Source organism: Delphinus delphis, chromosome 1 (assembly GCF_949987515.2).
Source record: "Delphinus delphis chromosome 1, mDelDel1.2, whole genome shotgun sequence".
In the NCBI taxonomy this organism is placed as follows: Eukaryota; Metazoa; Chordata; class Mammalia; order Artiodactyla; family Delphinidae; genus Delphinus; species Delphinus delphis.
The window spans coordinates 105,992,008-106,064,096 of NC_082683.1; the positions used below are offsets into that span (position 1 = coordinate 105,992,008).

General features: G+C 40.2%; 1 protein-coding gene across 2 annotated transcripts; it reads left to right on the plus strand.

The window, feature by feature from the left end:
* The first annotated feature begins 847 nt into the window (after positions 1 to 847).
* Positions 848 to 52,006, plus strand: CHD1L (chromodomain helicase DNA binding protein 1 like). 2 transcript variants are annotated; one of them, XM_060028435.1, is made up of 23 exons: positions 848 to 1,160; positions 8,131 to 8,243; positions 11,058 to 11,164; positions 11,730 to 11,844; positions 12,468 to 12,499; positions 16,117 to 16,198; positions 19,917 to 20,079; positions 21,630 to 21,785; positions 22,558 to 22,650; positions 24,822 to 24,918; positions 27,055 to 27,128; positions 27,400 to 27,510; positions 30,527 to 30,641; positions 31,493 to 31,646; positions 35,092 to 35,257; positions 39,305 to 39,453; positions 40,278 to 40,441; positions 40,991 to 41,196; positions 42,237 to 42,335; positions 49,226 to 49,296; positions 49,401 to 49,515; positions 50,596 to 50,704; positions 51,640 to 52,006. In XM_060028435.1, exons 1-23 carry the CDS (start codon positions 1,034 to 1,036, stop codon positions 51,716 to 51,718), a joined length of 2,697 nt encoding a protein of 898 aa, XP_059884418.1. In that variant the 5' UTR covers positions 848 to 1,033; the 3' UTR covers positions 51,719 to 52,006. The 2 variants fall into 2 exon arrangements, with proteins under 2 accessions (XP_059884418.1, XP_059884428.1); XM_060028445.1 differs by lacking the exons at positions 848 to 1,160; positions 8,131 to 8,243; positions 11,058 to 11,164; ... (1 more) ...; positions 12,468 to 12,499; positions 16,117 to 16,198 and having other exon boundaries at positions 20,039 to 20,079; positions 21,656 to 21,785; positions 51,640 to 52,004.
* Positions 52,007 to 72,089: the final 20,083 nt, after the last annotated feature.

The window sequence follows — 72,089 nt, forward strand, 5'->3', positions numbered from 1 at the left end:
TAGTAGATGTTCAATCAGTATTTACAGAATGACTCAAGACAAAAAGCTAGCTTCACAAACAGTGCTTTGTTTGAGTTTTTATGAATAAACCAACCTGAAGACATCTCCTTTGTACCTAAGTTCCCCCCTTTATTTAAAGGGGGTGAAGATGTGGAGAGTGCAACTTTAATCTGTGTTTACTGAAGGTGGAAGCACCAAGATTAACCTAAATGGGAATTCAGTATCCTTATGACATTACCCAGAGAATAACATGTTTCCTGTTCCAGCTTTCTCAATTACCATTCCAAGTCACAGTTTCTTCAACTGTGATGTAGGAACAATTACGGTACCTATTTATAGGATTATCGGGAGGATTAAATGAGACAGCAATTCTAACGCATCAATAAATGCAGGTATTTGGTTGTTATCATAACATTTGTATTAGTGGTACACAACTAATCATAAATCACTACATCTTAAATCCACTTAAAGTTTATGTTGAGTCATGGTGACTCACAATCTAATACATCGCTTCAATTTGCTCCCCATAATTCACTTAAGAAACCCATTGTGGCAAGGACATCTTTCATGATTTTAATTTTCTACCATTCAGAAGTTCCAGCCTACAGACAACAGGGAGTAAGTAAGAGGATTTCAGGGCCCAAGCCAATTTATTACTCGTGTAAACTGAACTTTACAATCTTGCTGTGAATTGCTGAGGGGCAGAGACGATGTCTTATTGAATGCTATAACCCCAGAGCCCAGCAGAGCACCTGGCACATGACAGTCAATGTTGATTAAATAATAAGTGAGTGACGAGCGTTTCAGGTCATCAGTCGCCTAGAGAGGGCATAAACTGTGAGAATCGAGCCGCCCCACGCACACCCGGCTGCAAGCGCTCCTCAACAGCGGGTAGGATACCTTCCGGCTCTCTCCGCGCCCAGACCTCAGCGCCGGACGCGCCCTCTGGCGGCGGCGGCGCCCGGGGGTTAGGCCGCGAACGTCGGGAAGGAAGCGCGCGGGGCGGCGTAGGGCGGAGCTTCGCAGTGGCTGGATGGAGCGTGAGGGTGCTGCGACCTGCGAGGGCGGCATGCCCGGCTTTCTACAGAGTCTTCAGAGCGAGAGCCGAGTCGAGGCGGCGCGGGTGCAGGAGCAGGACTTGCGGCAGTGGGGCCTGACAGGTCAGTGGCCACGGGGGAACTTCCGGCTACGCCGCCCGACTCTTCGGGACTCTCCTCTCCCGGCCCGGGAGCCGGCGCCAGGAGCGGTCCGGCGGCGCCGCGGGTGGACCGTCTTGTGGGTTTTTAACCCGCGGACAACAGGGCCTTCCCTTCTCGCCCCTGCGGTGGGGCTGGGTGGAGAGGAACCCCGCCTGGGGCCAGGTAGCCGTTACCCAGCCTGCGCAGCGCGCGGGGCCCGCGGACGCGGGAGGAATGTGTTTCCCGGCGGGGAAGCGAGGCCCGCCCGCGGCCCCCGCCACCCGGCACGCTGGCCCTGGGGAGGGGGAACTTCGTGAGGCCCCTGTCCGGAAGGTAGGACTGTCCTCTCCGAAGAAGCGGAGGGCGTCCTGGCGCCCCAAGGGTGTGGGTTTAAAATTTCTGTTCCGGTGGATTTGGAGGCCTGGCTTGGGAGGTTTAACTAGTTGCTTGTGTAAAACTATCAGAACTCTGATCCAAGCTTCACTTTTCTTCTTCGTTTACCGTGCGCGCGCATTTCTTTGATAATACTCCACTGGTTAATTCTCCCTCAAAGCTCTAATTTGAAGTATGCAGCTAAGCAAAGTTCATAAACTCATTACTGCATGTAGCTATTTTATTTATAGTAGCTTTTCCCTAGAAACTTTGAAGCGCGAAAACTTGAATCCCCCTGAGGTCTGCAGGCAGGGGGGCAGACCGCATCTCTGGATGGAGGTCATAGGATGGAGAGACCCAGGTCCTATTTCCCGGCCTGCTCTTGACTCACCACCTAACCTTTCCCATTTCATTTTATTTATAAAATGGGGAACGCAGTGCTGTGCCTTAACTGTTTTACTCTTGGATCAATAATAATGATATAGTCGTTAACTCATTGTTTATTGAGTGCTACTGAGAGCCACATGCTACAAGATGTTAGGTGCAGAGATGAGGATACAAATGTGGGCCCTGCTCTCCTAGAGTTTCTAGACTGGAGTCTGAGTGATTTCAAAAATATAAACAAGTATTTATTGAACTCATACTGTGTGCCAAATACGAAGGAAGTGTGAGGTTTTGTTATGAATGAAACAAAAGGGTCAGTTCTATGTCCAACTTAGAAGAGGGATGGGAAGAGATAAATGGATAGGATACAGACGTGGAAGAGAAAGAACTCTCCCTTCTTGAGGCTCTGAGTCTATGAAAATGGTATCTCTGTGTCTGTGAGGAGTATGTATCCAACTTAAATATGAATTTACAGACTGATGCTTTTAAGTTTGGTGTAAAGTTTATATGTTTATAGAGCCAAAGTTTATACGTGATTATTTGTGTGTTTGCCTATTTCCTTGCATGTTTTTTGGGTATGATACTATGTGTGAGAGAAGCCTAGTTCTAATGTGCACATTGGTACTGGACTGTCGGTAATACACTTGGAGAAATATACACATGGACCAGTGCTGTTACTGTAGTGAAATTGAGAAGATAGATAAGAGGTTGCAAGTTTGCCTGGATGAATTAGAGTGAGTGAATGAAGAAGTAAATAGACAAATGTGGAAGCTTGGTGGTGGGCATGGATAAGTGGATAGTGGGGGGAAAGAAAAATTAGAAGATAGGTATACTCAGAGGAATAACCATTTAATGTTTTTTTTTTTTTTTTTGCGGTACGCGGGCCTCTCACTGTTGTGGCCTCTCCCGTTGCGGAGCACAGGCTCCGGATGTGCAGGCTCAGCAGCCATGGCTCACGGGCCCAGCCGCTCCGCAGCATGTGGGATCTTCCCGGACCAGGGCACAGACCCGCGTCCCCTGCATCGGCAGGCAAACTCTCAACCACTGCGCTACCAGGGAAGCCCCCATTTAATCTTATAACTTGAAATTCCTATTTCTATTTGCCAGAATAAATTAATATTCTTAGAAACTATTCTTTGTGAGTTGGTTAAACATGGTTACTGATTTTTTTTTTTCCTTCTGATTGACACAAGTAGTACATTTTCTCTGTAAATCATTTAGGATAATATTTTATGCATAAAGAAAAAACAGTAATATACATAATCCTATTACTGTTAACATCTTATTATCTATCCTGCTAGTCCTTGGTCTGTGCATGCATATGTGTGTATGTAATTTTTTTTCTTTCTTTTCCAGGGTGGAGCAGGGACTGAGGGAGAAGTGCAAAAATGGGGTTTCATGTACATACTTTTTGGAAACCATAATTTTTTTCCTTATTATCATTTAGTCTTCAGTATCATATTTATTAGATACAGACTATTTAAGTGTATGGATGTGCTGTAATTTAGCCAGCCACTCTATTTAGGTATTTAGGTTCTTTTTTTGCTATTTTAAATAATACTAAAAAATATCCTTGGAATCAAATATTTATTATTGCTACGAATTTTTTTTTAATTGGGGTATAGTAGTTTTCCAATGTTGTGTTAGTTTCTACTGTACAGCGAAGTGGAATTCCCTGTGCTATACAGCAGGTTCTCATTAGTTATCTATTTTATACATATTAGTGTATATATGTTAATCCCAGCCTCCCAATTCATCCAACCCCCCCTTTCCCTCCTTGGTGTCCCTACGTTTGTTCCCTACATCTGTGTCTCTATTTCTGCCTTGCAAACCGGTTCATCTGTACCATTTTTCTAGATTCCACAAATATGCATTAATGTACGATATTTGTTTTTCTCTTTCTTACTTCACTCTGTATGACAGTGTCTAGGTCCATCCACATCTCTACAAATGAACCAGTTTCCTTCCTTTTTATGACTAAATAATATTCCATTGTGTATATGTACCACATCTTCTTTATCCATTCATCTGTCGATGGGCATCTATGTTGCTTCCGTGACTTGTAAATAGTGCTGCAATTAACATTGGGGTGCATGTGTCTTTTTGAATTATCGTTTTCTTAGGGTATATGCCCAGTAGTGGGATTGCTGGGTCATATGATAATTCTATTGTTAGTTTTTTAAGGAACCTCCATACGGTTCTCCATAGTGGCTGTATCAATTTACATTCCCACCAACAGTGCAAGAGGGTTCTCTTTTCTCCACACCCTCTCCAGCATTTATTGTTTGCAGATTTTCTGATGATGCCCATTCTAACCGGTGTAAGGTGACGCCTCATTGTAGTTTTGATTTGCTTTTCTCTTATAATTAGTGATGTTGAGCATGTTTTCATGTACCTCTTGGCCATCTGTATGTCTTCTTTGCAGAAATGTCTATTCAGGTCTTCGGCTCATTTTTTCATTGGATTATTTGTTTTTTTGATATTGAGCTGCATGAGCTGCTTGTATATATTGGAGATTAATACTTTGTTGATTCATTTGCAAATGTTTTCTCTTATTCTGAGGGTTATCATTTTTTGTTTATGGTTTCCTTTGCTATACAAAAGCTTTTAAGTTTCATTAGGTCCCATTTGTTTATTTTTGTTTTTATTTCCATTACTATAGTAGGTGGGTCAAAAAAGATATTGCTGTGATTCATGTCCAAGAGTGTTCTTCCTATGTTTTCCTTTAAGAGTTTTGTAGTGTCCGGTCTTACATTTAGGTCTTTAATCCATTTGGAGTTTATTTTATTTTATTCATTCATTCATTCATTCATTCATTCGTTCGTGGCTGTGCTGGGTCTCCGTTGCTGCGCGCGGGCTTTCTCTAGTTGCGGCGAGCAGGGGCTACACCTCGTTGCAATGCGCAGGCTTCTCGTTGCAGTGGCTTCTCTTGTTGCAGAGCACAGGCTCTAGGCGCACAGGCTTCAGTAGTTGTGGCATGTGGACTCAGTAGTTGTGGCTTGCAGGCTTTAGAGCACAGGCTCAGTAGTTGTGGCGCACGTGCTTAGCTGCTCTGTGGCATATGGGATTTTCCCGGACCAGGGCTTGAACCTGTGTCCCCTGCATTGGCAGGCAGATTCTTGACCACTGCGCCACCAGGGAAGTCCCTCACCGAGTCTTTGTTGTGGCTGTGGGCTCCTTCGTTGTGGCAGCCAGGCTCTTTAGTTGCGGCATGCATGTGGGATCTAGTGCCCTGACCAGGGATTGAACCTGGGCCCCCTGCAGTGTGAGCACAGGGGCATATCCACTGTGCCACCAGGGAAGTCCCTCAAATTTTTTTCTTCCCCAACCCCCAAGCATGCCTTACTGCCTCCTAGAGGTTAGAAGGAAAAAGACTACATTTCTGAGACTTGCCTGGAGTTGTGTTGTGCATGTGACTTGACTCCCACCTAGCAGACGACTGTGGAAGATTTGGAAGAGGAAAGTGAGGGAGAAAGGCTGCAGTTCCTGAGGGATTTTAATTTTCTACATTTCTCTTGGCCATGACTCTTAACCTTAGTGGGGCTGGGTAGGGTACTGAGCATCCGCTTTGCTGGCATGGATTGCAGCTGAGGCAGTAGGGTCCTGGAGCTGACAGTTGGGGTAATGGCCTCCTGGTTTTTCCCCTCTAGGTAACTTATGTCATTTTTCTCTAGCTGCTTTCAAGATATTTTCTTTGTCTTTAGTTTTTAGGAAGTTAATTATGATGTGTCTTGGTGTATATTTCTTTGGATTTATTCTTTTATGTTTGAAGTTCATTCACCTTGAATCTGTAGGTCTTTTGCCAAATGTGGGAAGTTTTCACCCATTGTTGTGAGTACTCTTTCTTAGCCCTGTCCTGTTTCTCCTCTCTTTCTAGGATGCCAATGAATGAATGTAGTTCTTTTGTTGGAGACTTGCAGTTCCCTGAAGCTCTGTTCATTTGTTTTCAGTCTGTTTTCTCTCCATGTTCAGGTTGAGTAATTTCTATGGTTCTGTCTCACAGTTCACTGATTCTTTCTTCTCTCCATTCTTCTATCAAGTACGTTCTCTGAGCTCTTTACTTTGGTTATTGTATTTTTAAATATCTTCTTTTTCTTTGCTGAGACTTTCTGTTTCTTTACTGAGGCTTTCTATTTTTTCAGTTGTTTTAAGCCTGTTCATGGTTGCTTGTTGAAGCATTTTTATCATTGCTGCTTTAAAATAAGTGTAACATCTGTGTCATCTGGATGTTGGCATCTGTGGATTACCTTTTTTCATTCAGTTTGAAACCTTCCTGGTTCTTGGTATAATGTATGATCTTTTTTATTGAAACCTGGAAATTTTTGTCTTATGTTTTGAGACTCAGGATCTTATTTAAACCTTCCATTCAATTGTCTGTTTCATGCTGCTCTGACAGGGGAAGGGGGGTTGCTGCTTTGTTACTACCAGGTGGAAATAGAAGTCAGGCTCCCCGCCCTGAGCTTCTCTTGATACGTGGGGATAGGGAGGGGGTTCCTCCTTACTTCTGGGTGAGAATGAGAGTACTGGCTCCCAACTTGGTCCCCACTGACACTGGTAGGAGTGGTCTCATTACCTCTAGGCAGTGATAAAAGTCCTGAGTCTCCACTGGGCCTCCTTTGACACCATTTCTAGGGGTAGTTGGGGAGGGGGCTCATAAGATCTAGTAGGGGTAGAAGTCCAGGCTCACTATGGGGTCTCCATTGACCTGCATGGGAGGGAGAAATGGAGTGGGGATGGCCTCATTATTGGTGAGTGGGGATGAAAATCCTGGCTCCCTACCTAGCCCTCTCTGGTACCTTCCTGCTGGGGATGTTGGGGAACTTCATTACGGCCTCTTGAGGGTAGAGGTCTAGGCTCCCACTTGGCCTTTGCTGATGTGGGTGGGCCACGTTTTTTTCCCTATGGTGTTTGGCTTAACTGGTGTGGTTATTGTCTAAAAGTTTACATTTTCTGTCTCTCTAGGCTGTCCCTTTCCTTTGGCTAGTGGGAGTAGGCTTTTGTGGGCTTGTTTTGTTTTTCTTTCTATGTCCATTGGCATTTCTGGGTGGCCAATTTCTTCACCTGTAAGTCTGGATATATGAGGCCAAAAGAAACCCAGGGAACTCATCACTGTGTTGTTTGCTGGGTTTCGAGGTTACTAACCAGTCTGCCTTCTTCACCCCACCTTTTCAGAGTCATCTTATTATGTTCATTTTCTTTGTAATATTCAGGATTTTTAGTTATATTAGCAAGAGGAATGGGGAAAAGAACATCTCCATCTTCCCCAAAGCAGAAGTCTCCAGATTTAACATTTTAATCTTCTTTGATTTTCTGAATTTTCTAATGTACAATATGTGGATAATACCTAGTGCATGGGATCATTGTCAGCATTAAGTGGGGTAACTTATGTACAGTGTTTACTACTCACCGTGGTATTTAGTAAGTGCTTAATAAAAATAATTCATCAATCTTTTTAATGTTCTACAATTATATATTGTTTAGTTTCTTTTTAAATGTCATGAGTTCAAACCAGAGTTGTACTTTTGTTAATAGTTTTTCTATAAAGTATGTTTGGGGTCTTCCGTCTCCCAAAGATATGGCTGTTCTCTGAACTTGGATTTTTTTTATCAAGAGAGAGAGAGAAAAGAGAGGCCCCCGAAGCTCTATGTGGATTTCAGACATTTTCTGTTGTCCCTGTGCACTGTTAAAACACCCTCTATGTAACATTGTTTCCATTCTTAACAGCACTGCTTCTTGATTGAAGCATGATTTATCTAGTGCTGTCTTGATTTTTTTCCTTTAGCACCTGAGGGCAAATTTACATCGTTGCAATTAAGCAGGCAGACACATGTATAGTCCATGTGTTGCTTGCTGTTATATCACATCAGTAAAACCTCATTTCCTAGAATGGACACAGGCATGAGACTCAGGCAGTCTAAAGGCCCAATCCCAGGCTGACTTTCTCAACTGTCAAGTTGATCCTGTAACACTGACAGGCTGTTTTAGGGCTTTGATTATAGTGGTGATTAAGTCTGCTCAAAAAGTAGTTAGGAAGTCAGCAAATATTTGCATATCTGTAACTTCTCAGCAAAGGATATGGCCAGTAAGGTTTGGGGTATGGGAATTTAGGCTGTGTTCTTTAGTCGGAGTCTTAAGCATAGCCTGTGTGTATGCTTAAATGTCTGCTCTTTGGACTTGCTTCTTTTTTTATTTCTAGGGATCCATCTACGCCCTTATCAGCTGGAGGGAGTCAACTGGCTAGCCCAACGCTTCCATTGTCAGAATGGCTGCATACTGGGAGATGAGATGGGCTTGGGTAAGACCTGCCAGGTATGTTACTGTGAAGTGAGTACTGTTCACCTCTACTGAAGTACCTCCTCACGACTCATTACTATCTTTAGCTGCCAGCTGTTGGTATGTATTTTTATACTAAGAGGTAAAATGCCTGAACCTTTGTTAAGAGATCACGACCTTGGACTTGACTTTTCTCATCATGGGGATGGTTTTGAACTGTGTCACTACCTTTATTTTATCTATCCCTTGACATATAGAATTACAATTAATGGGCAGGGTTTTTCTCTATATAAAGCAAATATACCCGTCCCAGGAATCAAATTGACGCTGCCCTCCTTAGTAATATTTTATGTAGTTAAGATAACTGGATCATTTCTCATATTAGTCTCCCTTCCTCAGTGGGTGATGGGGCTAATTCCCATTTCTCTGCCATGCTACAGAAGTACAGAGGAAATACTCTATGTTTTCCAAAATGCCTTGGCCATCTAATTGTAGGATATATTCTAGACACCTGGAGAATTAGATGTGACTTCCTTGGGCATTGATTAGAGGTTGCATGTGGAGATTGATGCTTCCAGTAGGATGATCACCAGTACAGCTCATGTTGACAGATGTCAGTGGTAGGCTTGGATTGATGAAAAGTCCAGACACAGATACTCCTTGGGTTCATCACACAAGGTTTATTCATCTATAAGGTACCAAAGAAAGTCAGTGCAGTCAGGATACACAGCAGAGGCAACTTGAGCAGAAACCATGGAACTGTAGGTTTCTTGATTCCAAAAAGGTTTCATCAGTGAACCCACAGAGTGAGTAAAGTTCTCGTTAATCCTTTTAGAAGCTTAACCTGCCCCCTCTAACCTCACATCCGTAAACATCCAGCTGGAGCAGTTCTGCTCAGAGTCTGGGCTGACCATGTGTTGGAGACGCCTTAATCTAATCCAGGTGTACCTCATCAATCTTGGGGTTATTCAGGATACAGTATGACCTCCCAGCATGGTAGCCCCAGGTACCTCATTTATTACCTTCAGGTGTCTCAGGCAATAATTCTGGTTCTAGTATATTCCTGAACTGAGAGCTATGGAACAAAGGTAAGTTTCCCAGTGTTTCTGGGAGGGAGGCTAACGGACTCCTGTACTCAGGTACAGAGCCCTCTTTGCAGTCTCCTGTGCCATGGACATTGGAATCGCCCAGACTTCATTCAGAGCCAGCATATTCCACTTGTCCTTTGCCTTTCCCAGGGTGTTCATATAGCTCTACTTTAAGTGCCCTAAAAATCACACCTCCAAATTCATCTTATTAAAATTTTGTTTAGAATTTTTGCATCTGTGTAATTTTGTATTGAGTAATGTCTTTGTATGGTTTTGGTATTGGGGTGAATCTGGCTTCATAAAGTGAGTTGAGAAGTATCCCTTCCTTTTCAGATTTATGTAAGAGTTTGTGTAGAGTTGTTACTGTTTCTTCCTTAAATGTTTGGAAGAATCCAGTAGTGAATCCAAATTTGTTTTGTAGATAGCTGGTTTAAGATAATAAAGGATAATTTTTCTCTAAATAGTGTCTTCAGCAAAAACTAAACAGAATGGTTTTAATTCAGTAAATACTTACTGGGTGGTTGTCCGGGCACAATCCGGGCTGGGAAGCCATGGGTAGTTAAAAAAGAAAAATATTTCCATTATGAAATTAATGTATTATCAGTTAAAACCTGTAACCATAGCACTCTAGCCATAATCATGAATAGCAATATGTGTTTTACATGGTTGAAATTATAGTGCACATATAGTTTGCATTTTATTAATCTAATAGTCATTGTTATTTTCCATTTTATATTCTTCACAGTGATTATTTTCTATTGGCTGCATAATGGTCCATCAAGAGAATTGATCGTAATTTACTTGAATGTTCTACAGATGAGGAATGGAGAGTTCCCCTCTTTTGTGATATTTAAATTAACCTCTATGTGAACATTTTTGGGCTTGTATAGCTTTCTTAGGATTTTGGATTATATCCTTTGGATAGATTTTTCTAAGAAACAGTTCAGCCATTGGGGATGGTGGGCCCTCAAACTTTCTGTTTTATAAAAGAGTGCTATTTTCTCTATATATCACAGCAACCTTTTAAAGAAAATTTAAAAGTCAAACGTGTGTATAGCCATATCCTAAAATAGGCTATTGGGCTTTACAAAGATTTTCAGTTTAGACCCTGACGTGAGTTTATGAGGCTATATTATTGTTTGTTTTCCTCACTGGAATGTGTGCCCCAGGAGAACTAGGTGTTTTGTTTGTTTTGTTCACTCTTATATACCAGAGCTCAGAATAGTGCCTGGTAAATAGAAGGTGCACCATCAATGCACATGGAGGGAGGAAGGAAAACATTGTCTCTTGGCAGATCCTGGCCAACAGCAAGAGGCCACCACATGGTTGGGCCTCTTTGCAGTCAAGTCTTGATACTTCTTGCCTTATGTTTTTAGAGCATTCCTGACCTTGTGCATCATTTGCATTGTTTTCCTTGATGTCTGTTGTCTTTCCTGATGTTTTCCTTTGTATAAAAGGTTCAGTTACATAAATTTTGAGTACCATTGCTTGTTGACTGTTGATGTAATTGAGTACCATAAATTTCTTTGGCAGTCATATTGAGGCTTACCTGATTTCACTCTAGGAATGGGTGACTCTCCTAATGTGTGGAGGATTGTACATTATTTTTGTTTTTTGCAAAGCAAGTCTTCTACAACAATTTGTGTTTGTGTTTGATTATTTTTGATGCAATTGTAAGTGTTCTCTACAAGGTTGTGGGAACTTTATCGTTGTTTCTCATGTGGAAATGTGGTCAAAACCGTCTTCCTTTTCTGTGTTCCAGACTATTGCTTTCTTCACTTACTTGGCAGGAAGATTAAATGATGAAGGACCATTTCTGATTCTTTGTCCCTTGTCTGTTTTGAGCAACTGGAAAGAAGAGATTGAGAGGTACAAGAGAAGATGTGGCTGAAATTTTATTTTTCACATTAAGGTTTTGTTTTCTAGGTGCTATGTGAAATATGATAAAACAACATATTGTCCTAAGCAGTGAGTTTATTTCTTCCAGAAAACTCTGACATGAGGCAGTGTAGATAGAGACTGAGGATCTGATGGGGGAGGGTCCAATGGATGTTATTGTTACCTTTTGTCAATTTGAAGGTCAGTACTCATTTTTAGTAAATTTTGCTGAACTAAGGAAGAAACCATCTTTTTCATAGTGATATAGTGACACTTCATATAAAGTAACGAATGTGGGAAAATAGTTTTCTTTTTACAGTTAACACAAGGCCCTTTTAGATGTTTATCTGACACGTCTCCCTCTTCACCCGGGGACTTACCCTTAGGTTTACCCATTACTGTAGGTAAGATTTCAGGGTCCCAGGACTCATTCTGACTGCAGGGCATCCTGGGGTCTACACATCTGCAGTCCTTCCATGAAAAGTAATTTTCCAGACGTGCACCCCTTTTCCACGGCTCTATGTTTGTGTTCATCTACCTCTTTTCTTGGATTCAGATTTGCTCCAGGTCTTTCCTGTGTAACATATTCAGGTGACAAGGAGGAGAGAGCCCACCTACAGCAAGACCTAAGGAAGGAGTCACATTTTCATGTGCTGCTAACTACCTATGAGGTATCTGTTTGTTTTTCTACAGCCAGAACTCTTAACCTGGGACCTTAGAAGTTGTAGAATCTACTGGAATTATATTTAATTTTTTTTTGAGGGTTCATATTGTTCTGAGAAGAAGGTCTACTTTTATTAGATTCTCACAGAGAAGCTGCGAGCAAAGGAAGCGAAAGACCATTGTGCTCCAAGTTAGTTAGCTATTTCTCCCTCTCTGCCCTGGTGGATCAAAGGGGAAGGCTTCCCAGTTAGGTACCACTTGAGCTGCCTCTTGGCCGATGAGTAGAAGGAGGCCGGCAGGCAGGGGAAAGGGTTTTTTGGGCTGAGGCATCATCTCTTGTTACTGGAGGGTGGGAAAGGAGGACACTTAGTTCCAGTCCCTGTTTAAGTCCTTGTTCTTCAAGCTAAGACTGTCCAGGTCACTGTAAGCAAGACCTTCCACTCATTCATGCCTCCCTTTGTTTGTCTGTAAGATGGTGCTACTTAGAAGTTATGCTCAGAGTTTCTTATGTAGTGAATGGATAAGACTTAGCTAAATCCTGTAGTTTAGGAGAGTTAATAAAAAGCTAGCTTATTAATATCAGAGTTATATCCATATCAGTCTTTGTAATGTGTCTTCCTTAATTTTACAGATTTGCTTGAAAGATGCATTGTTTCTAAAGTCGTGAGTATGTTGCACTACTTCAGAAATTGTCTTAAATGTATCGTGAAAGTCATTTCTTCACTTCACATTTTAGCACTTTGTGTTTTTTCCTGATGTGTCATCCATGAGTCTTATCTGGTGTGCGGCGTGGCAGGAGTCTTACAGTCTAACCCCCTACTCTTTAGGTGTAAATCTGTGGGTTCATTACTTAACCTCTGTGAACCTCAGCTTCTTCATCTGTAAAATGGGGATAATGAAATTTTTACCTTGGATGTTTGTTGTGAGGATTAAATAAGATAAGGTATACGTGGTGGGTGGTTAATAGATACTAGATTCTTTACATCACAACTTGCACAGACACCTTTCGGGACTGCAGTGTGGAGATTTTACTGCAACACAGCAGGTGAATTATTTGAGCCTTTTCCTGGAAGTATCCTAAAAGAGCGGTGAGTGCTATAAAATTAGCTTTTTAGAAAGGGATTTTTAAGTATACTTCTTTCCAGTGAATTGACTTTCAGGCCTCTCCTCAGCTCGTGAAGTACAGGAAACGTAGATGTAACTCTTAGTACTACCTGGCAATAGGGATGAGGTGTTGCAGTATGTGGTTAAGACAACAGTCACCATGTAAATCAAACAAGAGCTAGTTTTAGGTGAATAAGAAGTTATGTTGACAGTTTCATTCTCCATAGCATGTGTAGTTATGACATGGTTAGGTGGGGTTTGTGTCTTTAATATTTGGAAACTTTTCAAAGTGCTTTATCAATATTTTGAATGTTATTTCCTATCCAGGTTCTTCTGAGTTGGATTTTTATTTTCATCTTATTTTGAAACACTAAAGGCTCAGTCATAGATTTCATGACTTCCATCTAGTGTTTTGTTTCACTTAAGTTTCATTTAAGTAAGCATATTACCTTACTTAGGAAAAGGATATGCATTCCCTCTCACTTCTTTTTTATTATCAACATCCAACTTAATATTTATTGAAGATCTGTCCCCTGGAAAGACACTGTTCTGGGAGTTATCAGCAATACCAGGAAAGTAAACCATAGAGTGACGCTAAGAGGACATAAACTCCAGTAGAGGGGTAAGAAGGGTAGAGATATCCATAATACAAGGCAATATATTGGAAGTCTCAAAAGACAAGAAGATTGGGAGATAGATGTTATTGGGTACTTTACATAAATTATCCTATTTAATCTTCATGAAAACCCTAAGGCGGGTATTATCATCTGTTTTATAGATGAGAAAGGTAAGAGATTAGATGACCCATCCCAGGGCACATTGCTAGTAAATGGCAAAGCAGACATCCAAACCCACCACTCAGTGCTGGGGAGCTTCTTTATAAGAGAGCTTTACAAAGTATCTAGGTGCACTGGAGTTTCGCATTTTCAGCAGAAATACAGTCTTTCAAATTAGATCATCTGCCTTCAATCCATTCCAGGTGAATTTAAGAACATAAATAATAGAGAGACATCTATAATGTTTACTTAGTATGAACTCTAAGAACACAGATTTGTTCTTTTTTTTTTTAATAGATCTTTATGGGAGTGTAGTTGTTTCACAGTACTGTGTCAGTTTCTGTTGTACACCAAAGTGAATCAGCCATATGCATACACATGTCCCCATATTCCCTCCCTCTTGAGCCTCCCTCCCACCCTCTCTATCCCACCCCTCTAGGTCATCGCAAAGCACCAGGCTGATCTCCCTGTGCTATGCTGCTTCTTCCCACTAGCTAACTATTTTACATTTGGTAGTGTATATTATGTCAATGCTACTCTCACTTCGCCCCAGCTTCCCCCTCCCACCCCGTGTCCTCAAGTCCATTCTCTATGTCTGCCTCTTTATTCCTGCCCTGCAACTAGGTTCATGTATTTGGCAAAGTTATACTTTGTATTACTGTACTGCACACTCTGAGAACAGCCAGGGAGTGTAATGTAATCTTTGCCCTAAAGAGGCTCATCATAGAGAGCTGAGGCTGTGCATGTAACAATATGAAAAATCAGAAAATTTTTTGACAGCAGACTTACAAAATCTTTGGATCAAGGAGACTAGAAGTTACTTTGTCCCACTTTCTGTTCAGTGCTGGAATTCCCTCTGCCTCATCCTCTCCAGGGAACATCCCTTGGCATGTCCTTTGATGAGTGACTTGACCTCCTTCTTTCACTGAGCCCAGATCCACCTCCCTGAAGTCTGTTTCATTGAATACACTTTTTATTGGATGCTTGCGGTGTGTAAAAACCTGAATATCTAGTTCTTAGTACCTTAATAATGGCATAATAATCTGAATAGGTTAATACCTAATTTATTTTGAATGGTAATTCAGACAGGAGCCAGGCACTGTACTGCAGCTGCTTTCACACCTTATCTCGTGACCAGTGTCCAACATCAGTTGCACTCTTATTCTTTGTTATCCTTCAGTGCAGCCCCTGGTCTTGCTACCCAGCAGGAATGATCCCAATTCCTGCTGGATTTTTACCCGTGTTTTGGATTTTCTTTGTGGCCTCAGAGGAAGAAGGCTTCCTCCTCGTAAGGCCAACCTCTGCTCAATATCTTCCTCTAATATTTGAGGGATTTTTATTTCCATACCTACTGTCTTCCCAATATTCTGCTTTACTTGTATATACATTTAGTTTTTTAAGTATAAAAATAATGTAATGGCAGTATAGAATGTTTACAAATGAAATAAAAAACCTTATAACTTCCACTTTATTATCTTTTGCATGTTTTTCACATTTGTGAAAAAGATATATAATACCTTTTTTAGTTATAGAGGCCTGTATATTATAACATAATCATATTTATCATTTAAAATGCTGTATTTCATCACCCATTATTGGACCTATTATTATTATTTTCAATTTTTTTGCTGTTTTAAATAATGGAGCTTGGAACATATTCATACATACATATTTTTCCACATTTTGAATTCTTTTGGTGGGAAAAACAGCTTCCCAGGAGTATATGCAGAGGATGTGCTTTTATGACGACAGCCTCTTGAGAGTTTGTGGTCGTAACTGTTATGCTGCAGAAGTGCTCTGGCACAGCTACCAACGACTGCCACGTTAACAGAGCCAATGATGTATCCTACTGTCTGTAACATTTGATCCTGTTCGCCACGTCCCCATCTTAAAATCATACTCTTTTAGCTACTGTGACACCAGTGTCTCTTGGCTTGTCTTCTGGGTCTGAAGCTCAGTTCTGCCTCATACTAGCTTTATGACCTTGACCAAGTCATCTATCTTTCTGAGCTTTAGTCTCTGTGTTGGTAAAATGGGCACAATAATGTCTGCTCACTTTATATTTTTGGTTTAAATAACATACCTCAAGCCCCAAGCTGAGTGTCTGGCACATAGTAGGTGGTCATAAGTGTTTTCTTTTGCTTTATGTCTCCAACTCCTTTCTTTCTGCCTTCAATGCATAGATCTTTCCCATAAATTTCCTTAATTTTACTACCTTATCCAGATTGTCTTATGTACATGGTTAGCTCTCAGATAAGAAGGCAATTTGGGTGTGTTTCTAATAGAATGGACTTGCTATTAGTCTTCCTAGCAAGAGTCATGGTTTTGTAGTAAGACTTTTGGTTGTGAGATATATGTTTGAGTTACATAAAACTGAAAGCTTGGATTTTTCCCTCACAGCTTCTCTTGGAGTGTTCTTGTTGTGGATGAAGCTCACAGGTTGAAAAACCAAAGCTCCTTGCTGCATAAGACACTTTCAGAGGTAAACTCCCAGGATACTCTTAGCTTTTATATAACTCCCTTTTAAAAAATATTAGTTTAGTCCTGTATAAAGCCAATTCAGTTGAAATATTTTTTTTCAGTGAGATTTCTGCAGGGCTCAGTGAACATTTATGGTGACAGAAGTAGTACTTAATATGGCTTAACTTCTTCCTCTTGTCTTTTACACAGGAGGTGATGTTTACTAAAATCTGGTTATCAAATGAGTAAGACTCTACCCCAGGAAAATACATTGTATTTTTGGAAATGTTTCAACTTGTCTTTTTTTTTTTTTTTTTTGCGGTATGCGGGCCTCTCCCTGTTGTAGCCTCTCCCGTTGCGGAGCACAGGCTCCGGACGCGCAGGCTCAGCGGCCATGGCTCACGGGCCCAGCCGCTCTGCAGCATGTGGGATCTTCCCAGACCGGGGCATGAACCCATGTCCCCTGCATCGGCAGGCGGACTCTCAACCACTGCGCCACCAGGGAAGCTCTCAACTGTCTTTTTGATGTTCTTCAAAGAGGCAATTTCTTTAAAAATAATCTTACTGTAGTTTTTCTGTCTGCAGTAACAAACACATCTGACATATTGTACCCCTCCCCCATTTACCTGTTTAAAAAATTTGACAGTTCACGGAGTCGTGAAGAGACTGATTTCACACCGTTAAATAGTCCCTGCAATCTCTCCTGTCTTTGTCATACTTTTGAGTATGACACCCTTGATCTTATTTCATTCTCTTAATCTCTGGCACCATTCCGGCAAAATAGATGAGAAATGTCGTTGTAGCCCTAGATATGCCCTCTTTTCTGAGGAGCCAGTGGAACAGCTTGTGAGTATGAAGTGCCCTTCTCCTTGTTGACCTAGTAAAGGCTTGTTCGTTCAGGAGACCCCCACGTGTGAATGTCTGGGACCGTCACTGAATTTTGGTCCCTATCCTAAAATAGATCAATTAATAAATTTAGAGGTCTTCTGGAGAAAGTCTTAGATTTTAATTCTATATTTATTGACTAAAAGTTGCAGTGTTTAGTGTTAATGCAGATATGGCCACTGTCTATTATTAGCACAGTCTCAAAGATTGCTGTCCATTAGTGGGGGCCCCTCTGTAGTGTCCTTTACGTTCTTTTTAGGGACTCATAACAGTATCTCTTTCCCAAGAGGCTGTCATATCCTGGCACCTAACCTTATAAGAGACTGCTTCATAAACTACCATGCCACTTTACTGATTTACAATGGGAGAAGAGAAGCAGGTGTAGTAAAAGGACCCTGAGCTTGGAGTGGGGGAAGCTAAAGTCTGTTGCCGGCTCCAGAGCCTTTTCTTCTTACTCATAAGGAAACTAAGGCTCAGAGGGGCTAAGTGAGGAAATTGTTCTGCATCATCTAAGTATTCCTTTTTAGGTGAGGTTTGAATTGCAGACCACTAGTTGGTCAGAAAAAAACACTCATTTTAATAATTTTAATTTTTTTCTCTTCCGTTATCGTTTATTACAGGATATTGAATAGAGTTCCCTGTTTTATGCAGTAGGAACTTGTTGTTTATCGATTCTATGTGTAATAGTTTGTATCTGCTAATCCCAAACTCCCAATCTATCCCTCCCCCACCCCCCTTCCCCTTGGCAGCCACAAGTCTGCTCTCTATATCTGATTACTCATATTTATTGATTGGTGGGGAGAAGGGTACTGCCTTTTCCTCCTTCCTAATGGTGTTTTGAGCTTGTTTGTAAAAGTTGGAAGCAACCTAAATGTGAATATAAGGAATTGGTTATACAATTTATGCTATACGCATACAGTACACTTACAAAGTAAGGCTGCCATGAAAAATTATGCAGAAGAATATTTAATAATGTAGAAAATATTTGCAAAATATTTTATACAAAAATGTTTACAAAATATTGTACACAAATTGTCTCCGGACTTTTTCTTTTATATAACTTTATTTATTTATTTGTATTTGGCTGCGTTGGGTCTTCACTGCTGTGCGCGTGGACTTTCTCTAGTTGCTGCGAAGGGGGGGTTACTCTTTGTTGCATTGCACGGGCTTCTCATTGCAGTGGCTTCTCTTGTTGCGGAGCACGGGCTCTAGGTGTGTGGGCTTCAGCAGTTGTGGCACGCGGGCTTAGTTGCTCCGAGGCATGTGGGATCTTCCTGGACCAGGGCTTGAACCCATGTCCCCTGCATTGGCAGGCAGATTCTTAACCACTGTGCCACCAGGGAAGCCCCATCTCTGGACTTCTTTTTTTTTTTTTCCCAAGTATAAGTTTTGATGCCAAAATGGACACTGCTTTGAATAAAAATGTTAACTCATGTGATAGTGTAAGTTGATTTTAGTGACTGACAACCTTGATTATCTTTGTTGACCTCATTATTTTAGTCACTTTAGTTCTTTGCTTGGTGAGCACATATTTTAAAAATGTGATTTGGTTATTGGAAACCTTTATTGTTGAACTACTATGAAAACACTGTCCTACAAGCAGAGCAGGCATGAATGGACATTGATTAGACAATTTAAAAAGAAACGAAAAAAGGGAGAGTGCCCCCCCCAAAAAAGATTTTGAAATCAATTTTAATTCATTGTGTCGTTTCATTTATCACCTTTTCTTATTTGAAAAGCATTGTCTCCTTTTTAAAATTTAATTTAATTTTTTAAATTTTTGGCCGCACTGTGTGGCTTGTGGGATCTTAGTTCCCTGACCAGGGACTGAACCTGCACCCTTGGCAGTGAAAGCATGGAGTCCTAACCACTGGACCGCTGGGGAATTCCCAAAAGCAGTATCTTCTGATGACCCCCTCCCAAATCAAAATATAGAAACACAAGAAGAAAAGTGAAAGCTACCAAAAATCCTACTCCACTGCATATGTTACATTTGGTGTATATGCTGCCATGTCCTTTGCAGTGCTGTGTATACCCAAACATAAATAGGCATATATATTGTTTAAAAAATAAAAATATATTACTTTAAATATCAAAGTGCAGTGTATATGTGTATCTATATAGATACATACACTCATACCTAATGTATTTTGATTAACATATGTACATAGGATATGGCTTTCTCTTTGTGCTGTATTATTTAACTCAAGTGGTCTAAGTTCTTGTTAATGTTAGTTCAGAGGTTATCCTTTGCTTTACCTAATATCTGTTGTTATTGTTTTTCCTAACCTTTTACTTCATTAGTCTGTTATTCTTGGTGTTCCCGTCTTTTGCTCAAAATTTAAAGAGTTTGTTTCCATTTTGGACTCTGTATGGTCCAGAAATGTCCAGAAGTCTTGATGCCTTGCATTGGCTGCACCTGTAAAGTTTTACAAAAGGACATTCTTTTAAAAGAGATCTTCTTGCTTCTTGCTTATAGTGGTGGGTCCTGCTGCTATTGCTTTGGGCTTCCCAAACTGCTTGGGTATATGCTGTGTGCTTGAATTCCCACATAGATTGAATAACAGTACCCGTATTCAATACTCATGCAGTACTTTAGCATTCAAAATGTGATTTTACTTACCTTATAATGGTATCTCCTTCACAGGATTATTACCCTTTCTCATAGTCGAAACTGAAGAGGTATTATTTCCTACATCAAACAGTTATATACATTTTGAACCTGAGCCTTCTGATTTCATGTCCCTTTAGTCATTTCATTAAATCATGCCTGTCTTTGTAAAGGCTGTGATGGGTAACTCAGTCTTGCTTTCCAGGGTTATGGATTTTTCACTTTCTTTATTTATATATTTGAGTTTTCAGTCGTCTTCAGTCTCCTGTTGACCGGAACTCCCATCCAGAACAGCCTTCGAGAGCTCTACTCTCTCCTCAGTTTTGTGGAGCCTGATCTCTTTTCCAAGGAGCAGGTGGACGATTTCATTCAGCGTTACCAGGATATTGAGAAAGAGTCTGAGTCAGGTAAGTTCCCTTCTTACAAATCATGCCCAAGAGGTGTGGCCCAGAGACTTCCCTAGTGCATAAGGGTTATAGACAGAAAAGAAAGAGAATCGATAACCAAAGGACACCTTCCAGGGAGATACAGAGCCGTACAAAGGTAAGGTGATGTCAGAGCCCCCCTGCTGTTCCCAACTCCTGCTATTCATGACTCTCTTACTTGTTTGTTACATGATGCTATAGTCGTGCTTATTTGGGTCATTTTCAGAAGCAATAATATCTGCTGATTTGCAGACCTTTTTTTTCCAACATGTAATTTCTGTAAGGACATTGTTAACTTCTCATGCTACTCCCTGAGGCAGAAAAGTACGCGGGTGCTGTAGTCTGAAACTGTCATTCAGCTTTCCACAGCACTGGTGTTTCTTTTAACACTGCACCAAAACCAAAAGTCTGGGATGGATGGTGGTGGAAGTACAGGGGGAAGCCTTCCTTGTTTGTACAGTCCCAATTTGTAGTCTTCCTCTTGCACCTTTGCCCCCTGCCTCATAGGATTGTCTGTCTACCTCTGTGATATTATCCCAGGATGATTATTCAAAGGAAGTGGTAGGCATGCCAACTAGTGGGTATGTATGTACTAGGTGAGTGTGAGTTGGAAAGGCTCCTCACAGCAGAGATCGCCACACCACAGGCTGAAATTTACCTGGGGAGCCTGCTCTGATTGTTCCCATATTTAGGGTTGCTAGATAAAATATATGACACCCAGTCACATATTACACAGGACATATTGATATTAAAAAAATTATTTGTTTATCAAATTCAAATTTAACTGGGCACTTGTATTTTTATTTGCCGTATCTGGCAATCCTACATGCAGTGGAATTCCAATTTAGGCTAGTTTTCGAAGTTCACGACAGCTGGGGAAGGAACAAGGGCGTTGAAGTCAAAGAACTAAGTTTGAGTGCTAGCAACATTAGAGCCAGCTGTGTGACTTTGGATAAGGGGTTTAATTCCTCTGAGCTTCACTTAACTTAGTTATACAAATAGAGACAATATTACCTATTGCCCTACATTTCTGAGCTGTTATACTGATCAAATGCAAAAGTATCCTGGAAACAGACTAGCTCTGTGCAAATGAGATTATTAGTAAGAATCAGAAGGAGCTGGAAAGAAGAACCCAATGAAGGAAGAAATACTATGAAAAATTACCGTGCTGGCCTGGAACCCAGAATTGGCATGAAAATGAGAAACAAAAATAAATTGTTGTGGGCTTCCCTGGTGGCGCAGTGGTTGAGAGTCCGCCTGCCGATGCAGGGGACGTGGGTTCATGCCCCGGTCCGGGAAGATCCCACATGCCACGGAGTGGCTGGGCCCGTGAGCCATGGCTGCTGAGCCTGCGAGTCCGGAGCCTGTGCTCCGCAACGGGAGAGGCCACAACAGTGAGAGGCCCGCATACCGAAAAAAAAAACCCCCAAAAAAACCAAAAAAAAAACTGTTGTATGTTCTCTAGTAATTCATTGCCTTGGTCTTGCTTTTGTCCCACACTTCTTGTGTGTGTGTGTGTTTCCCTCATACAGCAAGTGAACTATACAAACTCTTGCAGCCATTTCTGCTGAGGCGAGTGAAAGCTGAGGTAGCCACAGAGCTTCCCAAGAAGACGGAAGTAGTGATATACCATGGCATGTCAGCACTGCAGAAAAAATACTACAAGGCCATTTTGATGAAAGACCTAGGTAATCAGAGGGCACTTGTCCATTTAGAAACTAAATGAGGATGTGATTTGCATGCAAGGAAATATTTTATAATCACACTCACTTTGTATAGCAAGACTACGGGATGGAATTTTGTATTCTGAATAATATTCGGGTCAGCTGCAGAGTATCTTTAATATAACTCAGACTTTATTGGTTGGTGCATTTGTGAAATTTCCTCCCCATCCCCCTGCTCCTGGTTTTCCTTATTGCCTTTAGTTAAGCAAACTCTTCTAGGTGTCCCAGTCATGCCTTTCATTTTCCTATCCTGACACATATTTAACACATTGCAAAACGTTTCGGTTAAATCATATTGGGTTGGCCAAAAAGCTCGTTTGGGTTTTTCTGAAAGACATTATCCGAATGAACTTTTTGGCCAGCCCAATACTATCTGGAAGGAATCGGGACTGGGAAGGGAGAGATAGGGACAGACAGATCTCTCAATTTGCACTGTTTTGTCCCTTGGCTCCAGAATAGCAGTTGAAGAAGGAAATTTAGAATTCTGCAAAAGAGTAACAAAGTACCCCCTGAGTTTGTTCTATAGTTAGGCTTCTTTCTTGAAAGAAGGTGATGGTTAAGAAAACGTTATATCGATGTGCTATTAATTCTTAATGTGATTCAGTGAAATTTGGGAAGTTAATAATAGGTTTGAAAGATATATTATTGAAATGAATAAGGTTATGTATGGAAACTTACAGGGTTTTTTCTGTTGTTGTCCAGTAGTCCATCTCTCTCTCTCTTTTTTAAATTTCAGACGCGTTTGAAAATGAGATGGCAAAGAAAGTTAAACTTCAGAATGTCTTGTCCCAGCTTCGAAAGTGTGTGGATCACCCATATTTATTTGATGGTGAGGCAGTGCCCTTTTTTCCCACATTACTTTTCGTTGTCATTTCTGTGGCCAACTTCACAGCAAAATTCTTCAAAAGATTTCCCTATACTTACTGTCTATTTTCCCCCATTTTCTCCTGTTAATTTTTTATGTTGATGTTATCTAATGTATTGTTCATATTCAGATTTCTTCAGTTGTCTCCTAAACATCCCTTATGACTTTGTTTTCTTTTTTTAAAGTAATTTTATTTTTATTTTAGATACAATGGGAAAACACAGGAGAATTTTAATCAGAGGAGTGACATTATCTGATTTACATTTTTTTATTGTTTTGAGCTACAGACACTTAAAAAAGAAACAACAGCAAAAACGAAACAAACAATCCAACCCCCAAAACAGCAGGTGCAGAAAGGATAACATATCCATCCCCCATCCCCTCCCACCATGAAGACCTCCTCCCTTTGCTGGGAGGAGAGTGACATGGTTATACTCAAGGGCAGAAATTGGAGAATGAGAGAATTCTGTACAAATAGGCCTTGTTAAACACAATTCTCATTCTCCTTAGCCTTTCCCACATAGTGTGGTTCCTTTTTCACACTTGCCTCTCTTTGTTCAGCACAATAGAAAAGTGTTTAAATTTTGCCACTTTTCTGGGTCTTTTCTTCATTTCCTTAGGAGAGCTCCCTGTGTCATGTAAAAACTTATGGGAAATAATGTGTATACTTCTGTGAATCTGTCTCGTGTCTGTCTTTTTTTAAAATTCAAGATCCAGTCATAGATCATGCATTGCATTTGTCTTTTTTTTTTTCGGTATGCGGGCCTCTCACTGTGTGGCCTCTCCCATTGCGGAGCACAGGCTTCGGACGTGTGGGCTCAGCGGCCATGGCTCACGGGCCCAGCCGCTCCGCGGCATGTGAGATCTTCCTGGACCGGGGCACAAACCCGTGTCCCCTGCATCGGCAGGCGGACTCTCAACCACTGTGCCACCAGGAAAGCCCTTTTTGTCATTTTTGAAAAATTTAATTCACTTATACTTTTGAAGAATCAGGGCAGGTTGTTTTGTGGGATGTCTCATAATCTAAATTTATCTGATCATTTCTTTCTTTTTTTAACATCTTTATCGGAGTATAATTGCTTTACAGTGTTGTGTTAGTTTCTGCTCTATAACAAAGTGAATCATTATCCGATCATTTCTTTATGATTGGATGTCCCTTGGTCTTGAACCCACTTGTTGAGCCTTTTATCACTACCATTCCTAGTTCACCAGTGGTCTCCGAGTGACTCAACCAATAGTTGTCAGTTCACATTTTAATTAACCTCTCAAAACCTTGACGTAATTGATTGCGTCTTGAGACACCTTTATCCTTTGGCTTCTGGGACAATACTTTCTCTCACTTTTCCACCTGCCTTACATCTGCTCCTTCTCAGCCTCCTTTGCTGCTTCCCTTTCATCTTATGGATGTCTGTAAATTTCCCTCTTAAGTGCTACTTTAGTTGCATTCTATACATTTTGGTATGTAGTGTTTTCATGTTCATTCAAAAAAAATTTTTTTTTAAAATTCACTCTGATTGGTAGCCTTTGGGACCATTCCAGACTTTTTGTGGCTCTGAGGGCTCTGTTACTGATAGGATCAGTGTGGAGGGTTTGCCAAGTCATCTTAAGGAAGTCTTTGCCAAGTAGCAGTATGAATTGTTTTAAAATGTCACAGAATCTTAATTAGGTGCATATCAGAGCTTTTTTTTTTTTTTTTTTTTTTTTTTAAGAGATGGTGCATTGGGAACATGTAGATTTTGAAGGAAGCCCTCCAGGTTATTCTACTATCCCCACCTTGAGAATGACTCATTTATACATCTAAGCCTATTTCTTGATTTGTTTTCTAGAGTGAGAGCCTGAAGATGTCGATTTTGGGTCTCTCTGGTCTTTAGCATCAGCCTCCTAAAGAGTGGGTTTCTTCCTTGGGTAAACATTTCTTAGGCATATTGGGTGTGCCAGGCTCTGTGATTGGTGTTAGGCAGTGCTGAGATCGTCATGTAAAAAATAATTATGAAATGCCTCAAAGAGATATGAGACTTGGGCCCTTTATCAGTTAGAAGGAGCTTGGCCTCTCTGTAGCCTCGGCTATCGGCTTTTCTGTTCAGTCTGCCCTGACTGGGGACACATTTACGGGGAGTGGGTTCTTTCTTTTCCAGGTGTGGAACCAGAGCCTTTTGAAATTGGAGGTCACCTGATCGAGGCCAGTGGGAAACTTCACCTTCTGGATAAGCTGCTGGCATTCCTGTATTCCAAGTAGGTGGTAGTTTCATATTTTCTGCTCTGAGCTGGTGACTGTTAAAACCAGAATAAGGAACAACTCACTGGTTTCTTGAGACTAATCCCAATTCTCCTTTTTTCAAGACCCTGATTCAGGTTCCATCTTCTCTGCAACTACAACCACCACCCCCCCACATTCCATTCCATCCCATCCCACACCATCCCCTCCATAATCATCCTTTCCTTTCCTGATTTCATACAGCACTTAGGATCCTAATCCAGTGCTTGGCAATGTGCTGCCTTAATCTGCTGTCTGGTTAATTGCTGTATATTAACCATCTCACTCCAGCTGTATTGTTTAGTTCCACAGGGACAGAGATAACATCAAGCATTTCTTGTTTCATTTCCTGCTGGTACCTTGCATTGAATTGGCACATGATAAGTACTTAGTAAATATTTACTTCTGTTAACTGTGGGGCTTGGTTTGAACCCAGGGAGAACTTGGGGACTTTCCCTGAGACATGAGTCGGGCATCGGATGACCGAGTCACTTCTGGAGCCTCTGCAGGTTCTGCTAAGTGTTCAGTGGCCTGGTGTCCAGCCTGTATCTGATCTTTCTGATCTCCAGAGGGACAGAGGAGTCTAGAAAAATCCTAGTTTCCCAAGGATTTCAAAGTTATCCCTTAGGGACAACTGACCCAAGTAGGCCTGAACCAACCTAAAACCTCAGATTTGGCAAAACTGTCCAGCATTAGGAATGTGCAAGTCAAATAACTGCACATCTTACTGTATTTTATTGGCTATGATGTATCTACTCTAAGTGTCTTAGTGTTGGGGAAGGACCTGTCAATATCTTCTCTCCAACCTTTTCCTTTCACAGGTGATGAAACAGGCCCAGAGAAGTTGTGTGGCTTGTCTGAGGCCACCACAGCTAGCAGATGACAGAGATGGGATTAGAACTGAGGTCCTCAATTTTAAGTTCTGTGCGATTTCTACCAATCTGGGGCTAGAGTCTTAAAGGGGTCGTTCATAATTGTTCATCTACACCCATTGCAAAATCAGATTAAATTAGTTTTCCTGATGAGCATGTTGTTTTGACAGTGCTGTCCTTCTTTGTTTACACAAACTTTTTTTCTTTTTCATTAGTTATCTACTTTATACATAGTATCCATAGTGTATGTATGTCAATCCCAATCTTCCAATTCATCCCACCCCTCCCTTTCCCCCCTTGGTGTCCATATGTTTGTTCTCTATGTCTGTGTCTCTATTTCTGCTTTGCCAATAAGATCCTCTATACCATTTTTCTAGATTCCACATATATTTGTTAATATACGATACTTGTTTTTCTCATTTTGACTTACTTCACTCTCTGTGATGGTCAAATAATGGCTGATAGCATGGGGCTCTAAGTTTGACTTTGTTTTTTGTTTGTTTGTTTTGGTCGTGCTGCGCAGCTTGTGGGATCTTAGCTCCTCAACCAGCAGTGAAAGCACAGAGTCCTAACCACTGGACCGCCAGGGAATTCCCTTGAATTTGTTCTTGACTTAATCCATTTTACCTCCTCCTTTCCTCTCTCCTCTCCCTACATAAATTTTCTCATGTATCACATGGGATATGAGATGCCACCTGCCCCTTGCTTCTCTAAAGTGATGTTTCTCAGAATTTTTAACCAATAACGCTCTACATTGAAAGGATAGTAACTTTCATCCCTAAGTAGAGAAGAGCTATAGATTGCCAACCACAAGCTCTTTAGGGTTATCAATTTTTGTTTTGTTTTTTGTACATTTGAATTTTGCATTTTTCTCTTCACAAATCTTTTTTATTTTGCTGTTAAAAGTGTATATTTCTTTCCATTTAGTATTTGACATCCTAGAAAGAGGTGTCTTGGTTATCCAGTCTTCCTACACCCTCTGGTGCATTGACACATGCTCCTGGGAATATCCCCACTCTAGTTTGACAACTGCTCTAAGGATACAGCTACATGTGCAGTTATATCCTTACATAAAGTATTTTGCATTACTGAAGAAGTCTCTGTAAATGATTATGACATTTATATTTCTGCTTCAGTATTTCATTTCTTTATAAACTTGCATTCTTTGGTAAGTGTCACCTGAGCGAAACCCACCTTAAATACTATCACAGTTGGCAGTTTTCCTTTTCTTTTTCTTGCCAGGGGCCATCGAGTTTTACTTTTCTCCCAGATGACCCAGATGTTGGATATTCTCCAAGACTACATGGATTATAGAGGTGACATCCCTTGACCACTACATTGCTCAAGACTTTTAGACTTTTAACAGTCCAGATAGGCCCCTGAAGAGTTACCTGGGGTGTGGGGCTGTTACAGAGGAAAGCAGCGTAAGAACATTATTCAGAACCAAAGGAAGATTGCTTACAGTAGGGGCATGCCTGTATATGAGAAGGGACAAATTAGCATTTGGTTTTGAGCTGACAGTGTTTAATTCCACAGAGAATACTTGGAAATGGTTAATGTTTCTCTGTTTTCCCCCTCTGTGTGAAGGCTACAGCTATGAGCGTGTGGATGGCTCCGTGAGAGGAGAAGAGAGACACCTGGCCATCAAGAACTTTGGACAGCAGCCCATCTTTATTTTTCTCCTGAGTACCAGGGCAGGTAGGCCGCATAGACACTGACCAAAGCAGACAAATAAGGGGTGACATGGTACCTTTACATCCTAACCATTAGTATGTTTTTCCTTAATTCTCTGAAAGGTGAGGTTATTACTGAGGAGTGTAAAAAAGGGGAAACTGAGGCAGATGACATCAGTTTATCTAGGTGCTGGACTTCTAGCATGGTGTTCTTTTCTATCCAACTGATCTAAGCTTTCATCTCATCAAGGAAGTAAGGCTAAAACCTGGGGTCATTGGAAAGTAATTCTAATCTGCTTTGACTATTGACCTGGGATCATCCTGAAAGATTTCTATGATTTTCTGCAAAATTTTAGTCACATTTGATAGAGACAGCTTACCTTCCCAGCCATGAAATGAGATAGCAACCTGTCTACTAGTTGTCCTTCCTACAAGTAGCTCTTGAATAGTGTTGTAAAAGCTTAATAAAAATCTAGTATTAAAAAATGTGAGGGCTTTCCTGGTGGCGCAGTGGTTGAGAGTCCGCCTGCCGATGCAGGGGACATGGGTTCGTGCCCCGGTCTGGGAAGATCCCACATGCCGCGGAGTGGCTGGGCCCGTGAGCCATGGCCGCTGAGCCTGCGCGTCCGGAGCCTGGGCTCCGTAACGGGAGAGGCCACAACAGTGAGAGGTCTGCGTCCTGCAAAAAAAAAAAAAAAAAAATGTGATAATGAAATTGCCAGCTTGTTAGAATTATTTATAACATTGCCTGTATAAACTTGTTAAAAATATTATACATGACATTTATAGTGTTTTACCAGTTACAGAATGTTTTCATTTCTTTAAATAATACGACATCAGCTCTTAGAGATGAAATTATTCTCATGTCATGGAACAAGCCAGACCTTAAGTTAGTTTTAAACTCATAGAATCTTAAGTTTCATTATTTTATTTTTTGTAGACCTAAATCTTGATGGAATAGATGCAGGAGCTCTGAAGGGATATGTGTCCTCTATAAATAAAGGGAGATCAATATCTTTATGAGAAGAGAGTTCAGGCTTACTTAGTAAGCATTTATTAAGCGCCTAGTACTATAGGGTATAAAAAAGAAGTGTTAGATATACTCCTTGACCACAAGGAGATTGTTCTGCCTGTGTACGTCTCACCTCTGTATTGTGAAGATCTGGTCAGATTCATTTGACCCCACTCACTTCCAAGATCATCGACTGCACCCTGAATCTCAGCCATTTGTTCCTGTCATTAGTTGTCTCAGGGGTAGACTTAGGAAAGACCGAAAGGATCAGGGCAAACATCATCACTGTTGGGAAAACAGCCCTATTTATGCTTTACTGATTTCATCATCTTCATATTCAGAGAGCAGCATTGTTTGAAACGTCTAAAATTAGGAAGAAAGAGATCTCTGCTTTTCAGCTAATCTCCTTGGAGTTCTCAGAATTAGTTGAAACACAGTGATCTTTTAGAAGCCAAAGCAGTTCTGGACATGAGTCTTTTCCAAACACTGTCCTGTTTGCTCTTGCTTTTTAGCTGTAGATTTGCATCATTATCATTTATTCAGCAGTTTCCCTCCAACTTTCAAATATTTCTGATTGAGTCATATCGCCACCAGGTGGCAGTGATAGCTCATGAATATGTCCCAAAGAAGTCTGGCTACAACTTATTTATAAAATATCACCCCTTCATGAAGAAGAGTTGAACTTAGGCAACATTAACGCAAGAAGAAGAAGAAAATTTTTAGGGAGCACACTTTAATGAAAGAAGTGCCTGGGAGGTATTATGGAATAGTGGGTAAAAATCATAGGCTCTGGAGCCAGACCATGTGGCGCTGAATCTGGTACTTTCTCTTTCCAGCTGTGCAACTTCCAGTAAATCCCTTAACCTCTCTGTGCTTCCATTTCAACATCTATAAAATGAGCATAATAACAGTAACTGCTCATAGGATTGTTGCGAGGATTAAAGGAGTTAATATATGTAAAGTGCTTATTAAAACAGTGCCTGGCAAGGAGTAAAGCACAGCACCTGGGTAGCCATCATTATTACTAAGTATAATTTAGCATCTCGCAGTAATCAGTCTTTATTATCTCTTTATTCCAACTTTAATTTTATATGAAGGGTTTAATTAGAATATTCCTGCCTGGCTTGTCTTGAGATCCAGCATAGAGACAGTAGCCTGTCTCAAAAGTTAGTCCTTAATTTTGGCTCTTGGAACAAGCCGTTTCAGGCTTGCTTGTTTCAGCAACGAGCTGTAACGACCCTGCAAAGAGGGAGTCAGTTTTGTACTTGTTTCCACATTAATCAAAGAGAAGGCTGTAATTTGCCTTCATGGTTCTCTTAATTAATTCCTGTAGTCCAAGGAGCCTCCCCAGCCCTTTTCTTACAGCGCTGAAGAAAGACCGGAAAGTTGTCCCAGGGAGTGTTCTTGTCCTTTGGTTGGTTTTGTTACCTTGTCTTTGATTAATGTGGAAACACATACAGAAGAGACTTAACTGAAGTTTTCTCCAGTCAGAGGGAGGTAGCTTCCCCGCTCCTCTTGGGAGTGTAATAAATGGCATCCCCTCTTCTCATTAACTTGTATCAGGGGTCTTACTGCCTAGTTGTACCTTGCAATGGATGTTAAGAGCTCTTCTCTTAATGTTGCCCACAGCAGACTTCACTCATACTTAAAACTGGTTCTGAAAGAGCATGTGGCCTTTTCTATAGACGATTCTAAACAAATTGCAATGAAGATTTTTAAACAGAAGAGATTTAAGATGGCTTCAGGGCATGAACTTAAGTACCCACTTTTGCTCCTTACCCCTGCTGCCCTCATTCTGTTACTTTCAGTCGTTAAACTTTCCCAAGTCAGGTGATAGGAGCCCAGGTAGGACTTTTAACCACTACAAGGCTCTGTCTGGAGTTGGGGATGGGGGTGTCAGTTTGAAGGATGATGCCAATTGTTTTGGCTGCTCTCAATTTATCAATCTGGCCACTGTAGCCTTGCGTCTTTATTGTCTGGTCCCTAGCCCATGTGCTGCTGATAACATTCTTTTTTGCATTGTTTTCAGGTGGAGTTGGCATGAACTTAACGGCAGCAGATACCGTTATTTTTGTTGACAGTGATTTCAATCCGCAGAATGACTTGCAAGCAGCTGCCAGGGCTCACCGAATTGGCCAGAACAAGTGAGAGATTTAAGCATAGCACGGTTCCACTTCCTTGGCTCCTGAGCAGTTCTGGGTTGGGGAGGAAGGTGAAGAGTGTGGGCCGGTGACAGTCCTAGACTGGAGGGCGAGAGACCGCTAGGTTTTAGCCCAGCTCTGTTGCTCACTCACGAGTAGAACTGGGATGGGCATGTTATTATTCCACACTTGCTTTGTTGAAAAGAGCAAAGTCGGGCTTCCCTGGTGGCGCAGTGGTTGAGAGTCCGCCTGCCGATGCAGGGGACACGGGTTCGTGCCCCGGTTCGGGAAGATCCCACATGCTGCGGAGCGGCTGGGCCCATGAGCCATGGCCGCTGAGTCTGCACGTCCGGAGCCTGTGCTCCGCAACGGGAGAGGCCACAACAGTGAGAGGCCCGCGTACTGCCAAAAAAAAAAAAAAAAAGCAAAGTCAAATTGTGAAAGGACTAGAAGGAAGCTTTAGAAGTTATTTATCTCATCCTTCCTGAGTTAAGGTCTAATTCAGTTAAAAAATGAAGTTACGGCTTTATGGAGCTAAGCTAAAAAGATAAGTCTTACCCTTTGGCCTGAGGATGATTTAGATCTCCCAAAAGTTTTCCTCCACCACAGATTAGGAACCCCAGTTATGGCCATCTCATCCCTCCCTTGACTTTTTTGGAAAGGTTCAGTGAGAATTAGAGGCCGGATCTGTCTAACAAATGCTCAGGTTCACATACAACCACTTCCCTTTAGTTGTACCCTGAACATGGCATTTTGGGTTTGTTTTCTTTTAGGCGTATTGACCTTGCATGCTTGTGCCCTTCTTTGCAGACCCTTCTATGTTAGCGCATTGCTTTCCTTTGACTTCTGTACAGGTCCGTTAAAGTCATTCGGCTGATTGGCCGAGACACTGTGGAAGAAATAGTCTGTAGGAAAGCAGCCTCCAAGCTGCAGCTCACCAACACCATCATAGAAGGGGGCCATTTTACTCTGGGAGCCCAGAAACCTTCTGCGCATGCTGACCTCCAGGTAAAACATATTCTTCACTTTAGAATGTGTCCTGGTTTTAGTCAGTGCTCCTGTGGATGAGAAAGTAAATGAATTAACCACCCACTCTCCCCAACCACACATTTGTTCTCTGGCCAAATTCCTACCGGCCATCGTATCTACTGCGTGCAAGCTGCTGTGGGAGCTAAAATGAATCTGATATATAAAGGCGGAAAAATACAGAACGAGGATGGGCTTTGGATCCCTCTGCTTGGATTCAAATCCAAGCCTTGCCACTTATTGGCTGAGTGGCTTTGAGCAGATCTCTTAACCTTTGTTTTTCTAAAAGTGAGGATACCACAAGTTACCTCGGGGCCTTGAGAATTAGATAAACAGCTCAGCATAATAAATAATGATTAATCTCATACCTCCATCTTAACCCCAGACCCTTTGATTAGCACTCTACATCACCTTCTTCATATTCAGAGGAAGGTGGACAAGATCAGGAATTCAAAATTATGCCATAGCAAAAATAGACGAAAGAACTAGAGTTAATTGCTTAAAGAAGGGGACGCAGGATAGGAAGCAAGTGCTGGCTTGGAAGACTTTAGAAAAAGCTGTCTTCTGGAAGAGGGCTTAGCGATATTCTGTAGCAGCCCTTGGGTTAAAACTGGAACCCATATTACGATATATCCCAGGTTCTCCCATTTTGACCCAGGGATGAGGGGCTGGAAGCGGAGAGACCAACTCCAAGGATACTGGAAAGATCCAGGTGTGAAGTGAGTAATAGACCTTTGACGGGCCGTAGCAGTGGGAGGGTCTGGAGTGAGCAACGTTACAAAAGAAGAAATGACAGGAGTCGGCTGCTTAGAGGTGGGAAGCTAGGGAGATGGAAAATTCAAAGATGTCTGTAAGGTCTTAAGCCTGGATGATGAGGATAGAAATTAGGAAGATAGAAGGTAGGCAGAGTTTTAGGAAGGGAAGGTAATCTACGCTTTAATCAACAGAGTTTGCAGTAAAAAATAAAATATAAACAAAACTATTATTAGAGGAAAACTCAGAGACAAAAATTTCATTTGCAAAAGTTTGTAAGAGAGTAGGCTTTAAAGGAACTAGTTTATCAAACAGAAAATATCAAGACAACAAGTATTTAGAGGAAAAAAAAAGTTAAACACTATTATAAGCAGAATTACCCAGTTTACAGTTAGTCTGGTTAAAGAAAACATTTTCTCACATGGCTATCATATCCACAAAGACCAGTGCATATCTTTACATCAGCTTTGCAAAAGACAGGGCTCACATTGGTTTTGTTAGTGAGTTGGTAACTTACAGGAAAGGCTCAAGGTTTCTTTTATTTTAGGTCTAGAACTAGAAAGTATCCCTGGGTTTTATGCATTTACTTGTTTGATTTTTGTTTATCTCAAGGTGCAAAGTGTGTTTTTTTTCTTTCTCTGTTCTTCCTTTGGTTCCCAATTGATGTGTGCACGCTTATCCATGCTGGTGGCAGGGCCGGCTGTACGTATTTTTTTCACATTATCCAAAAGGCAATTACAAATGTAAGATGAAAGCTTGAGAGAGAGGTAGGGACAGACTGCAGAGACTCTTAAATATAGTTCTTCATGCACGAGTTCTCCCATAGAACCTTGAGAGTGACAAGTTCAGCATTGGGTCTGGTGGTGGGAATAGATGGCGGAGCCTTGGAGTGCCCACATTCTGGGTGTGGGAGGAGGAGGGGTTGTCAGTGAGAAGTTGGAACTCTCTCCCAGTGCAGGAGGGGCTTGGGATTCAGTCGGGGTGTCCTTGTGATGCGGGCTGCTGGGCATGTCCATGTGATTGAGTAGACATGCCTCTGTGCTGTGGGCCAAATACTAGTGGGAACATAGACCCCTGGCTATTTGAGAGGGGCTCTGTCGGAATCTTGCCCAGCTTGGAAGGTGGTTGTCAGAAGGTTACGTTCTGGCTCTAATGTCTGATTTCTCTCTTCCCTGCCAAGACTCTGCAAGTTATCTCTTTGGTTGCCAAAAGCAAAGGTAACAACCCAATGCCCTTGTCTCAGAAGAAAGCAGAGTTTGTTTGTAAAATAAAAAGAATCCAATAGTAAAAGATGTAACTGTTGTTTAGTAAATTTAAGAAGTATAGGATCCTGAAGTCCTCAAGGAAGGAAGGTTTGTTATCCTGCAGGAGGAACGTAATAGAAACAGAGAGAGGCAGATGCAGATGTAGTGAACATTTATTGAACGCTTACTGTGTGCTAAGTATCATATGAAGTGCTTCTCTCCGATTGTTTCCGTGAATATGAATAACGAGAATGCGGTAGGCACTCTCTTTATTCCTATTTTGAATAATTTGCCCTAGGACACTCATTTATTAGGACGCCAATCCAAGTACTCTCTAACTTCCAAGCACATGCCGTTAATTACTGTAATATATTGCTTCTCTAAAAACACAGGTAGTCCCTTGGTGACTGAGACACCTCACAAGTGAAGGCATAAATGTAAGGTAGACTGAAGGGAGTATCCCAGGACAGACCAGTCGTTTTCATAAATAATTGGCTTTCTTCTGTTTTTGGTCCAGTCGCCTTGTTATATATGTCCAGGTTAAAGATCAGTGTATCCAGGTTTGTTTGATGCTTAGGTGAGCTGTCTAAATTTTTTTCAAGCTGATACAGAATACATTAAGATTTCCAAGTTACTCACAAAATACACCCTCTGGAGATAACTGACCCAGTCTAAAGAGGCAAGATGCAAATGAGCCAAGATGTGAATGCGGCTTGGTTCGGGGTCTCAGAGTGATCACTTAGGGAAGTACAGAGTTGGAAGTAGGAAGCTAAAGCCAGGAAAGATGATCTGAACGTTTTAGGTGGTTCCTGCAGCCCTAGGGATAGGCTGAGGGTACACTAGAGAGAAGGAAAGAGAAGCAGGGTAGTGCAATGCTAGAGGAATGTCCAGCAGCATTAGAATTGAGAAAGGGCTTTCAGGTCTAGTGGTTGGGAGTTGTTACTGGTCTTTGTGAAGGCGGTTTCCATAGAGCACTGCGGCAGGAACAAAATTGCCAAAGGAAAGAAGTCACTTAGGAAGTACCCCATGTAGCCCTCTCGTTCCAAGAAGTTTGGCAGTGGAAGGGATGGGAGAGTAGCTAATGGGGTCTGTGACTTCTCATGTGGCTGCTGGGCTTGCCTGTGAAAAAGACTCCATGAGAAGTGCTAAGATAATGCAGGAAATGGCTGTTATTCAAAAAAAAGAAAAATTGGAGGCTCAGATTTTTTGTTTATTGAGAATTGTTAAAGTCAGCATCTCTGACTATCATTTATCACTCTCTGCTTACCCATCATCCAACTACAAAACAGCCCCATTGTCATGGGGAGAGAAAGAAGGCTGAGCATCAGAGGAGGAGTGTGCCTGGTGTCGTTAAGCGACTTTGCAAATCACTGATGTCCAATGTTTGTCTTCATGAGGGCCAACTGGACTTTTTGTTTTCTTCATTCAAGTTGAGTGAGATACTCAAATTCGGTTTGGATAAACTGCTGTCCTCTGAGGGGAGCACCATGGATGAAATAGACCTGGAGTCTATCCTGGGAGAAACAAAAGATGGCCAGTGGATCTCTGGTGCCCTGCCGACAGCAGAAGAAAGAAGCAGAGAACAAGAGGAAGGAAGTAAGTGGGGGGTGAGAGCAGAGCCAGTGGTGCGGCCACCCCAGGCTAGAACATGAGTGAGATGGGTCCCCAGGGAAAGTCCTGGATACTGCTCCTAGGACGTCCTTTTCCTGTCCAGCCCTAGTCTCATCCTGGGCACACTGTTTAAGACTTAACATGGTTCAAGAACTCTTCCTAGGCTGATTGGAAATTGTCTGGCTGTACCCTTGTATCTGAACTTTGAACCAAATTGATGATGCTAATGCTTATGGTAGTATCAATCTCAAGGATTTTAATTTGTGTTTTTTCCTCCCTTGATTGCAAGCATCTTCTCCTTTGTTTATTAGTAAATCCTTCTGTCCTTAGTATGATGCTGCACGTAGTGATCCCTTTTCTGAATAGTAGAATGAGTTATTTTTTAAATTATAGTTAATACCAGTTAAGCATTAAGTGTGAACTTACGTGCCTTATACGTATGTTTTCATTTCACCGCTCTGTGAAGTGAGGTACCGTTAACTTTAATTTTTTTAGTGAAGCAATATATATGATCATGAGATGATCTTGTCTTTTTCTTTCTGATTTGGGTCAACATTTGTCTTTTGTCCATTTCTATTTCTATAGTATTTTAATTTCTTATTTGAAATTTTTTTTTCACATAGTAGCTTTGTAAGGATGTTCCTTGTTGTCTTAGGGTTATTTTGAAATGACTTTATTTTCCCATACCAGTGGCAACAGAGATTCAGTGCAGACTGGGGTGAGAGGTCTGATAGTCTTACTAGGCTTCTTAATTCAAGAGTACCTTGTTCCATTCATACAGAGAAGGGCAGTTTCTTTACCTGACGCTGCTTCCTTTTATTGGGTGGAGAGTGGGCTGGCATGACTTCCGGTTTTATGATTCTCTTTTGTTTCTGTACGACCCTGAATTTCCATCACTTGCTTCCTTCTTTCCCTTTGCCACCAAACTGTCAAAGCACGTCTTCCCCTTCTAAGTTGTCTCTTTCCCCCAGAAGCAGTGCCTTCCCAAATTGTAAGCTGCAACTACTTTCTAGTTCCTTCCTTTCAATTCCTTAGTAACCGCTGCTCTGATCTGCCAGGTCTCAGACCTTTCTTCATTATTTTCCCATTTGGGGTGTGTCCTTCTCGTGTGGGATAAATTTGATCTGTGTCTGACGTTGCTAGAACCCCGCTGCCTCTTTTCTGTGCGGTGTCTGCCTGACTCTACTCCAGCGTGGGCTTGGGAGCCAACTCAGCTGGTTTGAGATGTTCATTTCTCTACCTACCTGCAAATTGAAGTTCGTAGTACTCTCTGCCTCCTAGTTTTGTAGTAGGTGTGGGTTCAGGGTGGTTTTGGTATCATTGTTGTTCTGTATGGTTTTTATAGGATGTTTGGGGAGATTGGAACGTCAGCAGCTGGCATGATTCTACAAGACAGTGCTCGTTGACTTTCCTCATAGTTTAGCTTTTAAATTTTTTAATACTAGCATCCCATTTTTATTCTTCAAGGACTCTTTCTTATTCTCTGCTTGTTGTTTTAAATGTATCTTGTTCTCATTCCAGGGATATAACATCCTCTCTGAAGACATTTATTATAGCTTTTAAAAAGTATTCCAGGGAGAATATCTATTGTATCTTTTAACAAAGTATTCTTCTACTCGCTGTGTTGTCTCTCTTTTCTCCAATTGCTTCTCCTTCTTTTTAAAAAATTTGTCTTGTCCTTGTTGGTAGTTTTCCTGAAATACCTGGTGTGCTCTGGCTGGCTGTTCACGTGTGCTGGTGAAATGCCAAAACTGATGGGCAGCTCCGGCCTGAGCAGGTATCTGGGCCCCCGGGGCTTATTCCAGCATCACTGGTAGGTGAGCTGTCTTTCACACTGAAGGGGACCTTCCCAGATGTCTGTATTCGAAGTCTTTTCTCTGGGCAACCCTGTTTCTCCAGAGACGAATCCTTTAATATCCTTCTTGGATGAGGTGGGTAAGGGTCGGAATAACCTGTTTGCTCAGATTGAGGAGACAACGTGAGTAAAGGGGTTCAGGGCACTCCTGTATTTGGTGTGCAGATTTTCTCTCAGTTCCCCCACCCCTCAGTTCCTCGTCCATGGTAAGTTCTAAGCTTTTGGGGGATTGAAAGGGTCTGTGTTCTTATAATCATCTCCTGACTAGGCACCTGTGTTTTGCTTCCATTGTTCTTTTCACTCTGTTATCATCCCTCCAGCCACTTCTATTTTCTAAAGAGTTATTGACCTTTTCATCCACTGTCGTCTCATATATCTTTTTAAAATCCCTTTACTGCCATGTAGTTATTTTAGGTGGGAGAAGAAATAGATGTATGTGGTCCTGTTTTTAAGTTGCATTTTGATTACATTAAGTACTGAAGCTTGCACCCATTTCTGCACTCATCTAGATTAATTTCAGCCTATTTTCCTAACGTTTAATAGAACAAAATAAAATTTCACTGTTTTCCAGAAAGATAATTACAATTTTTTTGGCAGTTGGACTGAGAATTTTTTTTTTTTTTCAGGCAGTCCAGCTGCCAGAAAAGATTTCCCAGTTGTATTAAAATTTTGAATTTTGTCTTTGATCAGTGAGTATAGAGTTCACTCTGTGGTAGGTGATTCCATTGGCAGGCTATAGATAAGTGTCTAAGCCTGTGGTCTCTAAACTGCTCTGGGCTGCAGACTGAAGACAGATAGCATGGTTAAAAGAATACAAATAAGTATGAAAGACTAGTAATTATAGCATCCCCTATCAAAATTAAATAGAAAACAGGGTGGCTTTATCTTGAATGCCGGGCTGTTATTTTTAAAATCACATTCGTAAGTTGAGAATTGCATGAAGATACATTTGTTGATATTTTACACTTCTCGACTCTTTATTTTTTTTTCCACTTGTTGCTAGAGCACCTCCTTGAAAGCCCCCCTGCTGATTTAATTAGCAAATGCCAATTAGAATTACAGCTGGTTGGATTTGGGTACAAGTGTGAAGCAGTTGATCTCTTGAGAATGAAAATGTTTTGCTTTCGAACTCTCTGGGAAAAGCATACCTACAGCTGATTTTATAATGCTGTGAAGATACATTTTTGGTAACGTGCTATTAAATATGTTTCACTTTAGAATCATTGTCTCACCTCTCTCTGGTTGCTAGTCTTGGCTTGTTATGACTTCTCTTTATCATGTGATTCATGATCTTGGCACATCACCCAACCTCGTTGAGCCTTTGTGTCCTCATCTGTAAAACGGTGCTATTAGTCCCTGCTTTACTCTTTTACACAGTTGCAAAACACATAGCATAAAATGCTGTTCAAGTTTACACTGTCACCATTATTGTTGTTACTGTAATTGTTATTTGCTGGCCTGTTACCTTTCCATCCTTCTATAGAGAACAGTAATGTACTGAAAAGAGCACATTGGCCTTAGAGTCAGGAAATCCTGCCTTCTTCACTTATTAGCAATGAGAACTGGGGAGTCTCCTGATCACTGTCTGAGCCTCCGTTTTCCCTTTCTTAAGTGGGGTTAGTTATATCAGAACTGTGGTGAGGCTCACGAAGATGCTTCATGAGATCTGCAAAGAATATTGTAAATCTAAGGGATTGTTTTTGTGCTTCTTTATTTCCTCCTAAATTTCCTACTTGTTCCTTTTAATATTACAGCAAAGGGAGCAAAAAGTTGAGTGTTAAAAGCGTGTTTGGAATTTAAAAATATGCTCTTGGTTACCTTTATTAGATAATCTTAATGTCAGTGAGATTTATGCTGGGGAGTTGTGTGGAATGAACGAGAGATGAGTGTTCCGGAACTCAGCAGGGTGGAGGCATCCAGCAGAGACTCACAGACCATCTAGAGATGGACCAAAGGCCATGCTCTCTCCTTTGAAAAGTAAATACACGAGATCCCCATGTGGATCCCAAACCCATCAGCATTAGTGAGACCAGAAATCCAGTACCTTCATCACAAGCTAGTCTTAGCCCATTTAGAATACAGGCTGCTCTTTTGTTCACCCTGGTTATGCTTTGACTAGAATCAATGTAGTTTTCTTTAGTATCTAACATTTTTCTCTTTGTGTTTTATGTTTTTAGAAAACCACATGTACTTATTTGAAGGTAAAGATTATTCTAAGGAGCCTAGTAAAGAAGACAGAAAGTCGTTTGAGCACCTGGTGAATCTTCAGAAAACCCTTTTGGAGAAGACTAGTCAAGAGGGCCGGTTACTCCGAAAGAAAGGCAGTGTAAGAACTATTAATTTGTGTAAGGATAAATTCTCTCAAACGTTCATCCTAAGAGAACAAAAAATAATGCTGGGAGTGATTGGTTAAGAAATAAGTGTGTAAGTGTTTGTTGAAATACAAGTATCATTGACTGTACCCTAGTATAAAAACTATGTAAGAAGTTGGCATAAAAATAATAACGAGGAGCGTATATTTTACCGTTTAATGCAGGTGATAGCAGCCTTGTCTGTCTAAGCCACCCCTGAAGGGATCACTGTATTACACCAAAATACCATACCCTGCTGCTGACAATCATGACCCTGTGTCATTAAGAGAGGATGGCAATCATAAGTGTTGTATGTAATGTCCACAGTATTTGGCACTTAATCTGGGCTCATTAAATGCTAGTTGTCATTAAGATAATCATGATGTTGAAATATTCTGTTTAAGGCAGAATGATATAATACATTGAGGAAGATTTCCATTAAACATGGTTAAACCTAAAATAGCATCCTGCAGGGTATGCCTTCCATTTTTTTAAAAAGTTATTTTCTGAAGTACCTTATTCCTAATGAAGTTAATCAAAATGATGTATTGCTGTACTAACCATGGCAGTGCTTTGGTTGAGTTTAGAGCACAGTATCCTGGTTGCCATGCCTACAAGATGTCTTAATTGAAGTGTCTTGCTACCACTTCCCACCACCCAAGGTGACGTGGAGATGCAATGTCTTGTGAAATATTAAGCACGTTGCTTCTGTTCAGAGTGTGTTTTAGGGATGAATGAAACTCGTGAAGGAACAGGTAGCCCCCAACTTTCCTGGTTATGGAGCTTGTTCTTCCTACAGGTTCTCATCCCAGGCCTTGTGGAGGGGTCTACCAAAAGGAAGCGGATTCTGAGCCCAGAAGAGCTGGAGGACAGGAGGAAGAAAAGACAAGAAGCAGCAGCCAAGAGAAAGAAACTATTAGAGGAGGAGAAGAGGAGAAAGGAAGAAGCAGAACATAAGAAAAAGTATGTATGTGTTATTCGATTGCATTATTAATAAAGCTGAGGGTCCCAGTTGGTAAAGGAGTCACTATTGAGTAGTGAGTCCACAGTTGAACATCACTTTACAATTGCAGAAAATGTCTGTAAAGCTGGTAGTTCCTGCTGGTACTAGAATACATTTTTAAAGATTAAACTTTAACCTTAACAGTTAGTCTACTTAAGAGAACAGTCCTGAGTGCCTAAGGCAGAGAAGATGCATTCAGTTGAAGCTAGAAAATTTTAGGGTTTTATTTCAGCTGCCTAAGGAGAGTTGTTTACTTGAACATTCCCTTTTAGTCACATGTTCTTAAAAACAGTGACATCCGGTGGCTGCTCATGTTTGAAGTGTAGTCAGGAGGCAGTTAGGCTAATCAGTAAGGCTTCTTGTTTATTTACAAATAGGCAGAAAACAGGGTGAGTTTCTAATTGCATCTCCACTTGGCACTTACTGTTTGTGAATAGCAGTACAAGATGTGCTCCAAGGGAAACTGCGATAAGCCCAGTTAATTTCCTTTCCTCTCTGGCCTGTTGAAGGATGGCCTGGTGGGAGTCCAACGATTACCAGTCCTTCTGCCTGCCTTCCGACGAGAGCGAACCAGAGGACCTGGAGGACTGGGAAGATGAACGCTCTGCCCAACTGGATTATGAGGACCCGGACTCGACCTCCATCAAGTATGTAAGCGGTGATGTCACCCACCCACAGGCTGGGGCGGAGGATGCTGTCATCGTGCACTGCGTAGGTAGGAGAAATGGTGGGGCCTGAGTCTTTATGGTACCACGGTCTGGGGAAGATGAGGCAGAACCCTGATTTAGGGGTGATTAATGGGCCCAGTGTAGTCTTGTGTGGTCAAAAAGAGTGAATTTTAGAACCAGGAGACTGGGATTTGACTCTTGTCCCTCTTGTTTATCCGGTTGAGCAGCCCAGCCTCTCTGGGCCCCAACTTCCTTATCTGTATAATGGTATAAGATCTGCCCTGTTCTCTGCACAAGGTTTTTAAGAGAGTACAAGGAGGTAACATCTGTAAGACAAACGAATCCTTTCCAAACTCCAAGCATGTTCTTCCCTCATGACCTTTGTACTTTTTACTGGAGCCCTCTTTCCCCACTTCGCCACATCAAGCATTGTTCAAATGCTGCATCTCAGAGAGGGTCTCTCTTGATTGCCCAGACCCCATCCTCACCCCTCTATTCTTCTCTAGCCACTTTCTTACCTTATTTTACTTGATGATACATCACCACCTGACGTATTGCCTATGTATTTGCTTATTTGTTTCATTGAACTAGAAAATAGCTTCATGGGAGTAGGGATTTCTTTTTGTCCACTGCTGTAACCCTAGTGCCTAAAACAGTTCTTGATATGTAATACTAACAAATATTTATAGTATGATTGAATGAATGAATGACTGTAAATACCAGGTACTAACTAGCTGTGTTAGCACCAGCTTGAGTAAGTCATTTAACCTTTCCATTTTCTTACCTGTAAAATGGGAGTTGTGTGCTGTTGTATTACATCTGCTCTGCATCTTTCCTCAGCCATCTCCCAGGAGTTACAGAAGTACCGCAGAGATTCTGCTCTTTCAGAACACTAATTTTTTTGATGCTTTTCTGTTATGATGGCCAAGTATATTCCAGAAAACCTAAACATATTTGAGAAGTCCAGTGTATAATATGTTCAGGAGATTAGTTTCTTCTACAGGTCTCTTCGGCGTACCTTTGTTTTTTTAAATTGTGGACTGGATTTTGCCTCCTATAGAAGAAAATTTTCTCTTTCTTCTATCAGATGACTCTGGCCGCTGGGGCAGAGGTGGTTTATTCACAGCTCTGGAAAAAAGATCTGCTGAGCCAAGAAAAATATATGAGCTGGCTGGGAGAATGAAAGGTAAGAAGCAAAGCAGAAAGAAGGGGTAGGGATGGGAGAAGAGGGGAGAGGACGCTTAGGACAAGTATTAGGTGCGTTAAAAAGCACTAGATGAGGAGCGGGACGAGCCAGTTGGAGCCGCATTCTGTCATCAGTCAGCTGGTTGATATGCGACTTTGAGGCAATCCCTTCCCCTCCCTGTGTCTGTTTTCTCATTTGTAATTTGTGAATAATACTTATTCCACCCACCGCATGGGACTATAATGAGGATAATGAATGAATGTGCAAGTACTTTGATAAATGTCAATCCCTGCAAGCATGTTAAAAGTGTTGGCTTGAAGATCATTTCATTGTTTACCCAATTGCCTCCATCTTCTTGAGGGAATATCTCCTGAAAGTGTCAGAGTCCTGTGGGAGAGAACTGAGACATACCACTGAAGTGCTAACAAGACCTGGGTGCTGAAGGGAAGGAGGTTGTATTATGAAGTAACACTCCCTGGAGGCAGAAGTAGAGCTGTGCGGGGCAGGGGAACTTGGAAGCTGAACACTATTCCCCCTTGGCATAGGGAGGGGCCAGGGCACCTCCTGTTATGTGTAGAGATCACAAAGTGGCAAGAGGAGTAAAGTGATTATTGTGATTAGCCTCTCAAATTCCATAGGAAATAAAGGATCTTGTCCAGTGGAGGAGGGCTCTTCACATTTCTTAGAGATTGTTTTTTTCCTGATTCTTCTGCTCACTTCTCCAGGGTAGAAGGGGATGTAAGGACTTAGAGTGAATCCTCTTTCTACTAAAACAGATTACATATTACAGGGCTTAATATGTGTGAAATAATTAACCCAGATCTAGATATTGATTGGGCAGCTGGAAAAGGAGAGAATTCAGGAGGAGGTCGGAGTTAGAGATGCCGGCTGAGAAGTTCCCATTTGAGTGAGGAGTGGGAGGGCAGAGAATAGAGCATGGAAAACACCTCCATTTAGGAGCAGAGGCAAGAAGGGGAGAAAGAAGGAATTGTCAGAAAAATAAGAGAACCTTGAGAATGGAGTGTTTTGAGGTACAAGGGAAGAGAGATGTCAAGAAGTGGTCTGTAGTGTCAGACACTGACGTGAGGATGAGCATTGGGAAAAGGCCATTGGATTTGCCCCAAGGGCAGTCACATGACCTTGGAGCACTTGGAGAGAGTGTGAAAAGTAAAACCTGGTTGCACAGAGTTAAGGCGTAAGTGGTCAGTAAGGAAACAGAGATGGGGGTGTGCACTGTTTTCTGAAGAAGGACTGAAATAAGGTGGAGCAGGGTAGATAAAAAGTGGGCTTGAGTTATCGGGAGGGCTTCATGGAAAGTGGTGAACGTTCTCTTAGGCCTGGAAGGGTAGGTTGGGTTGAATTTAAATAGGTGGAGAGAAAGGGCAGGAGAGTCCATAACCATGTCTCATTCTTTTTGGTATCCCTGTAACTCCACCGTTCCCAGTATGGGATATTGAATGATCCCTGCAGCTACACAGTGAATGTTTTTGGGGAATGTTGTGTAGGTCAGACAGGCTGGAATAGAGGGTTTAGGCTGAGGAATAGAGGAGAGTTAGATTTTAAAGAAGAGAGATTTGGGCCACATTATAGAAGACTGTACATGACTTGTCCAGGGAGATGCCATTCTAGGCAGTACCTTATCCAATGGCTAGTGGCTAGATATGGGAGATTTGAGTAGAAGAATGGCATAGCAGAGCAAATATTTTAGAATGACCTGAACAATTGGGGTATGCAGGATGGATTGAGAGGACAAAAGGTTCAAACTGGAGTAGGCCAAAAAAAAAAAAAAAAAAAAAAATTGGAGTATGCAAAGCCATAGAATTAAATTAGCTCGTTTCTCTAGAGAATTTGATTTGATTTGGGTGAGGTAGGAAAATATTCAAATACAAATATGTAAGTATGGTAGAATACAATATTTGAATAGTTTAAGACAAACGTAAGACTCTTCTGAAGGAATTTTACGTTCATAGTGCCCCACCTCCTCCCAGCTTGGATGCCTCTGGGTTTTGCATTCACTCTCCAATGCCTACAGGAGTACTTTGTAGGCAGCGTTTGAGAGGCACTGAATTAGATCATAAAAATTCAGGCGTGAAGGGGGTGACATGGTTGCATAAGACATTCCTTCTTTAATCTCCCTTTTTAACCAATGGTTTAGACATCTAAACATGAACAAAGGTGCTTTGGTGGGTCTTTTGGGAGACCCAAGAGAAGACTCACCCACCACTGCAACTGGTAAGAGACAGACACACCTCCGTATAGGCAAGGAACCAGTGGAGCCAGCAAAACTGCCTAGACCCCTCCCACTGCTGTAGGGCAAAAATCAGGTGAGTGCTGCCCTGGGCAGGTACCCACACACAGAACTTGCAGAAGTCCAGCCTTCCTGAAGGGAGACTCTGGCACACCATTGGAGAAAAAGAAAAATATGACTTTGCTTGCAGCCAAGGTGGTAAGAGACTTTCCCAGCATCAACCCTGCCCCCAAGGAAACACTTCGAGGGGCTGATTTTTCTGGCAGAGGCACCCAGCTACCCTCGCCAGGTGCAACACAGCTGGAAAAACCTGTTTCTCTCTGCCAGCGTCTGGAGTACTAAGGTGGGGAGCTCCACGACTGTGGGAAGGAAGGATATTGGGAAAGAGGCAGATAAGAATTTCAAATGGTGTCAAAGACATGTGCTCAGGAAGTAGGAAGTTCACTCAAGGACCCCTGGGGGTGCCACCCTGGGGGGTCTCCCTACCAGGTGTGTGGGCACTCCCAATGCACCAAGTGTTAAGCCCACACCTCCCCCCAACTCTGCTGCTGGCTCCCTGTGCTTGCTCCGCAGGGTGTCCATGAGAGCGAGCTCTGCTAGACCAGGAGCCCACTCAAAACAGGTCCTGTTGATGGGCAGGGAAGAAACCACAAACTTGGTTTCCACCTTCTGGGGAAAAAAGGTGTGCAGCCAACCTGGTGAATTGTAAGAATCAGAGAAGACACAAAAGCTTAAAAATTTGGCCACAAGACAGAGCAAGAAGAGTGGAGCACAAACACATAGGAAAAACTGAGATAATATCAAAACCATAGAACATAATACCCCATCTGCTGACGGTAATGAGCACAGAGTTTAGGACGTATCCGCTACTTCAGATTCAAAAGCACCAGCATGTACCAGGAATATGAAAAATCAAGGAAATATGGCATCACAAAAAGAAAATGACAGTTCTCTAGCAACCGTGCTCAAAGGCACAGAATATTATGATCTGACTGACAAAGAATTCAGAATAGCAGTTACAAAGAAACTCAATGAATTTTACAAGAAGACTCAGGCAACTCAGTAAAATCAGGAATAAAATATGTTAACATAATGACTTCTTTTCAGAGAGATTGAAATTTTAAAAAACAAAACAAATCGTAGAGCTGAGGAAGTCAGTGGATGAGATGAAGAATGCAACAGAGAGCAGCTATAGTGGGGGAGACCATATGGAAGAAAGAATAAGTGACTTCGGGAGATAGGAATTTTGAAATAACACGGAAGAGATGAAAGAACAGAAATTTTAAAAGAGCGAAGCAAGCTTATGTGAGTTACGAGATTGAAACAAGAAAACACAAATATCAGAATAAGTGGGCTTCTAGAAGGAGAAGGGGACAAAGAGTTTAAGAAATAATAGCTGGGAACTTTCTAAACCTGGGGAAAGTCTTGGACACACATGTCCATGAAGCTAATAGATCACCCTGTAATCTCAATGCAAAAAGACCTTCTCCAAGACATATTATAATGAAACTGTCAAAAATCAATGATAAAGAATCTTAAAAGCAGCCAGGGAAAACAAGAATGTAACCTACAAAGGAACCCCTATTAGGCTATCAGCAGATTTCCTAGCAGAAACTCTACAGGTCGTGAGAGTGGAATAACATATTCAAAGTGTTGAAATATCAGAATTTCCAGCCAAGAATACTTTACCAGCAAAGTTATCTATTGGGTATGAAGGAGAAATAAAGGCTTTCCTAGGCGAACAAAAGCTGAGGGAATTCACCACCACTAGACCTGCCTTGCAAGAAATGCTGAAAGGAGTTCTTCAAGCCAAAATGAAAAGACACTAATCAGTGACATGAACACATATGAAAGTACACAACACACTGATAAAGGTAAAATATATAGAGTCAGATTTAGAAAACTAACTCAGTGTTAGGATGGTGTGTTAACCACTCAACTATAATTTAAAGGTTAAAGGAAAAGAGTAGTAAAAATAACTATAGCTACTATAAATTGCTAATGAATTACATAAAAACATAAAAAGAGGTAAATTGTTACATGTATAATATAAAAGGGAGGAGTAAAAGGGTGGAGCTTTTATAGGCAGTTGAACATTGTTCTATGTTTCATGTAAGCGCCATAGTAACCACAAAGCAAAAACCTAGAGCAGATCCACAAAAGACAGAGAAGGGGGAACCAGAGTATACCACCACAAAAAATAACCAATTTACGAAGGTAGGCAGAAAACAGAGGGAAAGAGAAACAATGGAAATACAAAACCACTGGAAAGCACAAGATGACATTAGTAAGTCCTTACATATAATTACTCTAAATGTAAATGGATTGGGGACTTCCCTGGTGGTGCAGTGGTTAAGAATCTGCCTGCCAGTTCAGGGGACACGGGTTCGAGCCCTGGTCCGGGAAGATCCCACATGCTGTGGAGCAACTAAGCCCCTGTGCCACAACTACTGAGCCCGCGTGCCTAGAGCCTTGCTTCACAACAAGAGAAGCCACCACAATGAGAAGCCTGTGCACCACAGTGAAGAGTAGCCCCCACTAGCCACAACTAGAGAAAGCCCACGTGCAGCAATGAAGACCCAGCACAGCCAAAAATAAATAAATAAATAAATAAAATGTAAATGGATTGAATTCATCAATCAAAAGGCACAGAGTGGCTAGATGGATAAAAATAACAAGACCCAACTATATACTGCCTATAAGAGACCCACTTGGGCCTTAAAGACATATGCAGACTCAAAGTGAAGAGATGGAAAAATATATTCCATACAAGTGGAAACTAAAAGAAAGTGGAAATAGCTATATTTATATCACATGAAATAGACTCTAAGCCAAAAATGGTAATAAGAAACAAAGGGGTCATTATATAATGATACAGGGATCAATTCATCAAGAAGATACAACAGTTGTAAACATATATGCACATAACATCTGTGTACCTAAATACATTAAGCAAATATTAAGAGCTATGAAGGGAGAAATAGACAACAATACAATAATAATAGGGGACTTCAGTACTCCACTGTCAGTGATACGTAAATCATCCAGACAAAATCAACAAGGAAATGATGGGCTTGAACCAAACATTTGACCCAGTGGACCTAACAGGCATCTATAGAACATTCCATCCAACAGCAGCAGAATACACATTCTTCTTAAGTGCACATGGAATGTTTTCAAGGAGACATCATATGACAGAGCAAAAAACAAATCTTAGCAAAATAAGACAATTGAAATCATACCAAGTATCTTTTCTGTTCACAATGGTATGAAACTAGAAATAAAACGAGGAAAGCTGGAAAATCTGCAAGTGTGTGCAAACTAAACAACACACTCCTGAACAACCAATGGGTCAAAGAAAAAACCAACAGGAAAATCAAAGAATATTTCAAAAAAATGAAAATAGAAACGCAACATACCAAAACCTATGGGGTGCTGCAAAAACAGTTCTGAGAGGGAAGCTTACAGTAATAAATGCAAATATTAAGAAATTAGAAAGATCACAAATAGTCAACCTAACTTTACCCCTCAAGGAATTAGAAAAGAGGAGTAAATTAAGCCCAAAGTTAGCAGAATAAAGGATGTAAAATTCAGAGCAGAAATAAATGAAGTAGAGACCAGAAAAACAAAAGGTCAATGAAACTAAGAGCTAGTTTTTCAAAAAGATAAACAAAATTGATAAACCTTTAGCAAGACTAAGAAAAAGAGGAAATACTCAAATAAAACCAGAAAAGAAATTATAACTGACCCTACAGAAATACATAGAATCATAAGAGACTACTATGAATAATTGTACACCAACAAATTAGATAACCTAGAAGAAATGGATAAGTTCATAGAATCTACAACCTACCAAGACTGAGCCAGTAAGAACTAGAAAGTCTGAACAAATCAATGATGAGTAAAGAGATTGACTCAGTAATTAAAAACCTCCCAACACAGGAAACTCCAGGACCAGATGGCTTCACTGGCAAATTCTACCAAACATTCAAAGGGGAATTAACATCAGTCCTTCTCAAACTCTTCCAGAAAATTGAAGAGGAGGGAACACTTCCAAACTCATTCTGTGAGGCCAGTATTACCAATATCAAAGCCAGATAAGGACACTACAAGAAAACAACACTATAGACCAATATCTCTGGTAAACATTGATGCAAAAATTCTCAATGAAATATTAGCAAACCTAATTCAGGAACTCATTAAAAGGATTACATACCATGACCTAGCAGGAATTTTCCCTGGGATGTAGGGATGGTTCACATACACAAATCAATAAATGTTATACACCACATTAATAGAATGAAAGATAAAAGTGATCATCTCAATATATGCAGAGAAATCATTTGACAAAATACAACATCCTTTCGATAACATACCCTCTGCAGATTGGGTATAGAAGGAACATACTTCAGTATAATATAAAAGGCCGTATACAGCAAACCCACAGCTAACATTATATTCCACAAGAATTGAAAGCTTTTCCTCTAATATCAGGAACAAGACGGGGTGCCACTCTTACCCATACCTGAGTGGATTTGGAAAAGGCAAGACATAAGGAGGATTCAGAGTAGTCCTTCCTCAGGGATCTCATTCTGTAGTGAACTTTGTGTTCTTTCTGTTGCTCCCTTTTGTTTTACCTCAGATTTGAGTTTGGGAGGTGTCCTTTTATTTCCTATTGATGATAAAGAGTCAAGAAACAAAGGGCAAGATTTGGTAAGTAAACAACCACATCAGTTTATCAGAGCTGAACTTTGACTCCCATCACCTCCCCTTGAAACTACTCCTGCTCCCACCCAGCTAATGATCATTCCTCCTAGTTGGCCTTGATTGTGGCCCAGCACCGTGATCGTGCCAATGTCCTGTCTGGCATTAAGATGGCAGCCCTAGACGAGGGCCTGAAGAAGATATTTTTAGCAGCAAAGAAAAAGAAAGGTAAGCTCTTCCACTTGTGCCCAGGGATAGATGAATTTCTGCTCCCAAGCATATGATGTGATTTTTAAAGGGAGGTAAGAAATGTCAAGACCCCATTCAGCATACATGGTAAAGGTAAGCCCCAGTATGAGAGATCACAGAAGTAACAACCTCCTCATCTTGTATTTGCAAAGCCCTTTTCCTTTCTACATCACTTTTGTATCCATTATCTCTGTGGACCGCCTGTATCCACTTGGGTATTTGTATCATTTTACAGATGAGGAAGTAAAGGACCAGAGATGAAGTAAACTGGTCATAATGCAGTTGTGAAACGCCTCTTGGAGAGTCCCAGTCCGCATTAGCAGACAGTTCTCTGCCAAAAACCCAACTTCAATTTTGTTTCTAAGCCCAGTGTGTCTCACAGTTTCTTGAACTGATTGACTTTTTTTAAATAAATTTATTTTATTATTTTTGGCTGCATTGGGTCTTCATTGCTGTGCACGGGCTTTCTCTAGTTGCAGCGAGTGGGGGCTACACCTTCGTTGTGGTGCACGGGCTTCTCATTGCAGCGGCTTCTCTTGTTGCGGAGCACAGGCTCTAGGCGCTGGGGCTCAGTAGTTGTGGCTCGAGGACTCTAGAACGCAGCCTCAGTAGTTGTGGCTCACAGGCTTAGTTGCTCTGCACCATGTGGGATCTTCCCAAACCAGGTATCAAACGCACGTCCCCTGCACTGGCAGGCGGATTCTTAACCACTGCGCCACCAGGGAAGTCCCCTTGACTTGTTAAAGAATCTTTGCTTATTTTAATTACATCTTGATCATTGATCGTATTTTATTTCCATAGTACCTACTTATTTCCAGAGCCTGTAGGTCCTTGTGTTCAATAGAATTAATTTAATTTTCCCCTATTACAACCCCTCCCCAGAATATTTTTGACATTATAATCATATGCTTTGAGTGGGACACACCAAGATTATATACATTTTGTTCATTGGAAACCACAAAGTGACTCAGAATATGTTATTATCTCCTATGTATATTTTATACACATTAATCAATTTGATGAATGAAGACATCATGATTCTTTTTTTTTTTTTAACAGCAAGTGTCCATCTTCCACGCATTGGACATGCCACAGAAGGTTTTAACTGGTATGGTACTGAGCGACTTATTCGGAAACACTTGGCCTCAAGAGGCATCCCAACTTACATGTATCCTTTTGTTATCCTGATGGTGTGCACTTCCAGCTCAGAAGGGGAAAATGTCTTGCATTTTTCTGGTGTCATTATTTAATCCAAGGCCAAGTCTTCTTCTGCCATGTTTTTCAGTCTACCCCTCTTCAATGAGAAAAAACTAAGGAGCATTTTCTAACTTGTATATATCCAAGGAGGTAAAATATACCCAAGCGTTTCTGGGTGCCAACAGCTAAATTAAAAGATATACGAAGAGGGGAATTAATTGAAGAATTGCCACTTGCTAACATACTGAATCTTTTTCACATCAATTCTCTGGAGATCCTTCAGGCCCACAGACCAAGGCCTGATTCTAAGAACTTCACTCTGTTCACTAAAATAAACACACCAGCAAACAAACAAGTGAACTGTTTTATTTCTGAACCCATTCAATGTATTCTTAAGGAGCAGTGTGAAATTCATTTTGACCATGAGGATATAATGTAGATTTGCTGGACTAGTATTTTCTTCTAATGACCTGCTTGCTGTATAAGTTAGCATTGTTTGAACTGTACTGAGCCCAGAGTTACTAGAAGAAGCTGAATTGGCCCCCAAGTGCTATAATTATACAGAAACTTCATCTTTTTACTTAGATACTTACTGAAATGAATTCACTCAGTGGTGGTTTCTTTAAACCAATGTAAAAACTTAGCAGAGAAGTTATGTTTTATACACTTGCACAATTCAAGCAGTATCAAAAGAGTTTTAGTATATCAGATAATAATTCTACAGTAATAAGTACTAACAATATTGGAAAGATTTATGATATGGTAAAAAGAAACTAAGGCATGCTACTTCTGGAGTGGTTATTTCAATAATTACTAAAGAACTAGTCATTTTAGTAAAGTTGATCTTAAAAAGTTTTAAAGTTTTTTAAAGTGATGAAATATATATTCCTTGACCATCCTTACCAGCTACTACTTTCCTAGAAGCAAGGCTGCCATCCTTCATCCACAGGCCCCATCTTCCTCCTTAGGACAGCCGGTGCCTTAACAATCGGCTCAGCATCAGATCCAGCCTTCAGCAACCAGCTAAGATGTTTGCTCAAAGCTACTGTAATAGAATATTTCAAAAAGGAATCAGAATCTGGTGGGCCTCTGAGGTACTCTGTTTTCTGAATTCGAATTTTGTTCTCTTGGATGTGGTACTGATGTGGTGCGTGTAATACAGGGATGCACAAGATATTTGGGAAGATCCTTTGGCAGCTTGCCAGGGCCCCAGTTTGCACAGCTATTTGCATAATAATAAATACATTTTTCTATCTCTAATGGTTTCTTTGCTTTCTTTCCCCTCATCTAGTTTTCGTCCCCTCCATCAGACTGATTTCTTTATAGTGAGAAAGGTGAGTGGATTAAGGAGAAAGGAAAGGTAATAGGAGAACAGGGTGGCTCTAGGGGAAGGAAGCACCTTCAGCCAGTTCGTGCTTTGGAAAGATAGGTCTCCGAGGGGAAAGGCTGAGAAATGAGGTTCCTGATCCAGACGTGTGGAGCCCCTCCTGCCCTTCTCTCTATCCTGCTCAGCATTCAGAGCTAGAAGAACACACGTTGGCCCAGAGGCCTGTCAAATGTGACTTCAGAGAAACCAGAAGATCACCCCCCCTCCCACCGAATCAGTTCAGCTGCAAGAAATAAGGGAATTGTGGAAATGGCACAAAACTGACAGGGAATGTCAGACTGGGGAGGGCAGGGGGCAGAGAACCACAGGAGAAGGAGTCTTAGGAGGAGACACCCGTGTAAGCTATGGCTTTTCACACTTGGTACATGAAGTCTCAGTCTTGGCTGACTCTCCTCAGCCAGATTTCTGCTGCTTTGAGGCCGTAAGTCTCAGAGCTGGGACCATGACCTTCTAAGGAGAGTAGTGCTGTTGGCACCTGGGTTGTACTGTTCTGTTTGACTCCCTCTGGGCTCCTTCACCCTTCAACAATTTAGCATCTGTTTTGAAGACCTATTATACCCTAAATTCACGATTCCTTAATTTGTTTTTCCTAAAATTTCTTTTTTACTTTCATTTTTATTGCCTCCTATCTATTACTCTTAACCACCAGCGCTTGACACATGGGTGATTATAATAATTTTAACCTCTTGTCTGGCATCTTAAGTCTTAGAAGCAGAACTGGAACTCCAAAAAGGGAGAATGTAGAGAAATCTAAGCCAATGCATAAGTAAGCTGCCGGCCCTTCAAAAGCAGCCAGAGTCCAAACAGGTGAGGTATAAGCAGATGCAAGGAAAACTTGATTGTCCACAAGCTGTCTGCCCTCCTGAAAAGCTGTACTTCCTTTGGACATCAGAGTGCATAGGGCTAGCTGTAGATGTTTCTGAACATCTGAGAGGGGCATCAGAGCGGGGAACTCACCCCCAAAGGGAGCATAACTGACATTTTTAGGGGCACAGGTATTTTTTTTGGAAAAAAAGGGGCTTCTTTTCACCCTATTCTGTCCCACTTGCTCCAACCGTATGGGCCTTTTCTCTGGATGAAGGCCCTGGGCCATGACTGTCTGCCCCCTGGTAAACTGGGCAAAACAACACGGAAAGAGATCAGAAAACTCATGTAGCACTTTCTCCCTTAAACGTGAGGTCACCTGTTAGTGGCAGCCCCCTGCTTTCCTTTCTGACCTCTCCTAGCTCATCAGTCAAAAATGCTGCTCTGCTTCATCTCCGTATGTCTTTCCTGTCTCATAACCCCTTCACTCTTCCCATCAAAGGGTGTCACTATCTGAGAAGGAAGAATGAGAGAAGCTACCTACTTTGTTTATCCCAAGGGTTCTGTCCCCTTTCTTCCACAGCATCTTTGATGCCATCTGGCCCTCCCCTCTGAGGAGGCCAAGATAGGGCCAAGAGGACAATATAAGATTTTGTTCACTGATGAGCTTTTGTGGAGAAGTTTGTACCATAAACATCAATTTTAAAAAGCCCTGCTTATTGAGACAGTGAGGAACTTAACTTAAACTTGAAATTTTCATTATGTACAATCACATATTTTCTTGACTTTTAATAAACTTTCCTTCACTTTGTAACATGCCTATTGTTTAAATTTTTGTCCCATCAATCTAAACTACATTCTAAGTTAATTAATCCTCTTCAAGTATAGCTTGAATCACCCATTTTAGAGCCCCGAACCATCTCTAGGCCAATGTGTTTTCTTTTGCTGTCTACTAAGTGAAGAATAAACTCACTCGAGCATTACTTGTCTTCCACCATAATTTAACCTAATTTCCCAAAGACATCCTACAGTTTCTTGCTTGAGGCTTTGCTCATTCTGGTCCCTCCCTGGACACCCTGCACCCTCTAAATCCCCTCCCGTATCTCCAACCCGCTATTGTTCCCTATCAAATCTGATTCTTTAGGAATCCAGGAAAATCTAACCTCTCTGTGGTTGAACTACAAACGATAATCGGGTTTATGGTACTTAATTTGTTGACATATTATACTCATTGGTATATTTATTTAATTACTGCATAAATACTAAGGCCTTTGAGAAAGGTGATTTCTCATTTATTTTCCCTATCACACAAATCAATTAATAGGTACTCAAATACTGAATTTAAAATGGTATGTGGATAACTGGCTAGCAAGTTGGGAAAAGTATTAGACTTCCTGCATATATCATAAATGCCAGATGGCATAAGTACTTAAATGTAAAACTTGAGAATATACAAACTTGTCATTTTAATGGTGTCTTGACTAGCAACTGGCCTTTGAAGCTTCTCCCAACTTCTCACTCAAATACCAGTGGCATTAAGGTGAAGACTCACAACCACACTGAAAATAAGACAACCAACTAAATGCCAGAACATGAGAGGAAATGACACTAGTTATAAGGCAAGGTTGAACTGAGATTTCATTTTAGGAAGCAAAGATTGCTTAAAAACCTAGGACCTTCACCAGCCAGAAAATGAACAACAATCCTTCTATCCTTTTCTTCCCTTATGTTAACAAAAAGGTCAACTGCCCCCTTCCCCCATGTCTGCTGTGAACTCTGTCCCCTCCAGCCTTCTCAAGAATGTTATTCTGCCAATTACTTTCTCTTATATATTCAGTTTGTTCTTTAAATTAGAATCTTTCCATTGACTTATAAACAAGGTCAAGTCACGCTCATTAAAAAGAACTCCCTAGGGACTTCCCTAGTGGTCCAGTGGTTAAGAATCCGTTTTGCAATGCAGGGAACGCTGGTTCAATCCCTGGTCGGGGAACTAAGACCCCACATGCCACAGGGCAACTAAGCTCACAGGCCACAACGACTGATCCCACGCGCTCTGGAGCCCACGCACCACAGCTAGAGAGAAGTCTGCACGCCACAGCTAGAGAGAAGCCCGCACACCGCAACAAAAGATCCCATGTGCCACAACTTAGACCTGAGGCAGCCAAAAATTTTTTTACATAATAAAAAAAAATTTTTTTTAAAGAACTCCCTAAATCCTCATTCCCTCCCCCGTCACAGCCCAACCTCCAAAGAGTTGTCCCATCTACACTGCTTTTGTTTCTTCACCTCCCACTGACTCTAACCTACACCATTCTGACTTTCTGCACTTTCACTCCACCAAGAGAGTCTGTGTTAAGAATACCAATGACCTCCAAGTTGCTAAATCCAAAGAACATTTTTCAGTTCTCATCCTGACCTCTGAGTAGAGTTCAACACTGTCCACCGCTTCCCTCTTTTTGAAACACTATTGCCTTGGCTTCTGTGACAAGATACTCTTCTGTGACACAATAATCCAGGAACTTATCTTTTATCATCTTTGCACAGTTTTCTCCCATGGTCTTCTTTTTACCTAGTGTGTTAGTTTGTTAAGGCTGCCATTACAAAATACCACAGACTGGGTGACAACAATAAATGTATTTTCTCACAATTCAGGAAGCTTGAAGTCCAAAATCAAGATGTCAGAAGGGTTGGCTTTTTCTGAGACCCCTCCCCTTGGCTTGCAGATGGCCACCCTCTTCTTGTATCCTCACAAGTTGTTTCCTCTGTGCATGCATACCCTGGTACCTGTATTTCCAAATTTCCTCTTACAAGGACACCAGTCAGATTGAAATAGGCCCCATCCTAACGGCCTGACTTTAACTTAATGCCTCTCTAAAGGCACTATCTACAAATACAGTCACATTCAGAGGTACTGGGGATTAAGGCTTCAACACATGAATTTTGGAAGACACAATTCAGCCCCAAACACCCAGCCATTAAATGTTGGAGTTCCTCACCATAAAAGACACTGAATTGTGAAAACAATCCTGAAGAAAAAGAATAAAGCAGGAGGCATAACCCTCCAAGACTTCAAACTATACTACAAACTGACAGTAATCAAAACAGTATGGTTTGGGCACAGAAACAGACATATGGATCAATGGAACAGAATAGAGAGCCCAGAAATAAACCCACACACCTATGGACAATTAATCTTTGACAAAGGAGGCAAGAATATACAATGGCAAAAAGACAGTCTCTTCAGCAAGTAGTGTTGGGAAAGTTGGACAGCCACATATATATCAATGAAGTCAGAACACTCCCTCTCACCATACACAAAAATAAACTCAAAATGACTTAAAGACATAAATATAAGACATGACATCATAAAACTCCTAGAAGAACATAGGCAAAACATTCTCTGACGTAAATTGTATCAATATTTTCTTAGCTCAGTCTCCCAAGGCAATAGAAATAAAAACAAAAATAAACAAATGGGGGCTTCCCTGGTGGTGCAGTGGTTGGGAGTCTGCCTGCCGATGCAAGGGACACGGGTTCGTGCCCCGGTCTGGGAAGATCCCACATGCCGCGGAGCAGCTAGGCCCATGAGCCATGGCCGCTGAGCCTGCGCATCCGGAGCCTGTGCTCCGCAACAGAAGAGGCCACAACAGTGAGAGGCCCGTGTACCGCAAAATAAATAAATAAATAAATAAATAAATAAATAAATAAATAAATAAATAAAAATAAGCAAATGGGACCTAATCAAACTTACAAGCCTTTGCACAGCAAAGGAAACCACAATCAAAAGGCAAACTACAGAATGGGAGAAAATATTCGCAAATGATGCAACCAACAAGGGCTTAATCTCCAAAATATACAGTTTATACAACTCAACAACAATAAAAACAAAAAACCCAATCGAAAAATGGGCAGAAGACCTAAAAAGACATTTCTCCAAAGAAGAAATACAGATGGCCAATAGGCACATGAAAAGATGCTCAACATCACTAATTAGCAGAGAAATACAAATCAAAACTAAAATGAGGTACCACCTCACACTGGTCAGAATGACCATTATTAAAAAGTCTACAAATAACAAATGCTGGAGAGGGTGTGGAGAAAAGGGAACCCTCCTACACTTTTGGTGGGAATGAAAATTGGTGCAGCCACTATGGAAAACATTATGGAGGTTCCTCAGAAAACTAAAAATAGAAATTACCATATGATCCAGCAATCCAACTCCTGGGCATATACCCAGACAAAACTATAATTTAAAAAGACACATGCACCACTATGTTCATAGGAGCACTATTCACAATAACCAAGACATGGAAACAACCTAAATGTCCATCAACAGATGAATGGATAAAGAAGATGTGGCACATATATACAATGGAATATTACTCAGCCATAAAAAGAAACGAAATTGAGCTATTTGTAATGAGGTGGATAGACCTAGAGTCTGTCATACAGAGTGAAGTAAGTCAGAAAGAGAAAGACAAATACCGTATGCTAACACACATATTTGGAATTTAAAAAAACAAAAATGTCATGAAGAACCTAGGGGTAAGATAGGAATAAAGACACAGACCTACTAGAGAACGGACTTGAGGATATGGGGAGGGGGAAGGGTGAGCTGTGACAAAGCGAGAGAGAGGCATGGACATATATACACTACCAAACGTAAGGTAGATAGCTAGTGGGAAGCAGCCGCATAGCACAGGAAGATCAGCTGGGTGCTTTGTGACCGCCTGGAGGGGTGGGATAGGGAGGGTGGGAGGGAGGGAGACACAAGAGGGAAGAGATATGGGAACATATGTATATGTATAACTGATTCACTTTGTTATAAAGCAGAAACTAACACACCATTGTAAAGCAATTATACCCCAATAAAGATGTTTAAAAAAATAGTAGATTAATATCTTCAAATTGCTGAAAGGAAATAACCTAGAATTATTTACTTGGTTAAAATATCATTTAAGAATTAAAGCAAAATAGATATTTTCAGGCAAATGAATATTGCAACACCAGGCCCAAAATACTTTACAGAAAAGTTCTACTAAATAACCCAGAAGGTCATTCCCTTTTTGTATATACTCCCTTTTGTATAGAAGATAGATAAAGAGGTGGTATCCCTGATTCATTTCATGTGGCCAGTATAATCTTAATAAAGCAAAGCCAATAAAAGCAAGGAAAATGATAGGCTATTCTTACTTATGAACATAAGTACAAAAATTCTAAATAACATAAAAACAAATCAAATCTAGCAACGTTTATGAACTAATTTGGTTAAACTGACTTTGTATTTAACAGATTAGTATGAAAAATCTATTCTCATAACTTAGCAAGTAAAAGAACTTAAGACTTATCTGCCAGGACAAAATATGCATTGTCCTACATATTTTAAAATGATTTTTTCCTCAACCTTTTACAATTATCTTGTCCAAATGTAATTTGACATCAATTTTTTGGTGACTCATCTTTAGTAAATCTTTCCAAAGACACGAAATTTTTCTACACATTTTATCAGTTTATCTGACATTTCTGGCATATAACAGGTGGGAGCAAAGGTGCTGATTCTCAGCTAATATTCAATGTACAAGAGCACTACTGGTTAACACTGAAAAACTTCCACACCAGTTAATAAAGAGAAACTCTCTACTTATTTAGATTATAAGTTGGAAAGGGACATCAGCATGTGGCAGCATAAGATATTCCTCCTTTTTAATCCCCCTCGTTAATCAACAAATTGTACATCCATAATGAACAAGGTCGCCTCTATGAGGGTTTCCAGATCTTGTACCTTTCCCCAAGGGATCCAAGGGGAATCCTGCCCACCAGTTCAGCCAGTAGCAGACAGACATACCTTCATACAAACTGTGGCACCAGCAGAGCCAGTGAGACTTCCTGGATGCCTCTTGCTACTGTTGGGCAAGAATTAGGTGAGTGCTGAAGTGGCCAGGTACTCACCCACGAGAGAGAACTTGCAGAGTCCAGCCCTCCTGAAAGGAAAATACAATACACTACTGGGGAAAAAGGAATAAAATACAATTGGCCTTTGAACAACGTGGGGGTTAGGGGCACCCACCCTCTGTGCAGTCAAAAACCCGTGTAGAACTTATAGTTAGCCCTCCATACACTTGTAGTTCCTCTGTATCTGCAGTTCCACATCCATGGATTCAACAGATCTCGGATCATGTAGCACTGTTGTACTTACTATTTAAAAAATCTACATATAAGTAAGTGGACCCACATAGTTGAAACTCATGTTTGAGTCAACTGTGTATGAATGTGGTTACACAGGAAGCAGGAAGAGAAACTTTCCCAGGGCTACCCACGCCCCCAGAAGGCCCTGACTGGGGCTGATTTATCAGGCAAAGGGGACACTTCTCACAAGACCTGGGTCTTGTGGCAGTGGGTCTTAAATTCAGGGGTCCCATAGAACTGTAACAAATGGAGAAAGAGTTCTTAACCAGCTGCCAGTAAGATGAACCCACAGCCTTCCTGTGAAAGGAGCCAATTAGCTTATCTTCACAGCTGTGGCCTTAGGGGTAATCTAATTAAACACATTAGTGGAAAGAAGGAACTAAAGACTAGAGTGGAAATAGATAAAATAGAGACTAAAAAGAAAATTAAAAAGATGAATGAAACTAAGAGCTTTAAAAAAAAAAAAACCACAAAAACCCCAAACCAAAGAAACAAACCTTTAGTTAAATACACCAAGAAATAGAACTCAAGTGAAATTACAAAGAAAGAGGATATATTACAACTGATAATCACATAAATACAAAGGATAAGAGAATACTATGAAAAATATATGTCAAAAAATTGGACAACTTAGAAAAAATGGTAAATTCCTAGAAGTGTATAACCTACCAAGACTGAATCATGAGGAAACAGAAAATCTGAACAGACCAATTGTTAGTAGGAAGATTAAACAGTAATTAAAAACCTCCTAACAGAGAAAAGTCCAGGACCTGATAGCTTCACTGACAAATTCTACCAAACATATAAAGAAGAATTAACATAAATCATTCTCAAACTCTTCCAAAAATAGAAGACGAGGGAACACTTTCAAACTCATTTTATGAGGCCAGTACTATCTTGATACAAAAACCAGACAAGGACACCACAAGGAAAGAAAATTACAGGTCAATATCCCTGATTAACATAGATGCAAAAATCCTCAATAAAATATTAGCAAAACAAATTCAAAAATACATTAAAAGCATCTTACACAATGATGAAGTGAGATTTATTCCAGGGAATGCAAGAACAATTGAATGGTAGATGTTGAATCAGTGCGATACACCATATTAACAAAATGAAGGGTAAAAACTGTATGATCATCTCAACAAATGCAGAAAAAAACATTTGCTACCATTCAAATCTATTCATGATAAAAACTCTCAGGGACTTCCCTGATGGTCCAGTTGTTAAGACTTCATCTTCCAATGCAGAGGGTGCAGGTTCGATCCCTGGTTGGGGAGCTAAGATCCCACATGCCTCAGGGCCAAAAAAACAAAAGATAAAACAGAAGCAATACTGTAACAAATTCAATAAAGACTTAAAAAAAAAAACTCTCAACAAAGTGGGTATGGGGGAACATACCTCAGCATAAAAAGTCACATATCTCGTAGTTTTGATTTGCATTTCTCCAATAATTATTTAATAATTATTTCTCTAACTATTAGAGAAATGCAAATCAAAACTACAGTGAGATATCACTTCACACCAGTCAAAATGGCTATCATCAAAAAATCCACAAACAGTAAATGCTGAGAACCCTCCTACACTGGTAAGAATGTAAATTGGTAAAGCCACTATAGAGAACAGTATGGAGGCTCCTTAAAAAACTAAAAATAGAACTATGATATGATCCTGCAATCCTGCTCCTGGGCATATATCTGGAGAAAAACATGGTCTGAAAGGATACATGCACACCAATGTTCATTGCAGCACTGTTTATAATAGCCAAGAGATGGAAGCAACCTAAATGTCCATCGACAGAGGAATGGATAAAGAAGATGTGGTACATATATACAATGGAATATTACTCAGCCATTGAATAGAATGAAATAAATGCCATTTGCAGCAACATGGATGGACCGAGAGACTGTCATACTGAGTGAAGTAAGCCAGACAGAGAAAGAAATATCGTATGATATCGCTTATATGTGGAATCTAAAAAGAAATGATACAAATGAACTTATTTACAAAACAGAAACAGACTCACAGACTTAGAGAAGGAACTTATGGTTACCGGGGGGAAGGGTGGGGGAAAGGGATAGTTAGAGAGTTTGGGATTGACATGTACACACTGCTATATTTTAAATGGACCTACTGTATAGCATAAGGAACTCTGCTCAATATTATGTAACAACCTAAATGGGAAAAGAGTTTAAAAAAGAATATATACATGTATATGTATAACTGAATCACTTTGCTGTATACCTGAAACTAACACAACACTGTTAATCAACTATACTCCAATATAAAATAAAAAGTTAAAAAAAAAAAGCCACACATGATAAGCCCACAGCTAACATCAATCTCAATGTTTAAAAGCTGAAAGCTTTTCCATTAAGATAAGGAGCTGGAACAAGGATGCCCAATTTGCCACTTTTATTCAACATAGTATTGGAAGCCCTTGCCAGAGTGTGTAAGCAAGAAAAAGAAATAAAAGCCATCCAAATTGGAAAAGAAAAAGTAAAACTGTCTCTATTTGCAGATGACATGATCTTATATACAGAAAACCCTAAAGACTCCACCAAAACACAGAACTAATAAACAAATTCAGTAAAGTTGCAGGATACAAAATCAATATACAAAAATCTATTGCATTCCTATACACTGATAAACGCTCAGAAAGAGAAATAAAGAAAACACATCCATTTACAATTGCATCAAAAGGAGTAAAATACCTGGGAATAAATTTAACCAAGGAGGTGAAAGACTTTTACACTGAAAACTATAAGACATTGATGAAAGAAATTGAAGAAGACACAAATAAATGGGAAGATATTCTGTTCTCATGGGTTGGAAAATTTAACATTATTACAATGATTATATAGCCCAAAGCAATTTACAGTTTTGATGCAATCTGTGTGAAAATTCCAATGACATTTTTTCACAGAAATAGAAAAATAATCCTTAAATTTGCATGGAACCACAAATAACTAAATAAGTGAATAACTAAAGAAATCTTAAGAAGAACAAAGCTTGAAGCATCACACTTCCTGATTTCAAACCATATTACAAATCTATAGTAATCAAAAGAGTATGATATTGACATGAAAACAGATGCATAGGACGATGGAACAGAATAGAGACTGTTGGCACCAAAAACAAAGGCAACAAAAGCAAAAGTAAATAAATGGGACTACATCAAACTAAAAAGCTTCTGTACAGGAAATCATCAACAAAATGATAAAGGAACCTAGAGAGTAGGGGAAAGTTTTTGCAAATCATATATCTGATGAGGGGTTAATATCCAAAAAATATTTTTAAAATTCATACAACTCAATACAAAAACACACAAACAATACAATTAAAAAGTAGGCAGTGAAACTGAATAGACAGTTTTCCAAAGAATACATACAAATGGCTAAGTGGTTGATGCAAAAGTGATCAACATCACTAATCATCAGGGAAACACAAATCAAAACCACAGTGAGATATCACCTACATCTGTTAGAATGGCTACCATCAAGAAGACAAGAGATAACAAGTGTTGGAGAGTGTGGAGAACAGGGAATCCTTGTGCACTGTTGGTGGGAATGTAAACTGGTACAGCTACTGTGGAAAACAATATGGAGGTTCCTCAAAAAATTAAAAATAAAATTACCATATGGCCTAGTGATCCATTTCTGATTATATTTTTAAGTACAAAATATCAAAGAGGAAAATAGGGAATCTTGACATTTGCAACAACATGGATGGACTGTGAGGGCATTATGGTAAGTGAAATAAGCCTGACAGAGAAAAACTAATACTGCATGTATTACTTATATGTGGAATATTAAAAGAAAAAAACCCTCAAATTCAGAGAGTAGAAAAATGGATTCCAGGGATGGAGGCTGGGAGAAATAGGGAGAGGTTGGTAAATGGGTACAAACTTTCAGCTGCAAGATGAATAAGGTCTGAAGATCTAATGTAAACATGGTGACTGTGGTTGATAACACTATTATATAATCAAAATTTGCTAAGAGAGTAGAACTTAAATGTTCTCACCAAAAGGAAAAAAAAGATAAATATGTGAGGTATTGATTGTGTTAATTAACTAGTTGGAGGAAATCCTTTCATAATGTATGCATATATCAAATCACCACAATATACACTTAAAATATCTTACAGTTTTATATATCAATTATACCTCAATAAAGCCAAAATTTAAAAGAAAAAAAAAGGATAAACGTTATTCACCTGGAATAAGATTAAATATATTAGCTGTCTCAATAGTTGGGTGATGGGGAGTTAAATAGAATATACGATATATTTTTATAGTCCTATATAGAGATACGTAAATGTAACAAAGTAAAAAAATCCCTGACAAAAAAAATAGAACCAAAAGTAGATGGTAAATGTAGTAGGTTAAATTATGGTGTCAATAATTACCCTTCACAGTATCCACATCCTCACCCCTGGACTTTGGGTTGGCTATATTACCTGCTTCGATAAATGGAATGTGGGTAGAGGTGACAGTCTGCCATTCTGAGCCTCAGTCTTGAGACCTCAATTCTTTCTAGTTGCCCTCTTTCCCTGTGCTATCACCATGTGATCTTCCAATGAGTAGCTGTAATCCTGTTAGCCTATACCTTAGTGGAACACATGTGAAGCAAAGCTATACCTGGCTGACATGCAGAACTTAGTCAGAAGCAGGGCTCCCTCAGCTAAAGCAGAGGACTTGCAGATCCATGAGTGAAATAAATGCTTATTGCTGTAGACCACTTAGAGTTTGTGGTTATTTGTTATACATCAAAAATTAACTAATACAGGACTTCCCTGGTGGCACAGTGGTTAAAAATCCACCTGTCACTGGACACGGGTTTGATCCCTGTTCTGGGAAGATCCCACATGCCGTGGAGCAACTAAGCCTGTGTGACACAACTACTGAGCCTGCACTCTAGAGCCCCGCAAGCCACAACTACTGAGCCCGTGCACCACAACTACTGAAGCCCAAGTGCCTAGAGCCCGTGCTCCACAACAAGAGAAGCCACCACAATGAGAAGACTGTGCACCACAATGAAGAGTAGACCCCGCTCGTTGCAACTAGAGAAAGCCTGCACGCAACAATGAAGACCCAACACAACGAAAATAAATAAATTAATTAAATTAATTTAAAAAAATTAACTAATACAAACAATGAGAAAACAGCCATTTCATTTTAACAATTGAGATAGTAGGTATGATGAAAATGAAACATCTAGCTAGCTCATAAATTTGATCCCAGAATCATAATATGGTTTGCACATACTTGGAAATAAGTCAACTAACATTTGGGTTGTCACCCAGCAAGAATTGCACAGGTGCTGAACAACACTGTATTAAATGGCAAACTACTTCCCTTATTATAATAAAATAATAATATATGGAAAATGCGTGCCAAAGAAATACTAACAGCAAGAATTAGGATTGGAAAATGTTAATTTTAAACAAAATAGAATTCAAGAGAAAGCATCAAAGAAAATTACCTCACAGTGATAAAAGGTATAAGACAAATATAACTGTCATTAACTGTTTTGTACTTACACTACAGTTTTAAATGGTTTCTCTTGCTATACCTATCTAAATATATATCATAGTTTTATATGTCAATTATGCTTCATTTAAGCCAAACTTAAAAAAAAAGAAAAGAGAAACTTAAGTCACATGAAATAAGATTCACTATACCAAATTACATATATATGGTATAAATTGAGGTAATTTTCTCTGTATTAACATATCAAAACGGGAAAAAAGCATACGATTATCACCATAGATTCCACAAAAGTCTTTAACAAACTTCACTAATCATTTTTATTTTTTTTAATTTTTAAAAAGTATTTATTTATTATTATTTTTGGCTTCATTGGGTTTCAGCTGTGGCTCACAGGCTTCTCTCTAGCTGTGGTGTGCAGGTTTTTTCTCTCTCTAGTTGTGGCGCACGGGCTCAGTTGCCTCGCAGCATGTGGGATCTTAGTTCCCCAACCAGGGATCGAACCTGCATCCCCTGCACTGGAAGGCAGACGCTCCACCACTAGACCACCAGGGAAGTCCTCATTTTTATTTTTTAAAATACCTAAATTAGGAATTGATGGATACAGCCTAAACATGATAAAATATATACACCTTACTCCTACAGCCAATATTTTACTAAATTGGAAAACACTAAAGCCATTTCTACTAAGGTCAAGAACCAAGAAAGATACCTATTATCTCCTCTACTATTTAACATTGTCCTGGAGGTTTTAACCAATGTAACTAGAAAGAGAAAACAGAGACATAAGAATTGGAAAGGTGATGTTAGACTATCTATGTTAAAAGGTGATATGAGAGTTTAACAAAATAATTATAAACTCAGGCAATTAAAAAGTAAAAACCTCAATAAAGTAGCAATATATAAAATTTTAACATACAAATTCAATAGTCTTCATAGATACAAATGATATATGATTAGAAATCATCAAGGAAGAAGAACACATTTAAAATTCTAACAAAAATACCTGTACACTGGAAAGTATAAAACATTGATAAAGGAAAGTGAATATCACTCAAAGAAATGGAAAGATATCCCATGCTCTTAGATTGGAAGAATTAATATCATTAAAATGGCCATACTACCCAAAGCAGTCTACAGATTTAATGTGATCCTTATCAAAATACCGATGACATTTTTCACAGAGCTAGAACAAATAATCCTAAAATTTATATGGAATGATAAAAGACCCAGAATTGCCAAAGCAATTGTGAAGAAAAAAAAACAAAGCTGGAGGCATAACCTTCCAGGCTTCAGACAATACTACAAAGATACAGTTATCAAAACAGTGTGGTTTTGGCACAAAAACTGACATATAGATCAATGGGATAGAATAGAGGCCAGAAATAAATCCACACACCTACAGTCAAGTAATCTTTGACAAAGGAGGCAAGAATATACAATGGGGAAATGACAATCTCTTTAGCAAGTGGTGTTGGGAAAGCTGGACAGCCACATGTAAATCAATGAAGTTAGAACACCCTCACACCATACAGAAAAATAAACTCAAAATGGCTTAAAGACTTATATATAGACATGATACCATAACACCCCCAGAAGAGAACATAGGCAAAGCATTCTAGGACATAAATTGCACCAAAGTTTTCTTAGGTCAGTCTACCAAAGCAATAGAAATAAAAGTAAACAGAAATAAATGGGACCTAATCAAACTTAAAAGCTTTGACACAGCAAAGGAAACCATAAACAAAATGAAAAGACAGGCTATGGACTGGGAGAAAATATTTGCAAACAATGCGACCAACAAGGGCTTAATTTCCAAAATATACAAACAGCTCATACAACTCAGTATCAAAAAATAAATGACTCAATCAAAAAATGAGCAGAAGACATAAATAGATATTTCTCCAAAGAAGCCATATGGATGGCCAACAGGCACATGAAAAATGCTCAACATCACTAATTATTAGAGAAATGCAAATCAAAACCACAGTGAGGTATCTCCTCACACCACTCAGAATGGCTATCATCAGAAAGTCTACAAATAATAAATGCTGGAGAGGGTGTGGAGAAAACAGAACCCCACTACACTGCTGGTGGGAATGTAAATTGGTACAGTCACTATGGAAAACAGTATGGAGGTTCCTTACAAAACTAATAATAGAGTTACCATATGATCCAGTGATCCCACTCCTGGGCATAGATCCAGAAAAGATGAAAACTCTAATTTTAAAAGATATACTCACCCAGTGTTCATAGCAGCACTATTTACAATAGACAATACATGGGGAAAAAACCCAAGTGCCCGTCAACAGATGATTTTAAGAAGATGTAATGTATATATCACACAATGTAATATTACTCAGCCATAAAAAAAATGAAATATTACCATTTGCTACAACATGGATGGACATAGAGAATATCATACTAAATTAAGTAAGTCAGACACAGAAAGACAAATATGATATCACTTACATGTGGAATGTAAAAAATAATACAAATGAATCCATATAGAAAACAGAAACAGACTTACAGACATAGAAAACAGACTTATGGTTACCAAAAGGGAAAGGGAGAGAGGGGAGAGATAAATTAGGAGTATGGGATTAACATAAAAACTACTATACATAAGGTAGATAAGTGACAAGGATTTACTGTACAGCACAGGGAACTATATCCAATATCTTGTAATAACCTATAATGGAAAATAATCTGAAAAATATATAGCTGAGTCACTTTACACCTGAAACTAACACAATATTGTAAACCAACTATACTTTAATAAAAAATAAAATTGTGACAATAAAAATAAAATACTTAAGAATAAAATCAACATGAAATGAGCAAAACCTATACAAGGAAAACTTTAAAATACCCCTAAAAGACACAAATGCATATTTGAACCAATGTAAACACATTGAATAAGATACTTGAATAAGTCAATATTACAATGACCTTAATTTCCCCTTATTTATATATTTAATGCAATCCAAATAAAAATACCACATTGTTTCCCAAGAGTTTTGTACTAAATTTCACAGTATTTAGTATTTAGTGAAGAAAGCCTAAATAAGAAAAGCAGATTTAAAAGTATAGGATAAAGTATCTATGAATAAATGTGTCCTACTGTTATATTAATTGACAGACAGAATAGAATTGAAAGTCCAAAACGAAGTCCTAAAAATGTAATGAAAATTAGTATGATTACAGTGGAATCTCAACTTACTGGAAATGATGGAATTTATAATAAATAGTATTGGGACAACCAGATAACCATTTGGAGGAAGATAAAATTGTAACATACCTCACACAATACACAGGAAAAAATAACAAATGAATCAGATGTAGATGAGAAAAACAAATACTGTATGATTTCACTTACATGTGGAATCTAAAATACAAAACAGAGAGACGAGGGGAAGATGGCGGGAGAGACGAGGGGAAGATGGCAGAAGAGTGAGACGCGGAGATAACCTTCCTCCCCACAGATACACCAGAAATACATCTACACATGAAACAACTCCTACAGAACACCTACTGAACGCTGGCAGAAGACCTCAGACCTCCCAAAAGGCAAGAAAGTCCCCACGTACCTGGGTAGGGCAAAAGAAAAAAGAATAAACAGAGACAAAAGGATAGGGATGGGACCGGCACCAGTGGGAGGGAACTGTGAAGGAGGAAAGGTTTCCACACACTAGGAAGCCCCTTCATGGGTGGAGACTGCGGAAGGCGGAGGGGGGAGCTTTGGAGCCACGGAGGAGAGCGCAGCAACAGGGGTGCAGAGGGCAAACCACCTCTGTGCAGGAAAAGAGATTCCTGCACAGAGGATCGGTGCAGACCGGCACTCATCAGCCCAAGAGGCTTGTCGGCTCACCCGCGAGGGTGGGCGGGTCTGGGAGCTGAGGCTCGGGCTTCAGTCGGAGCGCAGGAAGAGGACTGGGGTTGGCAGAGTGAACACAGCCTGCAGGGGGTTAGTGCACCATGGCTAGCCGGGAGGAAGTCCGGGGGAAAGTCTGGAGCTGCCGAAGTGGCAAGAGACTTTTTCTTCCCTCTTTGTTTCCTGGTGCACGAGGAGAGGGGATTAAGAACGCTGCTTAAAGGAGCTCCAGAGATGGGCACGAGCCACGGCTAAAAGCGCAGACCCCAGAGACGGGCATGAGACGCTAAGGCTGCTGCTGCTGACACCAAGAAGCCTGTGTGCGAGCACAGGTCACTATCCACACACCCCCTTCTGGGGAGCCTGTGCAGCCCACCACTGCCAGGGTCCAGGGATCCAGGGACAACTTCCTCGGGAGAATGCACGGTGCACCTCAGGCTGGTGCAATGTCACGCCGGCCTCTGCCTCTGCAGGCTCACCCCGCACTCTGTACCCCTCCCTCCCCATGGCCTGAGTGAGCCAGCGTCCCCGAAGCAGCTGCTCCTTTAACCGCTTCCTGTCTGAGCAAAGAACAGACGCCCTCCGGTGACCTACATGCAGAGGCGGGGCCAAATCCAAAGCTGAGCCCCGGGAGCTGTAAGAACAAAGAAGAGAAAGGGAAATGCTCTTCCAGCAGCCTCAGAAGCAGTGGATTAAAGCTCCACAATCAACTTGATGTACCCTGCATCTGTGGAATACATGAATAGACAACAAATCATCCCAAATTGAGGAGGTGGACTTTGAGAGCAAGATTTATGATTTTTCCCCCTTTCCTCTTTTTGTGAGTGCATATGTGTATGCTTCTGTGTGAGATTTTGTCTGTATAGCTTCGCTTCCACCATTTGTCCTAGGGTTCTATCCATCCGTTTTTTTTGATTTGTTTTACTTTCTTTTCTTAATAAGTATTTTTTATTTTAATAACTTTATTATATTTTATCTTACTTTATTTTATTTTACTTTATCTTTTCTTTCTTTTTTCCTTCCTTCCCTCCTTTCTTCCTTCCTCCCTCCCTCCCTCCTTTCTTTCTTTCTTCCTTCCTTCCTTCCTTCCTTCCTTCCTTCCTTTCTTCTTCTACTAATACTTTCTTTCTACTTTTTCCTCCCTTTTATTCTGAGCCGTGTAGATGAAAGGCTCTTGGTGCTGCAGCCAGGAGTCAGTGCTGTGCCTCTGAGGTGGGAGAGCCCTGAATGAATTTTAAAACAAGCCTTAAAAGAATCAAACTGAGCACAAGTAACTTAGCTTCTAGGGAGAACAAAGTTCAACAATCTTTAAAAACAAAATTCAGTGACCAACAATGGATAATTCACAATGTTCAGCATCTAATAAAAAGTATTATACATAGGACAGGAAAATATGACTCATAACCAGGAGAAAAATCAGATAACAGAAACAAACTCAGAAATAAAATAGATCATGGAGTTAGGCAAAAATATTAGAACATATAATTATGCTTATATGTTCAAAAATGAAAAGAAATGAACATAGAAGGAGAGGAATGGAAGATATAAGTATAAATGGAACTCCTAGAGATGACAAAATATCAGAAATAGAAATATATATTACTAGATATGATTAATAGCAGATTAGAGACTGCAGAAGAAATTTTCATTAAACTTGAAGACATTGAAAAAAAATTTATCCAAAATCAAAGAGGAAAAAAAGAGTTAGAAAAGAGTTTAAGTTACTTGTGGGACAATGTTAAGTAATACAGTATATCCAAAATTGTTGTCTCAAAAAGAGATAAGAGAGAGACGGGCAGAAAAATATTTGAAAAAATAAATGCTCAACATTTTCTAACTTTTTGGAAAAGTATAAACACACAGAATGAAGACTCTTAATGAACTCTTAAGCAAAATACACACACACCAAACTACCATAAGGCATACAACAATCAAATTATTGAAAACTAGAAAACTGATCAACTAGAAAAAGACACCATACATATATAGGAACAACTAGAAAAATACATTGTACATACATAGGTAAAAGATAAGAAGGTTTAAAGACTTCTCATCAGAAACTATGAAGTCCACAACAATGGAATGGTAACTTTAAGTGCTGGAAGGAAAAAAAAACAAACTTTCTACCTAGAATTTTCTATCCAGTGAAGTTATTCTTCAGAAATGAAGGGTAAATAAAAGCTTTCTTTCCCAGATAAACAAAAGCTGAGAGAATTCAGCAGCAGATCTGCACTACAAAAAATGTTAAAGTTCTCAAGACAAAAAGAAAATGATGTTACTTGTAAACATGTGTCTACACAAAGAAATGAAGAATTATGGAAATAATAGACACGTGGGTATACAAAAAAGACTTCCTCCTTTCATTTTTAATGTCTTTAATAGATAATTGACTAAGAGCAAAGCAATTTAGTGTGTGGTCCATAACATGTAAAAGTAAAATGTATGACAGCAAGTAATACAAAGGACAAGAGATTAAAAACAGAAATATATTACTCTAAGGGTTTCCAAATTATATGTGCAGTGTTATAATATTATTTAAAGGTAGACTGTAATGAGTAACAGATGAGTTTTTTAAACTATAGAGCAGTGCTGGCAAATGGAAGTATGTGACCCACATATATAAATTGCTATTTTCTAGTAGACACATTAAAAACCTAAAAAGAACCAGATAAATGAATTTTAATGATATATTTTATTTGACTCATATTCAAAAATATTATCATTTCAACATGTAATCAACAAATAATTATGAGTGAAATATTTTACATTCTTTTTTTATACCAAGACCTTGAAATCTGGTGTGTACATTCTCAGCACATCTCAATTTGAATGGCATATCTCCATTGGAAACACATTATCTGTTTTTAAATTTAATGAACTGTACTGTTGAAAAATAGATTCCCATACCCAAATTGTTCCAAACATACTTAAAATTTTCCAATAACTGAATCAAGTATCAGTTTTTAAATTACATTGCACTTGCAGGTTCGGCTCTGAAAAAAGATTCAGAGCTAAGTGTCACTCCCCTTCTTACAATAAAGTAGAAGCTAAACAAATCAGTGTAATCAGTGACTTATCTTAGACCCATGAAAGAATTGAGGTTGTAGGGCAAACTGTCACACTGAAATCCGGAGAGACAGGCAAAAATAGAGAATCACAGCTGAGATCTGCTTACCTGGAGCACAAGCTTCTGCAGCCAGCAACTGGTAGGAACAACTAACTGGTAATTTTTATGAATTGATGGAGGCTGAGCGTGATCTAGTGTGAGAACGAGAAACTCCTGGGGGTTAAAGTCTTAGCGGTGCCTCCACATTTCCATGGGTGTTCCCTCTAGAAACCCCACCAGGTCTTTGTGATGAAGAGCCAAGAAAAAAATATCCTCAGGTGCTGGCAGGGGGAGGGGAAAAGTAACCTTTCTGGAATATGCCCCAAGCATTCTCCATAACAAAAGTCTACTCACCAAGGACAAAGACTTTATCAGAGCTTTATCCCACCTAGAGGAAAGGACATTCCCCCAACTTCAGCCACCTTTTGCCTACCTGTGTCACCTGAGGGTAAGCTGAAAAAATACTTGTGGAGGTCACAGCCTAGAAACACCAGCCCAATAAAACACT

Bases quoted from the DNA above. Each gene is read 5' to 3' on its own strand.
- CHD1L (XM_060028435.1), top strand. From the start codon at position 1,034: ATGGAGCGTGAGGGTGCTGCGACCTGCGAGGGCGGCATGCCCGGCTTT. The intron at 22,651-24,821 runs GTGAGGCAGTGC...TTTCTTTTCCAG, and splicing joins TCACCCATATTTATTTGATG to GTGTGGAACCAGAGCCTTTT. The intron at 31,647-35,091 runs GTAAAACATATT...TCTTCATTCAAG, and splicing joins CTGCGCATGCTGACCTCCAG to TTGAGTGAGATACTCAAATT.